The sequence below is a fragment of the Nicotiana tabacum genome, chromosome 5 (assembly GCF_000715075.1).
Source record: "Nicotiana tabacum cultivar K326 chromosome 5, ASM71507v2, whole genome shotgun sequence".
Classification (NCBI taxonomy): Eukaryota; Viridiplantae; Streptophyta; class Magnoliopsida; order Solanales; family Solanaceae; genus Nicotiana; species Nicotiana tabacum.
The window spans coordinates 80066354-80138442 of record NC_134084.1 but is presented as its reverse complement, the minus strand read 5'-3'; the positions used below and the strand labels follow the sequence as shown (position 1 = coordinate 80138442).

Below are 72089 nucleotides of genomic sequence, written 5' to 3'. Positions count from 1 at the left end.
AACTAACATTTATGTATACCTTCCACTGTCATAAACTGTAGGCAGTCACTTAGTCTTCCTGAGTATGAACTCATACCGCAACATGAAATTTACTTCACTCACAACTAGGAAACATGAAAAGATCCTTCACACGCCTATAACTCGGGGCTATACCTTGAATCAAGATGGAATTCAAGCACTAATAGATCTTCTATCCTCTAGCAGACCTTCTCATCGCTTCCAAATCATGTGGATACATCTCGTAGTACCAACATACTCATCACATAGTTATCCAGCCGTCACATCCACTAGTACGGACAATACCGAACATATACATTCAAAAATACTTGCTCACACAATCAGCACCTCGGTGCTCAAGCTACAGGTAAAGATCCGGCCTCAAGTCCTCCAGACTGGCCCAATATCAACTCACAGAGATCACATCTCGCCCCTCAATTAGGGAATCACAAGCCATTGAGGCACATCTGATACTGAGCGCTCATGCACGCGTGGAAGGAATTTCAAGAGTTACATTTCAAGCTGAATCAAGGACGCACAATAAGAATTCAAGAATGTGAAGTTTTCCTAAAGGTTCTGTAGCCTCTCGAGGATAAATACAGATGTCTCCATACCGATCCGCGAGACTCTACTAAACCTGCTCATGACTCGTAAGACCTATGTAACCTAGGCTCTGATACTAACTTGTCATGACCCTGACACCGAACCCGGTCATGCTGGCACCTCTCGTGAAGACAAGGCCAGCCATTCCAACACAGTACACTTCTTTAAGCAGTTAATTACAATAAAATAGTTTAAAGCATGATTTAATAGCAATAATTCGCGAAAATATAGATAACAAATAGAAGAAACCATCCCGACACAGCCCAAACTGGGGTGTCACAAGTCATGAGCAACTAAGGATCCTGATACGAGTCTACTAAATACACTATCTGGTACAACTGTTTGAACAATATAAAAGTAATAAGATAAGGGAGACACGGGGGCTGTGGACGCCAACAACTACCTCGTAGTCTCTGAAACACTGCCTAGACTGGAGGGATCAGCACTCAGGAGCGGGACCTGCTGCGCCTGAATCTGCACACAGGAGTGCAGGGAGTAAAGTGAGTACTCCAACTCAGTGAGTAATAAATGTAAATAATGGCTGAAAGCAAGAAAACACGTGAAAACACAAAGCAATCTATACCGAAGTAGTAAAATCACTTAAAACAGTAAATCAGTGAAATATCAAGTAAACTTCCTTTTTCAACAAGTAAAACAAGTAATTTGGCAGGTAATTAACAAATAGAAATCCGCCCCTCGGGCAACAACCCAGAACAGTACCAGCCTCTCGGGCTCACTCTCAGAATAATATCAGCCCCTCGGGCTCACTCTCAGAACAGTATCAGCCCCTCGGTCTCACTCTCAGATCACAATGGGTACCCGCGCTCATTGGAAGTATGCAGACTCCGGAAGGGCCCCTTACGACCCAAGCGCAATATCAAGCCATCTCGTGGCATCAACTCTCGGCTCTCGGCCTCACATCACTCAAGCCACCTCGTGGCGTATAAATGTATCTCAGGCCCTCAGCCTCATATCACTCAGTGTATCCTCACATCTAGCCCTCGGCTGCACTCAGTCCAAAAAAATCATCACAAGCCCCTCGGGCATTAGTAAAACAGTAGTTCTCAGTGTAACACCCCGTAATTTGAATCGGTTGTGGATGCATTAAACGAGTAATAGCATGATGGTAATTGAGTGGTTATGTTAATAAGTGTATAAGTTATACTAGAGGTGAATTGGGGTCTAAGGAGAGGCCTAAGTCTAAGCCAAGTTGGAAAATTTCAAAATGGACTAAAGCTGTGAATGAATACGCACATGACCTCAATTTGAACGATCATATCTCCAGTTTTATAACGCTTTGTGTGATGAATAACCTATCAAATTAAAGCCCTTTGAGTCTAGTTTTCAACGCAATAAACCGTTTGTCATTTGGAGGTGTATACAGAATGTTATGACTATTTTACTGGGTCAGTGTCACTAGCGCGAAGTCGCGCGTTTTTGCTGAGTATTCTGCCTCGCGCGCGAACAAGCGTGCGAAGTCGCGCGTCTGGAAGGTTTTAAATACTTTAAAGGCCGGAAATAATAGAAATTGAGTCACTTCTCAAGATTAGGGTTTCCTCTACACCCCAACTCGACCAAGGCATCCAATTGCACATCTAAGGTGAGTTTTTAAGTGTGTTTTCATGGTGATTTCACTTCTCAATCACTAGTTACAACATGATTTTGATTGGGTTTCATAGGATTTCTTCAAAATCTCAAGAACACCCCAAAAGTTGTCTTTCAAGATTTGGTCTACAAGAGGTAATCCTACACCCTTAGACTTACATATATGGTGTTATTATGGAATCATGAGTATAAATCAAGTATTACAACTTATGGTATGGTGATTGGAAGCCATAAATTTCTAATTTAAATACATGATCATGGTAGGGATTTAAGGGTGATTATTTGATAGGATTTGTTGGTTGGGTGTGAATGGATGGTCATATACGTGATGTTGAAAGTTATAAATTGGTTAATCATGATGGTAGGATAAATTGTTGATGAATGGTGGTAATTAGATGAACTAATTATATGGTGATGATATGTAGAGGTTTATGCCTACAAGGTGTTTGATAATATACCTAAATGGCTTAAGTTATGGAATTTGTTACTAATATTGGTTCCATTGGATATTGCTATTGTAGATTGAAGGTTCTTAGTGTTGTGGATCATTGTAGTATCACTAAGGGGCGACATTGAGGTATGTGAGGCTAACTCTCTATGTTTGGGAATGTTAATGATCCTCCCTACACTACGTTCCTTTTACGACGTATCAATTGCCTCAGAAATATAGTTAAGCCTAGTTCCTTGAATAGTTGTAGAACTTCTATTCTCTAGCTTCATAACTCGTTCATGACTTTCATTCTGAACGTCGTGAGCTCAGTTCGTATTCAATATAGACTTGGGTTTGATGTCCCTAAGTCTCAGTATAGCTTACTCAGTATGTCATAGACAGTTGAAGTTTCAGTGTTCATAATCAGTTCAAGAATACATGTCTCATTCTAGTCCTATTCAGTATTCCAGTATTATGTAGCTCAGTATGATTTAGTATTCCAGTCTTATGTACTCAGTATGGTCTAGTATTCCAGTATCATGTAATTCAGCGTGACTCAGTATTTCACTATCATGTATTGCAGTATGATTCTCAATTCCTGATTTTAAATCCCTGGATGTTGAACACCTGTATTTGGGCCTGAGGCCGCAGTCAATGCTTTATGCATCTTTGGGCCTGAGGCCGCAGTTTATGCTTTATGCATTTTGGACCTGAGGTCGCAGTTATGTATACGTATACTTGGGCCCGAGGCCGCAGTTTGTGCACACATATATATTGGGCCTGAGGCCGCAGTTTAATATTCAGATACGTATACTTGGGCCCGAGGCCGCAGTTTGTGCACATATATATATATATATTGGGCCTGAGGCCGCAGTTTATTATTCAGATAAACAGGTTGTTCATCATTCAGGAGAGGGAGTATTCATATCCTTACTTCCTTTGTTCAGTTCGATTATCAGTTACCATTTTAGTTGCTAGTTATCAGTTTAGTTATCAGTTATCAGTTCAGCTATCAGTTATCAGTTACCAGTTCAGCTATCAGATATCAGTTCAGTTATCAGTTATCATTTCAGTTTCAGTTTCAATAGTTATCATTTCAGTTATCAATTATCAAATCTCAGTTATCAGCTTAATTTCAGTTTCAGCATTTATAATTCTTTCTTTCAGTTGCTTTACATACCAGTACAATTCAAATGTACTGACGTCCCTTTTGCCCGGGGCCTGCATTTCACAATGCAGGTAATGATTTACAGGTTGATGATTCCGAGCGCTAGGATTCTCATACCAGCTATTTGGTGATCCCAGTTCTTTCGGGGTATTTTCATTACCTTACAGTCTTCAATATTTTTTTTGTTACAGTCAGTGTTTTCAGTAATTTTTAGAGGCTTCATAGACTAGAGTAACAGTTAGACAAAGTCACGGGCTTTTCATATTAAGCTATGTTGGCTACAAATATGTTTTAGAATTGTATTAGTATTTCCGCACTTTGATTTATATCATCCAAACTTTCAATATATCAGCATGTGTTAGTTTATCTTCCGCATTCAGTATGTTGTGATACCACATGTTGATTCAGCCATCCAGTTGGTTCGCTCGGTCACATGTAGTCAGGCTCCGAGTGCCGTGTTACGTCCAGGCCCAGGTTCGGGGCGTGACACTCAGCCCAAAACATCATTTAGAAATATCATTTAAGTCTCAAAACTGAGTAAAAGTGGCTGAGTTGTAAAACAGTAGGAAACCACAGGACTGAGTTCAAGTAATAAATCAAAACAGTGAGGAAGTAGTGATAAAATCCCCGGAGGGTTCAAATAGTTGGCACGAAGCCCAAATATGGCAATCAGCCCAAACCATTATGATAACAAACAAGTTTCAGTCAAATACGCGATAAAAACAACAATCGGGACGGACCAAATCACAATCCCCAACACATACCGTGGCCGCACAACACCTACCGCGGCCGTACTTCATTTTGTGCGGTCCGCACAACACATACCGCGGCCTCACTTCTTTTTGTGCGGATCGCACGGGTGAGTTCCGAGGCCTGCAACCCTTCTAGACCTGCTACAACTATGATTTTCGGCCTAAAACATCTCGGAACCTACCCGGAACCTACCCGGAACTCCCGGAACTTCAAACCAATTGTACCAACACCTCTCATGACATCGTTCAAACTTGTTCAAAACTTCGGAATGCTCACAACAACATCAAATCACCAATTTAACATAGGATTCAAGCCTAAGAACTCCAAGAACTCTTAAATTATGCTTTCGATCAAAACGTCTATCAAATCCCGTTCGAATGACCTGAAATTTTGCACACACATCCCAATGACACAACGAAACTATTGCAACTCTCAGAATTCCATTCTGACCCCTATATCAAAATCTCACCTATCAACCGAAAAGTGCTGAAATCTCAATTTCGCCAATTCAAGCCTAAACCTTCCACGAACTTCCAAAATGCATTCCGATCACGCTCCTAAGTCCCAAATCACCTAACGGAGCTAACCAGATCATAAAAATTCCAATCCGAGATCATATACAAACAAGTCAAATATTGGTCAAACCTTTCAAATTTTAAGCTTTCAATTGAGACTGTTCTTCCAAATTAAATTCTGATTAACCTAAAACCCAACACCAACGATTTACATAAGTCATATTGCATCACACAGGGCAAGTCATGTCCGAGAACTGGCGAGCGAAGTGAAAAAGCTCAAAACGACCGGTCGGGTCATTATAATATAACTGCACAGGTTTATTTAGAGTCTGGTCCTAGCCTCGTCACTACCTCGCCGGGGTTAGGCCAGGCACTTACCAGCACATAGGGTCGGTTGTGCTGATACTACACTCTGCACTCTGTGCAGATACCGGAATAGCCTTTGGTCAGCAGCAGTACTCCGGAGCCAGCCTTCAGTCCACTGAGACACCGAGGTAGCCTTGCAGGCGTCCGCATGCCCGGCGTATCCTCTATCTTATTTTATATTCTGTTATCTCATGTATTCGAGACAAACAGTGTTATATTTCTTTCAAACGGTTGTATTTAGTACTCTTAGTAGTCCGTGGATGTTGTGACACCAGGTTCTGATTAGAGGCACGTGATGATCTTTGAGACATTTTCGTTTTCTATTTAGTTAAGACTTCCGCTAAATTTCATATTCCGCTGTTACTTAACTGTTTATTCCCTTGTTAATATAACTGGTAAGAAGCTTTAAAATAAAGGAGTTAATGATTTCTAAGTTCATGTCTTGCCTAGTTTCTACGAGTAGGCGCCACTACGACTTCTGAGGGTGGGGAATCCGAGTTGTGATAATTTGCAAATATTTAGGTTAGGGAAATTGATACTTGATAAATCTATAATAAAGTTAGTGCCTAAATAGGATTATTTTCAACCTAGAAGCAGAGGTCTTTATGAGGAGCAGCTAAAGATTAGCAAACTATTGAACTTATAATTTTCAAAAGAAAAAGGTGAAGCTTACATGAAATATAGGTATTCCTCCTCTTCACTTTTGGATTCTTGACCTTACCATGATCAGTCCTCCTCTCCTTCAGTTATATGTTCCTCATCCTAAAGAACAGTGTGGTTATAACAACAATAATAAGACGAATAAATGAAATAGAAACAAACAAGTAAACTAACATAGTATAATCATTATAATAATCTATATATATATATATATATATATATATATATATATATATATATATATATATATATATATATATATATGTATATTAAAGCAAGAAAGTTACCATATATAATTGACATTATGATTAAGCCAAGTGGCAAACTAATAAATGTCAATAGTATATGGTAACTTTATTCTATATTTGAGTATTTTAGTTAAATACAAATATATATATACGGAATTTGAATTAAAAGATAATTTTAAAAATAGATAAAGCTCTAAAATTCGAATTTAAATTAAAAATAAAATTTATCTTTTTTTATCATGTTATCATACTTTATTCGGTTAATGATCATATGCAATCATGTTAGGAACTTTTGTTATTTTTTCTAATTATTTAAATACTACTTCGCCTCTCGCAAAAAACAAAATGCTCCATATAACTATAAAACTCTTTCACATTTAAAATCCTATAAGTGTAGTTCTTTGAAACACCGTAGCTAGATTTGAATAAAACGAAATTCTTTAAAAAATATAATATATAGGGTACACGTCTATGTTTATCTAAATAACAAAAAAGAGTTTACAAAACCAAATAAAAGTTTACTTACATATATAATAAGTAAACATACATGCTGGAGAAAGAAACATCACAAAATCAGTCAATATTAAAAAAAAATTGTTTCTTTTTTCTTCTTGAAGAATGTTTGTTTGAAAAGTCAATTTGCATAAATGGACATCAAATAAATAATAAAATTTGGCTATACAATTGCTATCATTAATTTTAATTTAGCACATTCAAGGAATTGAAGGATACAAGCTGAAACTCCTTCATTTAGCTATAGTCAAGCCAATATTGCAAGGGTATAATATTTTTTGCATATGATCATTAACCGAATTAAGTATGATAACATGGTAAAAAAAGATAAATTTTATTTTTAATTTAAATTCAAATTTTAGAACTTTATTTATAAATTCAAAATTATCTTTTAATTCAAATTCCATATATATATATATATATATATATTAAAGCAAGAAAGTTACCATATATAATTGACATTATAGTTAAGCCAAGTGGCAAGCTAATAAATGTCAATAGTATATGGTAACTTTATTCTATATTTGACTATTTTAGTTAAATACAAATATAATATTATATATATATATATATATATATATATATATATATATATATATATATATATAAAGATAATTTTGAAATTATAGATAAAGTTCTAAAATTCAAAGTTAAATTAAAAATAAAATTTATCTTTTTTTATCATGTTATCATACTTTATTTGATTAATGATCATATGCAATCATGTTAGTAACTTTTATTATTTTTTTTAATTATTTAAATATTACTTCGCCTCTCGCAAAAAAAAAATACATATAACTATAAAACTCTTTCACATTTAAAATCCTATAAGTATAGTTCTTTGAAACACTGTAGCTAGATTTGAATAAAATGAAATTCTTTTAAAATAAATTTTATATATAGGGTATACGCCTATGTTTATCTAAATAACAAAAAAGAGTTTATAAAACCAAATAAAAATTTACTTACATATATAATAAAGTAAACATACATGCCGGAGAAAGAAACATCACAAAATCAGTCAATGTTAAAAAAAAAGTTGTTTCTTTTTCTTCTTGAAGAATATTTGTTTGAAGAGTCAATTTGCATAAATGGACATCAAACAAATAACAAAACTTCGGCTATACAATTGCTATCATTAATTTTAGTTTAACACATTCAAGGAATTGAAGGGTATAAGCTGAAACCCCTTCATTTAGCTATAGTCATGCCAATATTGCAAGGGTATAATACTTTTCTCATTGAAGAATATTAGTTTTGGTATGACGTGAAACATTGTTTTTTAAATGTAAACAAATTATTTCGAAAAAAATCTTTACTTTTTTTAATTCAACGATAATCTATATATATATATATATAGATATAGATATATTAAAAGGAGAGTAGTGAAGCAACTTTAGCAATTTTAAGACAACATTAATTATTAAAAATTATAAATAGAAATATAATTAATGGAAGTAGTTTAATGAATCTTATATATAATCTAAATAGATCTTAGACAAATATAATCTATATATCTATATTTATATGTATATTTGTATCTATATGTATATCTATATTTATATCTATATATTGATCCACTCATAGATTTTCTTCTATATTAGTTAGAAATATGGAAGTAAAAAATTAATTAAATATTAAAAAACTATAATAGAAAAAAATAAAAAATACAGAAGTACGTAAATTGAGATAATCTATGACTATTTATATTTTGGAGTGTGTTAAAATATAAAATAAAATTAAAATTTATTTATGATATTAAAAGTTTATTGAGTATAATAAATAAATAAATTCAAGCAGCAAAATAAGATCTTACTAAATCTATCTATATTATATTAAAAGGAGAGTAGTGAAGTATGAGGTTAAGACAAGTGGCATATTGAGAAAAAGCCACTTGGCACTTTTATGAAATCTATTTGTTGGATTCTATTTGTATAACATTGAAAAAAATATTATTTGATATTCTTTTGTATCTAATTATTAATTGGATAAAAAATCTGTTGGGAAAGAAAGATGAAATCGAGCTATCCGTGAACATATATTACCATATCTATATTATATTATATATAAATTCATGGTTTCCGTCAAAAAATTATTATTTGATGTTCTTTTGTATCTAATTAATAATTAATTTTTTTTGGTGGGAATGAAATATGAAATAGAGCTGTCTGTTAACATATATAACCATATTTGGAGTAATATTACATATGACAAATATTCTGTTGAAATATGAAATTAATTCTTTGAGTTAATATGGGTAAGTGTCACAACCCGGAATTCCCACCCTCGGGAGTCATGATGTCGCCTACTCGTAGAAGTTAGGCAAGCCACGAACTTAGAAATCTTTAACTCTTCCGTATTAATTCTTTTTATAACTCATTTTAACAAGTGATAAACACCTACATGATAGCGGAATATGAGATTTAAGCGGAAGTCTTAAATAAATAGAAAACGAAAATGTCTCAAGACCATCACGTGCCTCTAACCAGAACCTGGTGTCACAACACCCACGGACTACTAAGAGTACTAAATACAATAATTTGAAAGAAATATAACACTGTTTGTCTTGAATACATGAGATAACAGAATATAAAATAAGATAGAAGAGACGTCGGGCCTGCGGACACCTGCAAGACTACCTCAGTGTCTCGGTGGACTGATGGCTGGCTCCCGAGCTACTGCTGCTGAACAAAGGCTACTACGGTATCTGCACAGAGTGAAGAGTATAGTATCATCACAACCGACCTCATGTGCTGGTAAGTGCCTGGCCTAACCCCGGCGAGGTAGTGACGAGGCTAGGACCAGAACCCAGATAAACCTATGCAGTTATATAGTATACAACGGAAATATAAACAGGTAATAACAGTTTAAAAGGAAGGGGGAAACATGCTTCGGGGAACATATCAATTCTATCAAAAACTTAATAAAGTATGAAAGAACACTCGATGTCTACAATCAATACAACAACAATACTGTTGTGGCGCGCAATCCGATCCCTTATCCTTTAACATTGTTGCGGTGTGCAACTCGATCCACATATATAACTGTTGCGGCGAACACGATCCAATATAATATCGGTTGTAGTGTGCAACCCGATCCAATATAATATCTATCGCGGCGTGCAACCCGATCCAATATAATATCTGTTGCGGCGTGCATCCCGATCCAATATAATATCTGTTGCGGCGTGCAACCCGATCCAATATAATATCTTTCAACAATAATCATAATTAACCGTCTCGGCAAGAGATCAACAATAGACTACACTATCCCGGCAAGGGAACTCAACAGTACAAATATATACGTCCCGGCAAGGGAGAAACAACCATAACCAAACTTGTTCCAACATCTAACTATCTCAACTATAACTCAACTAGTTTCAACATTTAACTACCTCAGCTATAACTAAACTTGTTACAACACCTAGCTACCCAGCTATAACCAAACTTGTTACAACACCTAACACGAAGAATCATAAACCTAAGCGTCCGTAAATCAATTAAGAACACAATGCAAGGGAACCTCAACTCAACAATAGCCCGGCAAGGGGGCAACATAATGATCTCTTCTCTTTCTCACTTTTACTTCATAATTCACTTCACAACTCGAGCCAATGCTCTAAGGTTTCGATTATCACTTATACTTTCACAATTCGTTATACAACTGGAGCCAACGCTCCCCAATGTTCATAGATCACCATTCTTTCCACAACTTTACACAATAAACAAAAATCTTCACCAAGGCATGAATAATACAACGAGATTAGGAAAATCACAAGATAAGACTCACGGTCATGTTTGACACCAACGTATAGATACTCGTCACCATGCCTATACATCGTACTCGACAAGAAGCAAATAGCAAATAGGACACAACTCATAATCCCTCAAGCTAAGGTTAGACCAAACACTTACCTCGATGCCTCGAACACAACTCAAGCTTCAATTATAGCTTTACCCCTTGATTCCTCTGCCAATTCGCTTGTATCTAGCCACAAGTTACTTAATTACATCAATAAACGCTAAATGAATCAATTTGAATGTATGAAAAATGAGTTCTCCAAAATTTTACCCAAAAAGTCAAAATCGCCCTCGAGCCCACGTGGTCAAAACCCGAGGTTCGAACCTAAACCCGATTACCCATTCCCCCACGAACTTAAATATATAATTTGTTTTGAAATCGGACCTCCAATCGAGGTCCAAATCCCCCAATTTTTGAAAAACCTAGGCTCTACCCAAAACACCCAATTTCCCCCATGAAAAGAATTGATTTGAAGTTGAAATCATGTTAAAAGATGTTAACGATTGAAGAAAACTAGTTAAAAACGATTTACAATTGATTTGCAGAAGAAAGGTTGTTTGAAAAATCACCTCTTATGTTTTTGGAATTTTGAAAAATGAAAAATGACTGAAAATCCAGTCTATTTATACCCCCCTCAGACCCCCTGTGCGGACCGCACAAAGTTGACTGCGGCCGCACAGCAGGGCCCTGTGCGGACCGCACAAAGTCGATTGCGGCCGCACAACATATATAACTGCTGCGGCGCGCAACCCATTCCAAATATACGGTCATCAATAATCATAGTTAACTGTCCCGGAAAGGGAACTCAACAGTACAAGTATATATGTCCCGGCAAGGGAGAAACAACCATAACCAAACTTGTTCCAACATCTAACTATCTCAACTATAACTCAACTAGTTTCAACATCTAACATCTAACTATCTCAACTAAACTTGTTACAACACCTAGCTACCCAGCTATAACCAAACTTGTTACAACACCTAACACGAAGAATCATAAACCTAAGCGTCCGTAAAATCAATTAAGAACACAATGCAAGGGAACCTCAACTCAACAATAGCCCGGCAAGGGGGCAACATAATGATCTCTTCTCTTTCTCACTTTTACTTCATAATTCACTTCACAACTCGAGCCAATGCTCTAAGGTTTCGATTATCACTTATACTTTCACAATTCGTTATACAACTGGAGCCAACGCTCCCCAATGTTCATAGGTCACAATTCTTTCCACAACATTACACAATAAATAAAAATCTTCACCAAGGCATGAAATAATACAACGAGATTAGGAAAATCACAAGATAAGACTCACGGTCATGTTTGACACCAACGTATAGATACTCGTCACCATGCCTATACGTCGTACTCGACAAGAAGCAAATAGCAAATAGGACACAACTCATAATCCCTCAAGCTAAGGTTAGACCAAACACTTACCTCGATGCATCGAACACAACTCAAGCTTCAATTATAGACCCCTTGATTCCTCTGCCAATTCGCTTGTATCTAGCCACAAGTTACTTAATTACATCAATAAACGCTAAATGAATCAATTTGAATGCATGAAAAATGAGTTCTCCAAAATTTTACCCAAAAGGTCAAAATCGCCCACGAGCCCACGTGGTCAAAACCCGAGGTTCGAACCTAAACCCGATTACCCATTCCCCCACGAACTTAAATATATAATTTGTTTTGAAATCGGACCTCAAATCGAGGTCCAAATCCCCAATTTTTGAAAAACCTAGGTTCTACCCAAAACACCCAATTTCTCCCATGAAAATCATTGATTTGAAGTTGAAATCATGTTAAAAGATGTTAACGATTGAAGAAAACTAGTTAAAAACGACTTACAATTGATTTGGAGAAGAAAGGTTGTTTGAAAAATCGCCTCTTATGTTTTTGGGGTTTTCAAAAATGAAAAATGACTGAAAATCCCGTCTATTTATACCCCTCTCAGATCCCCTGTGCGGACCGCACAAAGTCGACTGCAGCCGCATAGCAGGCCCCTGTGCGGACCACACAAAGTCGATTACGGCCGCACAACAGCGCCCTATGCGGACCGTACAAAGCCGATCGCGGCCACACAGCCTTCACCGCGCTCCGCACCAGGTCGACCGCGGACCGCACTGGTGGGGTAGAGACCTGTAATTTCTGGTTTTAAGCCTAAAACATCCCGAAACCTACTCGAAACTCACCCGAACCCTCGGAACTCCAAACCAAGTGAGCATACTAACTTAAAATATCGTATGGACCTACATGTGATCACATCATCAAAATAACATGTAAAATCATGAATTAAACCTCTAAACTCAACATTTTCATCAAGAACTCTCAAAGTTCATAACTCCTCAACCGGAAGTTCAATTCACGTCATATGACATCCGTTTTTCACCAAATTCCACAGAAATGTCTTAAATCATATAGAAGACCTGTATCGGGTGCCGGAACCAAAATACGGGCCCGATGCCATCATGTTCTAATTAAATTTCATTTCAAATTTCTTTAAACAATTTTAGAAAAAAAAATTCTTTGAAAATTTATTTTTCGGGCTCGGGACCTCGGAATTCGATTCCGTGCATACGCTCAAGTCCCATATTTTCCTACGGACCCTCTGGGACCGTCAAATCATGGGTCCGGGTCCGTTTACCCAAAACGTTAACCAAAGTCAAATTAGCTCATTCTATAATCAAAACTTATCGTTTTTCACAGATTATCATATTTAAGCTTTCCGACTACGCGTCCAGCCTGTGCACGCAAATCGAGGTGACTCTAAATGAGGTTTTTAAGGCATCAGAACATGGAGTTTCATTTTCAAACAAATGATGACTTTTTGGGTCATCACATTCTCCACCTCTAAAACAACCGTTCGTCCTCGAACGGACAGAAGAATGAAGTACCTGAGTCGGGAAAAAGGTGGGGATAACGGCTCCGCATATCGGACTCAAACTCCTAGGTCGATGCCTCAGGAGGTTGACCTCTCCACCAAACAAGAACAGAATAAAAACTCTTCGACCTCAAATGATGAACTTGCCGGTCTAGAATAGCTACCGGCTCTTCCTCATAAGACAAGTCCTTGTCCAACTAGACAGTACTGAAATCTAACACGTGGGATGGATCGCCGTGATATTTCCGGAGCATGGACACATGAAACACTAGATGTACAGTTGATAAGATCAGCGGCAATGAAAGTCTATAAGCCACCTCTCCCACTCGATCAAGAATCTCAAACGGACCAATGAACCTAGGGCTAAGCTTGCCCTTCTTCCCAAATCTCATCACGCCCTTCATAGGCGATACTCGGAGCAATATCCGCTCTCCAACCATAAAATTCACATCTCGAACCTTGTGGTCTGCATAACTCTTTTGCCTGGACTGAGTTGTACAAAGCCTATCCTGAATAATCCTGACCTTATCCAAGGCCTCCTGAACTAAATCCGTACCCAACAACGGAGCCTCTCCCGGCTCAAACCATTCGACCGGAGATCGACACCGTCTACCATACAACGCCTCATAAGGAGCCATCTGGATACTCGACTAGTAGCTGTTGTTGTAGGCAAACTCTGCTAAAGGCAAAAACTGATCCCACGAGCCTCCAAAGTCGATGATACAAGCTCGAAGCATATCCTCCAAAATCTGAGTAGTCCGCTCGGACTGCCCGTCCATCTGAGGATGAAATGTTGTACTCAACTCAACCTGGATGCCCAACTCTTGCTGAACTGCTCTCCAGAAACGCAAGGTAAACTGCATACCTCGATCAGAAATGATATATACAGGCACACCATGAAGACAAACAATCTCCTGGATATAGATCTCAGCTAACCTCTCGGATGAATAGGAGACTGCCACAGGAATGAAATGCGCTGACTTGGTCAGCCTATCAACAATGACCCATACTGCGTCGAACTTCCTCCGAGTCTGCGGGAGTCCGATAATGAAATCCATAGTGATCCGCTCCCACTTCCACTCGGGAAGCTCAATCCTTTGAAATAAGCCACCAGGCCTCTGATGCTCATACTTAACCTGCTGACAGTTCAAACACCAAGCTACATATGCAACAATATCCTTCTTCATTCTCCGCCACCAATAATGCTGCTGCAAATCCTGGTACATCTTTGCGGCGCCCAGATGAATAGAGTACCAGGAGCTATGGGCCTCCTCTAAAATCAACTCCCGAATCCCATCCACATATGGCACACACACTCGACCCTGCAATCTCAAAACTCCATCATCATCTAGGGTAACCTGCTTGGCACCTCCGCGCTGCACCGTGTCTCTAAGGATGCACAAATGGGGATCATCATACTGCCAATCATGGATATGCTCCAATAAAGAAGAACGAGCGACCGTGCAAGCTAATACCCGGCTAGGCTCAGAAATATCCAACCTCACGAACCGATTGTCCAAGCCCTGAACATTCATAGCAAGCAGCCTCTCACCGACCGAAATATAAGCAAGGCTGCCCATACTGGCTGACTTCTTACTCGAGGAATCGGCCACCACATTGGCCTTTCCTGGGTGATATAAGATAGTGATATCATAATCCTTCAACAACTCCAACCACCTTCTCTACCTCAAATTCAACTCCTTTTGCTTGAACAAATCCTGAAGACTCTTGTGATCTGTGAACACCTCGCATGTCACGCCATACAGATAATGCCTCCAAATCTTCAATGTGTGAACTATGGCTGCCAAATCTAAATCATGATCTGGATAGTTCTTCTCATGAATCTTCAACTGCCGCGAAGCATAGGCAATGACCTTGCCATCCTGCATCAACACTACACCAAGCCCAATACGAGAAGCATCACAATAAACTGTATAAGGCCCTGAACCTGTGGGCAAAACCAACACCGGTGCCGTAGTCAGAGCTGTCTTGAGCTTCTGAAAGCTCGCCTCACACTCGTCTGACCATCTGAACTGAGCACCCTTCTGGGTCAACCTGGTCATCGGGGCTGCGATAGATGAGAACCCCTCCACGAACCGACGGTAGTAGCCTGCCAATCCCAAGAAACTCCGAATCTCTATAGCTGATGCTGGTCTAGGCCAGTTCTTGACTGCCTCAATTTTCTTCCGATCAACCTGAATACCCTCTACGGACACAACATGACCCAAGAATGCAACTGAACTCAACCAGAACTCACACTTCGAGAATTTAACATATAATTGACTATCCCTCAAGGTCTGAAGAACCACTCTAAGATGCTGCTCGTGCTCCTCCCGGCTGCGGGAATATAACAAAATATCATCAATAAAGACTATCACGAACAAATTCAAATAAGGCCTGAACACTCGGCTCATCAAATCCATAAAAGCTGCGGGGGCATTTGTCCACCCGAATGACATAACCAAGAACTCATAATGCCTCGTACCGAGTGCGGAAAGTTGTCTTAGGGACATCGGATGCCCTAATACTCAACTGATGGTAGCTAGATCTCAAGTCAATCTTCGAAAATACCTTGGCACCCTGAAGCTGATCAAACAAATCATCAATCCTCGGCAATGGATACTTATTCTTGATTGTAACCTTGTTCAGCTGCCGGTAATCAATACACATTCTCATCGATCCGTCCTTCTTCTTAAAAAACAACATCAGCGCACCCCAAGGCGAAACACCCGGCCTAATGAAACCCTTCTCAAGCAAGTCTTGCAACTGCTCCTTCAACTCTTTTAACTCAGGCGGGGCCATACGATACGGCGGGATAGAAATGGGCTGAGCGCCCTGAGCCAAATCATTGCAAAAGTCAATATCCTTGTCGCGTGGCATACCCGGCAGGTCTGAAGGGAAAACATCAGGAAAACGAACAACGAGCACAAAATCAATAGAGGGAACCTCGACACTAGAATCACGGACATATGCCAAATAGGCCAAACACCCCTTCTCGACCATACGCCGAGCCTTCACATAAGAGATGACACTACGGGTAGAATGACCAGAAGTCCCTCTCTACTCTAAACGAGGCATACCCGGTAAGGCTAAGGTCATAGTCTTGGCGTGACAGTCCAAGATAGTGTGGTAAGGTAATAACCAGTACATCCCCAATATAACATTGAAATCGACCATGTCTAAATGCAATAAATCTACACGAGTCTCAAGACCCCCAATCACCACAATACAAGAACGATGGACTCGATCAACTACAATAGAATCACCTACCGGTGTAGACACATAAATGGGAACACTCAATGAATCACTAGGCATAACCAGATACGGTGCAAAATAAGATGACACATACGAGTAGGTGGACCCTGGATCAAATAACACTGAAGCATCTCTATCACAAAACCAGAATAGTACCTGTGATAACCGCATCTGAAGCCTCAGCCTCGGGCCTGGCTGGAAGAGCATAACATTGGGGCTGGGCCCCACCACCCTGGGCTCCATCTCTGGGATGACCTGCAGCTGACTGGCCTCCACCTCTAGTGGCCTGAGCTCCACCTCTAAATCCTCTACCTCCACCTCTAGCACCTCTACCCCCACCCCTAGCTGGCTGGGCAGTCTGTGGAACACCTAGTGCCTGGACCATAGCACGGGAACCCTACTACTGTGATTGAGTACCCACTAACCTCGGACAAGTCCTCCTAATATGACCATACTCACCACACTCAAAACATCCACCTGTGTGTTGTGGCTGAGGAAACTGAGATTGACCCTGGCGACTCGAATGACCACCCCAAAAACTCTAGAGCGGCAGTGCACTGATAGGAGCTAGTGGTGCACTGTAGGACTGCTGATCGGAATACCGCACCTGCGGACCACGACTACCTGAAGCACCATGAGAGACCTGAAGAGATGACTGAAAGAGCCTAGAAGGATGGCCTCTACCATATGAATCCTTGCCTCCAGACGAGGCACCACTGAATCTACCTGAATGACGAGGCCTCTTATCCGACCCATGACCACCTCCCTACGAAAGGATCATCTCCACTCTACGGGCTACATTGGCCGCTTCCTAAAAAGTGATCTCACTCCCAGCCTCCCTAGCCATCTGAAGGCGAATCGGCTAAATAAGACCATCAATAAACCTCCTCACCCTCTCTCTCTCTCTCGGTAGGAAGTATGACAAGAGCATGGCGAGCTAAGTCGATGAACTTGGTCTCATACTGGGTAACTGTCATGGAACCTTGCTGGAGGCGCTCAAACTGCCTCCGATAAGCCTCTCGCTGAGTAATGGGGAGAAACTTCTCCAGAAATAGCTGTGTGAACTGCTCCCAAGTCAAGGCTGGCGATCCGGCTGGTCTAGCTAAGCAATAATCCCTCCACCAAGTCTTGGCTGATCCAGACAAGCGAAATATAGCAAAATCGACCCCATTGGTCTCAACAGTACCCATGTTCCTGAGAACCTCGTGGCAGCTATCTATATAATCCTGGGGATCCTCAGTAGATGCACCGCTGAAAGTGGAAGTGAAGAGCTTGGTGAACCTATCCAACCTCCACAAAGCATCGGCAGACATAGCCGTTCCATCACCGGTCTGAGCTACCACACCCGGCTGAACTGCTCCACATGGCTGAACCGGTTGAGTCTGAATCTAAGGAGCTACCTGCTCCGGAGTGCGAGTAGCAGGAGTCTGGGCCCCTCCTCCAGCCTGAGAGACGGCTGGTGCTACAGGAAGCAAGCCCGCTCGGGTGACACTCTCCATGAGGCCCACTAATCGGACAAGAGCATCTTGAAGGACTGGGTAGCAATAAACCCCTCTGGGACTTGAGCTAGGCCCACCGAAGCTGTTGGAGCCGGAACCTTGTCATCAAAGTCAACCTGAGGCTCCGCTACTGGGGCTGCTACTCAGGGCTAAGCTCTACGCCTACCTCGGCCTCTAACACGGCCTCGGCCTCGCCCTCTGCTCCTTGTGGGAGCTACTGTTGGGGGCTCGGGCTACTGAGCGGTAGATAACGAAGCGCGTGTTCTCGCCATCTGTGAAAGAATGGAGTAGAAGTTCAATTAGCATTAAGAAACAAAACCGCACGACGAGAAAGAACAAATATGAAGTTTTCCTAACTCTGTAGCCTCTGGGGGATAAATACAGGCGTCTCCATACCGATCCCTCAGACTTTACTGAGCTTGTCCGTGAATTGTGAGACCTATGTAACCTAGAGCTCTGATACCAACTTGTCACGACCCGGAATTCCCACCCTCGGGAGTCGTGATGGCGCCTACTCGTAGAAGCTAGGCAAGCCACGAAATTAGAAATCTTTAACTCTTCCGTGTTAATTCTTTTTACAACTCATTTTAACAAGTGATAAACACCTACATGACATCGGAATATGAGATTTAAGCGGAAGTCTTAAATTAATAGAAAACGAAAATGTCTTGAGACCATCACATGCCTCTAACAAAAACCTGGTGTCACAACACCCACGGACTACTAAGAGTACTAAATACACCCGTTTGAAAGAAACATAACACTATTTGTCTCGAATACATGAGATAACATAATATAAAATAAGATAGAGGAGACGTCGGGCCTGCGGACGCCTGTAAGGATACCTCGGTGTCTCGGTGGACTGAAGGCTGGCTCCCGAGCTACTACTGCAGACCAAAGGCTACTCCGGTATCTGCATAGAGTGCAGAGAATAGTATCAGCACAACCGACCCCATGTGCTGGTAAGTGCATAACCTAACCCCGGTGAGGTAGTGACGAGGCTAGGACCAGACCCCAGATAAACCTGTGTAGTTATATAATATACAGCGGAAATATAAACATGTAATAACAATTTAAAAGGAAGGGAGAAACATGCTTCGGGGAACATATCAATTCTATCAGAAACTTAATAAAGTATGAAACAACACTCGATGTCTACAATCAATACAACGACAATACTGTTGCGGCGTGCAACCCGATCCCTTATCCTTTAACATTGTTGCGGCGTGCAACCCGATCCACATATGTAACTGTTGCAGCGTGAAACCCGATCCAATATAATATCTGTTGCGGCGTGCAACCCCATCCAATATAATATCTGTTGCGGCTTGCAACCCGATCGAGTATAATATCTGTCAACAATAATCTTAATTAACCGTCTCGGCAAGGGATCAACAATAGACTACACTATCCCGGCAAGGAAACTCAACAGTACAAATATATACGTCCCGGCAAGGGAGAAACAACCATAACCAAACTTGTTCCAACATCTAACTATCTCAACTATAACTCAACTAGTTTCAACACTTAACTACCTCAGCTATAACTAAACTTGTTACAACACCTAGCTACCCAGCTATAACCAAACTTGTTACAACACCTAACACGAAGAATCATTAAACTAAGCGTCCGTAAAATCAATTAAGAACACAATGCAAGGGAACCTCAACTCAACAATAGCCCGACAAGAGGGCAACATAATGATCTCTTCTCTTTCTCACTTTTACTTCATAATTCACTTCACAACTCGAGCCAATGCTCTAAGGTTTCGATTATCACTTATACTTTCACAATTCGTTATACAACTGGAGCCAACGCTCCCTAATGTTCATAGGTCACAATTCTTTCCACAACTTTACACAATAAACAAAAATCTTCACCAAGGCATGAATAATACAACGAGATTAGGAAAATCACAAGATAAGACTCACGGTCATGTTTGACACCAACGTATAGATACTCGTCACCATGCCTATACATCGTACTCGACAAGAAGCAAATAGCAAATAGGACACAACTCATAATCCCTCAAGCTAAGGTTAGACCAAACACTTACCTCGATGCCTCGAACACAACTCAAGCTTCAATTATAGCTTTACCCCTTGATTCCTCTGCCAATTCGCTTGTATCTAGCCACAAGTTACTTAATTACATCAATAAACGCTAAATGAATCAATTTGAATGTATGAAAAATGAGTTCTCCAAAATTTTACCCAAAAAGTCAAAATCGCCCTCGAGCCCACGTGGTCAAAACCCGAGGTTCGAACCTAAACCCGATTACCCATTCCCCCACGAACTTAAATATATAATTTGTTTTGAAATCGGACCTCCAATCGAGGTCCAAATCCCCCAATTTTTGAAAAACCTAGGCTCTACCCAAAACACCCAATTTCCCCCATGAAAAGAATTGATTTGAAGTTGAAATCATGTTAAAAGATGTTAATGATTGAAGAAAACTAGTTAAAAACGATTTACAATTGATTTGCAGAAGAAAGGTTGTTTGAAAAATCACCTCTTATGTTTTTGGAATTTTGAAAAATGAAAAATGACTGAAAATCCAGTCTATTTATACCCCTCTCAGACCCCCTGTGCGGACCGCACAAAGTTGACTGCGGCCGCACAGCAGGGCCCTGTGCGGACCGCACAAAGTCGATTGCGGCCGCACAGCAGCGCCCTGTGCGGACCGCACACAGCCTTCACCGCGCTTTGTACAAGGTTGACCGCGGACCGCACTGGTGGGGTTTAGAGACCTGCAATTTCTGGTTTTAAGCCTAAAACATCCCGAAACCTACCCGAAACTCACCCGAGCCCTCGAAACTCCAAACCAAGTGAGCATACTAACTCAAAACATCGTATGGACCTACTCGTGCAATCACATCATCAAAATAACATGTAAAATTATGAATTAAACCTCAAAACTCAATATTTTCATCAAGAACTCTCAAAGTTCATAACTCCTCAACCGGAAGTTCAATTCACGTCATATGACATCCGTTTTTCACCAAATTCCACAGAAATGTCTTAAATCATATATAAGACCTGTATCGGGCGCTGGAACCAAAATACGGGCCTGATACCATCATGTTCTAATCAAATTTCATTTCAAATTTCTTTAAACAATTTCAGAAAATAATTTTCTTTAAAAAATCATTTCTCGGGCTCGGGACCTCGGAATTCAATTCCGGGCATACGCCCAAGTCCCATATTTTCATACGGACTCTCCGAAACTGTCAAATCATGGATCTGGGTCCATTTACCCAAAATGTTGACTGAAGTCAAATTAGCTCATTATATAATCAAAACTTATTGTTTTTCACATATTATCATATTTAAGCTTTCCGGCTACGCGCCCGGACTGCGCACGCAAATCGAGGTAACTCTAAATGAGGTTTTCAAGGCCTCAGAACACGGAGTTTCGTTTTAAAACAAATGATGACTTTTTGGGTCATCACAGTAAGAAAAAAAGGTATGAAATATTCTGCTGACATAAAAATGAAAAGAAAAAATTCTTTCCAAAAACGTGTTATGGACCAAAGTCCAAAAATAAGTAAAAGAAAAAAATCATTGTAACATGACAATATATGATTACTCACACTTGCCATACAAAATTACAAGATCATTGATTTGTAATACTATTAAGGATTTCTTTTATGGTAGGCATCCTTTTTCGAGAAAGAATCAATAAAAATTTCATTTTGTATCTTACACATTAATTTTAAGTTGAAATAATAATTCTATATTTAGTACAAGCTTTGCATCTGACCTTATTTGCGAACAATATACATTAATATACGTATCATATACATTACTATAAGTATCTTTAATTAAATTTTGTGTATAATTCAGTTATGGTACGTATTCTTTTTTAAGGAAGAATTAATTAAATAAATATTTTGTATTACATCTATATTATACTAAAGAAAATTGACTGAAAAATTTAAGAAAGAATTAATTAAACTCAAATGTTCTCTTTTTAATGACCAAAGTAGAATCTTTTGGTCGTACACAAAAAAAAAGACGCAATTTTCATTAAGCAGACCAATATACTATAATTATAGGTATTTTTAATTAAATTTTGTGTATAATTCAATTATGGTAGGTATCCTTTTTTTGAGAAAGAATCAATTACAATTTCATTTTGTATCTTACACATTAATTTTAAGTTGAAATAATATTCTATATTTAGTACAAGTTTTGCATCTGACCTTATTTGCGAACAATATACATTAATATAGGTATCATATACATTACTATAAGTATCTTTAATTAAATTTTGTGTATAATTCAGTTATGGTACGTATTCTTTTTTAAGGAAGAATTAATTAAATAAATATTTTGTATTACATCTATATTATACTAAAGAAAATTGACTGAAAAATTTAAGAAAGAATTAATTAAACTCAAATGTTCTCTTTTTAATGACCAAAGTAGAATATTTTGGTCGTACACAAAAAAAAAAGACGCAATTTTCATTAAGCAGACCAATATACTATAATTATAGGTATTTTTAATTAAATTTTGTGTATAATTCAGTTATGGTAGATATCCTTTTTTTTGAGAAAGAATCAATTACAATTTCGATTTGTATCTTACACATTAATTTTAAGTTGAAATAATAATTCTATATTTAGTACAAGCTTTGTATCTGACCTTATTTACAAACAATATACATTATTATAGATATCTTTAATTAAATTTTGTGAATAATTCAGTTATTGTAGGTATTCTTTTTTAAGAAAGAAATAATGAAATAAAGGTTTTGTATCTTACATCTATATTATATTACTTAGGGTTTAGCTTTCACACAAACTTCTGCAAAATATAGCTCCAAACTATAACTATATCAGCGAAATATTAATGTCCAAAATGAGTTAGAATTTGAAGGGTCATGTTGTTAGATAATGGTACATTCCAGACCGCGAGAAACCAGAAAATTCTAATTTAATTGAATTAATTATTCAGATGAAAAGGTGCATACTCTTTTACATGTTATTTTTTTCGAATTGTGATGTATTTTCTTCAACTTATGTGCCTTACTAACTTAAATTTCTTTTCAATTTTTTTTATTTTAGGGAGATCGAATTCATGCAACTATTGGGATTTTCATACTTTTAATACAAGCATTAGGAAATGTAAGGTGTCTGACGCATAATTAAGTTTTCAATTTTCCAAAATGTTAGTGACAGGGGTTCACCAGAAATTCTTGAGTTTTTACCCATATTTTTTTTTAGTGATAAACCTCAATACAGAGGACAACTTCTGGAAAATGCACTGCAATATGTCATGAGCATTTGCTACAAAACTATTCCCTTAAGCACGTGCTTCATATCAAACAAATTGTATAGCATCATTATTTTTTGTGGAACATTCATATCAAACAAATTGTATAGTATCATTATTTTTTATGGAACATTTATTAGGAGATGGAATCAAAGTTTTACTGGAGTCTTAAAATATTTTTAATGTTTGGTTGTAAAGATGGTATTAACACTAACATATTAAACTTTATGGTGTAGATCGTTCTTTTTAATTATTCGCGCATCGCGCGGGTACTAATACTAGTATTCAAGTAAATATAATAAGCATTGTGAAACAAAGAGAGTTAGCTGTGAATTCTTATAAATTCTTGCAACTCCTCTTCTTCCTTTGCTATTTATTCTGCTACTTCTTTCATTTTCTTTGCACGCTGAAGAGAAGTTCGGCGAAGGAAGACCCAAGATAAGACAAATATAAATGAAATAGAAACTGACATGATAACTTGATTAATTTATTTTATGTAATCAGCAATAATAAAACTCAAATAAATATAAGAATTATGAAACAAAGAGAGGTAGCTAGGTTGATCGAAGGGGTATTGTCATGGAGAACAAGGATGCTTATGAAATTGAAGCAATACAATACATTACTAATAGTGAAGTTCACTGCATTGTTAGAATCTTTAAATGGTGACAATTATAAAGCAATATATATATATATATATATAAGCTGCAATTTTTTCTGTTTGAAAGGGAAATTTTGCCACATAAATAGAGGCATGCATGGACCGAAAGGACAAATATATTTGATGGTAATATACCAATGTAAGGAATTGAAAAACGAACCAGTTCCTCAAATCCTTGGCATATGGAGTTATTTATGTCATTCACGGGAAAGGATTTATAATCTATTTGAAGTTCATCTAATCTTGGTGTGCTTATGTATCCTTGAGCAAAGGTCTGCATTTCACTGCAATAGCTGATCTCCACACTTTTCAGTGAGAGCAATTGTAGATCATGTTTTCTTTAGCTAAAGCTTCCCAACTTTGGTAACTCTTGTAGTTCTAAAACTTCCAATTTGGGAAATAGATGCATTCCATCTCCTACAATTACAGATTCAATTCTGAAGCAACAACGTATCTGTAGCTTCTTCAGATTCATCAAGGCCCCGGTTGAAAAAGAAGAAAACACGTATTTGATCTCGTGGCAGCCCTGAATAAATAAATTTTGTAGTTCGCTTAAGTATTGTGTGTTTGAAAGTTGGTGGTACCATAACTCGCTCTCTAAATTCTGGAGTACCATACTCTCCAACCCTCCAAATGAAACCTATTAAATCAATGTGAACAGCCATATTGTGATCGGGTTAGGATTCCAGTAAACATTGACAAATTAAATCACTCAACAAGATATAATAGTACAGAGAGTTTGCGAATATGCAATATTTCAACGAAGAGGGGGAATTGTCTATCAAGTACCAAATGGAATAAACTTTTAATAAGTTCTGCACTTCTCACATATCAAATGATAAGGTATATATACAATTAATTGAAAATGAAATTCAAGGCTAAGCAATGATTTGTCAAATGCTGCAGTTTCAGAGCAATTTCAACAAAATATATAAGTAAAGGTTATTTATTAGCTATACAGTGCTCTTTCAAAGTAAAATGCCTATTTATTTTACACATATGTCATTACTTTCAATTGCCAATTTGTATAGGAAACAATTAATACCGGGGAATAGTATAAATAAACAAAAAGGCATTGTTTGCGCACCTTACTTCCAAATAGGTAAGGCATGTCACTGGATTGATCTCCATCTGTGGGAATCACAAAACCTTTTAAGTTGTTCGAGGCACTAATGTATATTTCATTCAAATTTGGGAAGTCAATGTTGTTAGCCCCCTTGCAAAAACTCGCCATTGCCGGTAAATAGCTAAGTTTCAACTTCCGCAACATCGGAAACTGGATGTCACAGATCTGACTTTGATCAGCACCTTCCACCTCATTCTCCTCTAAAACAAATACGTGTTTCATCTCATTACAAACAACAAATGACATATTTTCAACTTGCTGTGCAAAAGTCCTGGCTACAGCTAGTGAAGAGAAATGAAGTAGTCTCTTGCAGAAGCCTACATATACTGCTTTCAAGTTATAACCAAACGGAACCTTTTGCATATTCTGTGAAACAAGAGACCTTAAATCTGGCAGGTCTGAGAGAATTAGTTTTGTTAAATGAGGAAATAGGGAGGTCTCAGAAACCTTTTCTCCTTGTTCTTCTTCATCCTTTGCACTTGGAGCGTCATCATTCACGACATCCATAAACAAACAAGGAGCCACATTCTTGCATTTCGACATACTTAAAGAGTCAAGTTTTCTGAAGCAGCAGCGGGAAAGTAATTGGTTGTGAAACAGCATTGCATCATCCAAATAGCAGGGTTCCAGATGCCTTAAACTTCTCAACGTGTCCTACCAAATAATCATCAAGTAGTTATAAGCAATCATGCTGGATAAATAAGAAGAAAAAAGACATGAACATGAGTGCTGATGTTATGAAGTTAAAAGATAGAGAGAGAATGTGAACCAGATATTTCATGAAAGCTCAAGTTTCTTACCCCCCAAAGAATTCCGAGTTGTAGATGGAGACAGATTCGTGCTATTATGACATTGATAAGGTATATATCAATAAATAACTTCATTTCAGTACTTGTACTACTACTAAAATATGATCTCTAGATTTGTAAGACATTCATTTTTTTCCTTTGTGTCTATACTAGACGCTCAAATTATTGGAAATAGTTAAGTATCTGCTTTAATCCTTGCAATATTTTATCCACTAACTAAGAGGCAACAAGCAGCACTTACTTCTACCAAAAAATACAAGTTATAGAAGAAAAAGAGCCGATGTTTTGGGAATAAAAGGAAATTAATGTAAAAGTAATACAGTTGATCAGAAACTGGGGGTAAGTTGTGCACCTCTTTTCTGAAAAGGGATTGCGTGTTCGCACTATGGTTGGGTTCTGTTGAAAGGCTATCATCATTGGGGAAGAATCCTCTGATGTTAGGTAATTTGCTGATAGTCAAGGTATGTAAACTAGGGAGCTGGATGTTGTGAATCCCATTGCAGAAACCGTTTAGTGCTTCTAAATTGTAAAGCTGTATTTTCTCCAATCTGGGGAACCTGACCTTATCAATCTGGATTCCACGTCCACCACCCAGATTTTCTTCCTCTAGGAGGAACACTTGTTCCAACTTCTTACAGCCCCACATTTTTAGACTTGTAAGAAGTGGCAAAGCCTCCGACACTGATGGCATCGAGAGGAAATAAACAATATTCGTACAACTACGAATTTTAATGTATTCAAGGTTTAGCAAAACAAGCATATCGGCCTGGAGTTTTCCCGAGATTGATCAAATCCGATGTATTTGCAATATATATAACTTCATGACAGCTGTTGATTTCTAACCTCTTCACATGCTGGAAACTTTCTCTAGCCAACAAATCAATTATATGCTTTGCCAGACTTTCTTCCAACACCAAGTGTTCAACACCCACTACAATTTTTTGAATCCAATCCACTACATGTTTTGCATTTAATACACATTGTATCGTCTTAGAGTACTGATTAGGAGGAATAGAGGACATAAGACGATTATCCGGTGTTATGCGTATGAAATATTCTTTCAGGTTGCCCGGAAGACTTGTATCTTTTGGGATAGCCTTGTCAGAGATGATATCAACTCTTAGCGAGGTCAAATTCTGCATTGCCTTCAATTCAACAAGTGAAACATTTCTCATCTCATTCACTTTGTTTCCCACTTCCCATCCAACTCTATGACAACCCATCATGTCAAGTTCTTCTAACTCAACAAAATTTGATAGAGTGCCTGGTGCAATACTTGTAATGGATTTACAACATTTTAAATCCAACAACTTGAGCTTCTCTAGCCTTCTGAGTTCAGCTGGAAAAACATTAAATCTTGAATATCTCAAGCTCAGAATCTCAAGGTTAACTAGCTCACCTATCATTGATATATTCTCCATCTCGCAATCAATCAATCTTAGCATGCGCAAATTCTTCAGCAATCCAATTGATGAAGGCAACAGCGAAAATTTCATGCGAGATATTTCAATTGTTTTAAGCGCTCTCGACCCTTGAAAAATATCATCATGCAGAGAGACAGACGTTTTCCGTGTTTCTAATACTAAGAGCTCCAATCTCGGGCAATTTAATGTTTTTGGATGCTTTACTGTTGTAGTTAAGCGTACTGAAATGCAGGTCACCTCTTCATGGTGAATATCCCTCGGCCACTCTTTTAGCTTAAAATCATGGTTTATCCCAAAAAGATGTTGTTCTCTAGATGTAATATATATGGCTAAATCTCGAAAAGCATCATGCATTATGACCGAGCTATCGTCCTTGCCCTTTTGTAGCAGGAAATAGTTTGTGAGCTTATCAACTAAGAAGTTCACCCTTATCTTAGCTTCTTGAAGACTATTAACGTCTATGAACATGCCCAAACTCATTCCACGTATGGCAAGAATTTCCAGAGGTATAGAGTAGTCTTCTGGGAATAAAGAACAATGTAAATACAACTTCCTCGCTTCATCACTCTCTATATGATCGTAAGAAAGCTTCAAAGAATTAAATACATCTCCCAATCCTGTGATGTTGTTTGGCAGGACTGATCTTAGTTGTGCAAGTCCACCTATCCAAATTTCCTGACTTTTGTCCTTCAATGTACTTGCAACAGTTAATATTGCAAGGGGTAATCCCCCACATTCCTTTGCAATTTCTTGTGCAATTTTATTCAAGACAGGATCATTGATTCTATCACCAACATTTCTTCTAAAGAGATCCCATGATACAATGACTTTATTGTGAAAATCTTTATCCCCTTCAAAAGCAAAGAAGAGCATACTTCGTGGCTTCTCGATGTTACTATGACCTTACAACCTTCGTGCTCCTTTCCCAAGGGAATTCCTATTTTTTCCAGATCCAGCTTTTGCCAAACATCGTCTAAAACTAGGAGAAATTTATTCTCCATCTTTAATCTTGCTTTCAGTTTGTTAACCCTCATCATCTCACTCCTTTCATCGAGCTTTAGGCCCAACGCTTCTGCAATTAAGGATTGAAGCTTTTCCATGTTGAATTGCTGGGTAACTGTCGCGGACACAATCTTATTAAACAATTTTTTTCCTTCGACCTTTGCAATAACTTTTTCTACCATTCTCGACTTGCCAACACTACCCGGACCACATATCGCAATCATATTGATCTCCTCATCATTTAGAGATTCGATGATAATAGCCAAGACTAATTGTCTTGACATACCATCATCAGAGTCTATCTTACTCCCAATCCACGACTCAACTGGAGGAGCAAGATGGCTAAATTTCTCATAATTTCTCCCATCAATTTGTTGTTGAATGACAGTATTAGTCATCTTCTTAGCTTTCCTACTCAACACATAACGCGAAATCAAACCTTGCCTTAGGCATCCTTTTCCAATATCAGCTTCACTTGGAAAAATAGTGGTGGTCACTTTTTGGATTTCAGTTGTGTTTTTTAGCCAGTCCTTAACACCATCTCCAATAATTTCCAAATTACTCTCAACCTCCTCCTTTGACTGTTCCACATCTTCTCTAAGATTATTCAGCTTCTCCATTTCAACTTTCGGATTCTGAATGTTGCTCCTATAAGAAATCAGATAACCAAGTTGTTGTCCAATTGGTTTGACTATGTAGTCCATAATTGGCTCTAGAACAGTTGTTATAGCTTGTAACGCCATTTGCTCTTCAAGCTTCGTACAGATAACTGATTCTTTCCGGTCACTATGCTTGCTTTCCTCTTTCTCTTTTTGTTTATTTATTTCCTGCATATAAATAAAGACAACATGAACAAAGTAATAGAAGTTTTCTCACATTTCACAAGCAGCAATTCTGCTAACTTTGACTATATGTGAACAAATACAGAGAAAATCAGTGATGACAGACAAAAAGAGGAGGAAAATTCCTGAAAATGATATATTATTACTGTGAATTTGACCCCTACAATATTTACCATAATCAGGTCATGCGTCCCCAGAAGTATAATAAACGTCAGAGTGGACTGACTGCTTGTATTTGAGTAAAAGATCAAAATATGAAAGATTAGATGAACTCGTTTTTGGGATGTGAAACTTTTGTCTGTCTTTTCCCTTATCAAACGCATAAACATAACTGGTGGAAATTCTAACTTCTGGTGGGATAATTGGACTGGTCTTAGGAAGCTTGCTCAATTTGAAGGGGCTTCTACCTCAATTAGAGGACTAGTTGCAGCCTATATAGAAGATAGAAGATGGAATATCCCCAAGCTAAGGCAAGTCCTTCCAAATGAAGTGGTATCACATATCTAGGGAATTACAATTAGCTCTCCTAATCTGTTGGACCATCTAACTTGGACAACCAATACAGATGAAATTTAGTTGTAAACAACATAAGAGAATACCATAACACTTCCCTAGGGAACAAAATGCTGTGGCATGAGAAGAATACTTTCAAGATCTCTTTTTTCCTCTAGATACTTCTTAAAGGTGGAAGTTGACAAGAACATGTGGAGTTTTGGGGTACATCTACCATCTATCTGTTCATGCTGTACCAAACATGAACAAGAAGATGAGGAACAGCTGTCTCTGAAGAGTATGATTAGTGAGACTTTCTGGCTTCACGTTAAACAATCTTTGGGATTAAACAAGGTAATGTAAGCTTGAGACATCACATTATCACCACCATCACCTGGTGGATGACTAAGGGCAGTGATCCAATTCAGAGTTTGGCATTGCAGATCCTCACAGGAATTATCATATGGCAAACTTGGAAGGCAAGATGTAAAAGTAGATTTCAGAATTTCAAGATGTCTCCTAACAAAATTATTCCTCAGATCGATCAGCAGCTAATCTTGAGCACTCAAACAATTTCCCAAAATACCTCCTTTCATGCACCAGGAACATTTTTATAAAATTTTGGAGCTGGCAAAGCATCATTTTTCCACTATTGCTGTTAAATGGATCCCTCCCAAAACTGGCTTTGTGAAATTTAATTTAGATGGTTGTTCTAAAGGCAATCCAGGGTCTTGTGGAGGTTGTGGAATAATAAGGGATGAGAAAGGAATAATCATAGCTGCTTATGTTATTCCCTTGAGCAGTAAGGCCTACAATATGGCTGAGGCTTTGACCCTCAAGGTTGGAATTTATTAGTGCATGGACAAACAACAACGACAACAAAGTACCCAGTATAATCCCACTGATTGGTGTACCGTGTATGGACAAAGGGATTAAAAAATTAGAGATGGAGTGTGACTCAAAACATTTGGTTGACTGGATTCTAAATAATAGTGATCCTCCATGGAACCTATGGGATACAGTGATAAAGATCATAAACCAGTTGAATCAGCTTGACATCTGGAGAATACAACATTGTTTCAAAGAGGGCAATAGGGTTGCTGACAGCTTGGCAAATTGGGGTCGGAAATGCAAAGAGCTGACATGGATCATAGATAGCCAACAACTTCCCAAAGAAGCAAAGGGTGAACACTAAACATAGATAGATTGCAATTTTCATCTTTTAGATCCATGCTCTAAGAAGTAGAAAGGATGATTTAACAAAAAAAAAAAAAAAAGAACGGTTAAGGTTAGCAATACAAAACATTTCTTGCATCACTAGAGGATATTTAGGCTGTGAAAACAAGAGAGTTCATCTCTTTTACGAGGATTCACAACGATTGGTAAATAAAGTCGTGGTCGCCATAAACTAGCTTTTACTTTGAATTTCTTCATCGTTTCTTTCAAATGTAAAGCTCGTAGGTTTGTACTATGTATGAAAACCCATTTTCTATTGTTAAAGTTGCTCGGGCTTATCTCCTCTTGATCATTTCACTTCTCGAGTTCTTCCATTGCTCTTGAAATAGTATTATTGAATGTCCATTAACGCAAACAATGGGTTGGAGTTATGCTAGGGTCAGGTTTATTTTTAATAAAAGTATATCATTTTCATTGCACAGGAGGGTTGGGAAAGGGGAAGGGAATGGGTAGCGGGATTGAATCACACCTATTTTTTGGGAGACTCCCGCCAATACCACTAGACTAAGCTTTGGCAGTGAAAAAAGAGAAGCTTGATTCCTTCTCTGCATATTCTTCTTTTCTCTTTCTTTTTTCTAATTTTTATTTGAAGAAGAAAAATAAAAAATGATAAATAAGTACAACATTGCCATACTTTTCTCTTCCATATTCTAGGTTTTCTTTATTTGTTTCTCATTTTCTCTCTCAATTTCTCTTAACCAATCCACAGAGGTGGATAAGATACTTCAAAAGATAAAGATAGACAACTATGAATGAGAAAGAAAGTTCCACAACAAGAACAAAGGAACATTTCTTGAACATACCTTTATCAGTAATGTAGAAGAAATCTTAACTGGAATGAAATTCTGCTAAAACAAAATGATGATTCTTAGCCAACTGAGAGTTTCCTTTCTGGTCCAAAATCTGAAAACAAGAATAAAGTGCCAGAAAGTTAAACCACAATTTTAATTTTACACTAATGTTGATAAATTGAAGAAATCTAATCCAGTCGAATCTTATAAAAGAAATTGAATGTCCAACCCAAAATTACAACACCGATGAGCATATAAAGATGTGAATGCCATAAATATCTATCGATATGTGCTATCATTTGGGCAAAAAAATTGAATCATATGTATAGTACAGGGCAGCTTATGGATGAGTAAAGAAAGTTCAATCTACTTAATACTCATTAAAGTTTACCTATTTTATTCGTAAAGTCACAAACCTATTTTTTGCTCAAACAATGACTCGCAAATAATCCTAAGAAAAAGCAGCCGGTTCTTTGAATCTAAACTTTTTGAAGTCAGATTACCATAATGTATATTGAATATGAGATTAGTTATTTTAATTACATTGATTCTTACAGTACTAACTTCATTCATGTTTAGAATTTTTAAAATTTTCTATAATTGTGGGCTTTACTTCAAAGAAACGATCTTTGCTTCTCGATTTTCGCTTTAAGCACCAAAGACATTGTCGTTGTAATGAACTAGTATTGATTGTTGTAATTGAGACAAAATAGAAGGAAGAAAGCTTTATTGATCAAGGAAGCAACTGTTCATCAATGGAAATTACAATAGTTCTAGCTAATTACAGTAGACCTAGCTGGATACTCCATGAAAATGACCTTAGAATTAAGAAGAGAAAAGGAGGTTAGGTTCATACAGAAGAGAGAGAAATGAGAGAGAAGAGAGAAGGAATTTGTTAGGAAGTAACTGAATTACAGGAAATTGCAACTGTGTATTTATTGTTTGTTAATGTTAGTTGGGCTGGTACAAGTGAGCCACCAACTTGTTATTAATTTGGCCCAATGTATATTTGTTTATACTGGCCCATAGACTTAGCCCATAGAAGCTTCTACACCAATATAGCAATACCCTATCTCATACTTTCCTAATTCCACCTTCAGCCGTTACAATCCCTTCCCCTTCAAAGAATGACCTTGTCCTCAAGGTCTTTGCTGAGCCACGAACTCTGGAAATCTACTTTTAATGTAACCCCAATCTTCCCATGTGGCTTCTTCTTCACTCAAATTAGTCTAGTGAATCAAGACTTTCACACGAACCCCATTATCCACTTTAGTCATTCTTCGTTGCAAAATAGCCATAGGCTGAATCAAGACATGACCTGTATTGTCACAAATCGGAGGTTCTGGCTGAGGATCGATAGCTGGTCCAACCCTTTTCTTCAGTTGAGAGATGTGAAAGACTGGATGTAGCTGTGAATCTGCTGGCAACTCCAAACGGTAAGCCACGGAACCCACTCTTTGTAAGACTTTATAAGGCCCATAATAGCGAGCACACAACTTCATATTCCTGCGTACAGCTTAGAAGCCTGTCGATAAGGTTGTAATTTGAGATAAACCAAATCTCCAACCTCAAAGGCTCTCTCAGTTCTGAGTCGATCTGCATAAAACTTCATTCTTAACTGAGCTTGAGTCAAATTGTCTTTGAGTGTCTGTAATAAATGTTGTCTCTGTGCTATGCATACTCCAGCTGGATGTCGACCAGTGTTAGGCAAGGAGCCTAATGGTAACTGAGTCGGGGGATAACTATATAGGGCCTGAAAAGGAGTAGTTTTAAGGGAGCTATGGTAGTTGGTATTGTACCACCATTCTGCCAAATGGAGTCATTTAACCTATTCCCTATGATTGTTGAAAACCATAGCCCTCAAATAGGTCTCCATGCATCTGTTGAGCCTCTCTGTCTGAGCATCTGATTGAGGATGGTAAGCTGAACTCATATTGAATTTAGTACCCAAGGTCTTGAAGAGATGCTGTTAGAAGTGGCTAGTGAAAATAGCATCTCTATCAGATACAATAGTCTTAGGAAGCCCATGTAGTCTTGAGCTGTGAATGAATGCTGAAGAGGTAGGAAATGCCCATACTTGGTCAATCTGTCAACCACCACCAAGACTGCATTTTTCTGGCCTAACTGAGGTAAACCTTCTACAAAATCTAGGGAAATGTCTTCCCAGGCTTGATTGGGTATGGGTAAGGGCTGTAATAATCCTGGAGGGTGAACTTGTTCTGACTTCACCCTTTGGCACACATCACACTCACTAACCCATCTGCATACTTCTGTCTTCATGTTAGGCCAATAGAATACAGATTGCACTCTTCTGTAGGTCCCTTGTTGCCCTGAATGACCACCTAATGGTGATTGATGTAGTGCTTCTAGTATCTTATGTCTTAACTCAGTACTCTTCCCAATATAGATCTTTTGTTTATACCTGATAATTCCCTGATATAGTGAATAGTCTACATTGTTGTCAGGGGCAATGGCCAATTCCCTCAACAGTTGTAAGGACACAGGGTCAAATTCATAGCTTAGACTCACTTCTTGTAACCAAGTAGCTTGAGTTGTAGACATAGCCAGTAGGGTGCTTTCTTTATCTTATCTCCTTGAAAGAGCATCAGCTACTCTGTTCTCTGTTCCCTTCTTATATTGCACTTCATAATCTAACCCCATCAGCTTGGTTAGACCTTTCTGTTGCAATGCTGTAGTTACTTTTTGTTCCAAGAGATATTTCAAACCCCGATGATCTGTCTTGACAATAAAATGTCCCCTTGGATATAATGTCTCCATTTGTCCACTATAGCTAACACTGCTATATACTCTTTCTCATATGTAGAGAGACCCCTTGTTTTGGGAGCTAAAGCCTTACTGAAATAGGCTATAGGTCTGCCCTCTTGCATCAACACAACTACCATGCCAGTAGAGCAGGCATCTGTCTCCACAATGAATGACTTGGTGAAGTCAGCTAAGGCCAGTACTAGTACTGATGACATGGCTTCTTTCAATTGCTAAAAAGCCACTTCTGCTTCTACATTCCATTGGAATGAGTTCTTCTTCAGTAGATTAGTCAGTGGTCTACTAATGATACCATAGGATTTGACAAATCTCCCGTAGTAACCAGTAAGCCCTAGGAAACCCCTAAGAGCTTTTACATTCTTTGGAATAGGCCAGGACACCATGGCTTCAATCTTAAAAGAGTCAGTTGATACCCTTTTCCCAGATATTATATGCCCTAAGTATTCCACCTTGTCTTGTCTAAAAGAATATTTGGACAGCTTGGCATACAACTGTTCTTTCTGCAATACTTCCATTACTTTTCTGAGATGTAATGCATGAGTTGCCACAGAAGAACTATAAACTAAAATATCATCAAAAAATACTAGCACAAATTTCCTCAAATAAGGCTTGAAAACATGGTTCATAAGACTTTGGAAGGTAGAAGGTGCATTAGTCAAGCCCAAGGGCATGACCTTGAACTCATAATGCCCTAAATGGGTTCTAAATGCAGTTTTAAAAATATCACCCTTATCCATTCTTATTTGATGGTAACCAGCCCTAAGGTCAATCTTAGAGTAGATGCAAGATCCTTTAAGCTCATCCATTAGATCATCTACTAAGGGAATAGGAAACTTATCCTTAACAGTCATTTTGTTAAGTTCCCTATAGTCAATACAAAATCTCCAACTCCCATCCTTCTTTTTAACAAGGAGAACTGGGGATGAGAATGGTGAATGACTTGGTTGTATGATTCCATTAGTAAGCATTTCATTAACTTGTTTTTCTATTTCATTTTTCTGGAAATAGTTATACCTGTATGGTCTGATGCTAACTGGATTTGCATCAGGTTTCAATGGAATGAAATGGTCATGCTCCCTTCTTGGTGGCAATGTCTTGGGTTCTGCAAATACTCTTGGGAACTCCTCCAATACAGATTTGATCTCTGTAGGTATGGTTGTAGCCTCCTTCATTTCTGTAACTGTTATTGTAAATAAATGTGCCCATATCACCTGCCCTTTCTTCAAAAGTTGTTTAACCCCAGAGGCTATCATAACTTGCAGTTTCCCTTCTTCAGAGAACCCTTTCAAATCCACCCTTTTTCCCTTCACACTAACCTGCAGCCTGTACTCAATAAAATCAAAGAGTACTAGGTTGTGTCTTCTGATCCAATCTCCACATAACACCATATCACAACCACCAACATCCAACAACCGGAGTTTATGTTCAAACTCAATGCCATGTATCTTCCATTTAAACTGAGGACATGAATAATAACTCATCAAATGACTCCCATTACAGCTGTTACTCTCATAGGAGCATCCTCTTGGATTGCACAACCTAGTTGTTTAGCAGTGTTACTGGCAACAAAACTATGAGTACTACCACTGTCAGCTAGTATAATCAGTCCTTGCTTCCCATACATCCCCTTCAATTTGATAGTGTTAGAAGTAATAGTGTCAGATAAAGCATTTAAACTAATTGCTTCATCGATTACTTATTGAGGAACCTCTAATGTTCTCTCTATTTCTTCCACTCTAGGTTCTTCTTCTACTTCATCCTGTTTAGTTGTCCCATATGATGCATTCAACTGTCTATCCTTACATTTGTGACCTGGGAAGTACTTTTCCCCACACCTATAGCATTCTCCCTTAGCTTTTCTAGATTCAAACAATTTATTCCCTGAGATGGCAAAGTTAGGATTGCCTTCCTTTGGGGTAAAATTAGAAGCTCTACTCGAGTAGACAACTCGAGCCGAGGGGGGGCAGCGTACCGGGAATACAGAAGCTTCACTGGCTATACAACTTGTCCGAACCTCGTTCTAAAATTGGATAAGACTCTAAACAGAAGAGAAGTTACACGAAGTGCACACTCCCCAGATGATTTAGAAGACTCAGAGAGAAGAAGGGTTTCGTAGCAGTTTATATATAGTTCACAAAGTATCAAAGCGGTAACAAGCGGCATTTAGCACATTAGGCTCAAACATGTACAAAAATCAGATAATAAATAAAGCCAACTATAACAGCTATTTTAAGCTCGAATTCTTGAACCCTGAACCGAAGTTCTGGGTTTCGATCCCCAGCAGAGTTGCCAGAGCTGCCACACCTCCTTTATACACACCCGAAGGTAGTACAAAGGGAATTTTTTCACTTTAACTGACATTATTCGAAATGGGATTATTTATTTATTTTTGTTCAAAGTCGCCACTTGGGATGGTTTGTTTTTGGTGTCCCTAGTCACCGGTTTATTTTAAAATCCCAAATCGAGGAAAATTCGACTTTCCTTTTGAAGTCTGCGAACCAGAAATTCTGAATAAGGAATTCTGTTAACCCGGGGAAAGGTGTTAGGCATCCCCGTATTCCGTGGTTCTAGTACGGTCACTTAAACTATTACAATTGGCATATTATTTGATTTAATACATTTTTTAAACCTATGGTACAATTTTAACTTATTAAACCGCTTTTAATTATTTTTAGGAATATTCAACGTTATTTAAAACATGCATTGAACCACACCACATGAAATGCACCCGCGGTCCATGACACATTTTATTTAACGTTGTTGAGATTTGGAGTTGGGTCACATGAAATGCACACCCGAGTTTAAGGAAATTAATTTGAATTGCGCGCCTAAAGCAACTACGCACTTTCAAATTTGCGAGGGCATGGAAAATTCACTAATGGCACACCTCGATTTCTAAAGAGTTAAAAATTAATTAAGTGAGGGCCATGAGTTTTGAGATTTTATTTGGCATGGCACTCCTCAAATTATTCTATTAAAAGGGTTTCTAAGTTTAGTTTTGAGGGCCATAAATTATATGTTCGACTAAAATGGCATGCCTCAAGGTAAATTGATAAGCTAATAAAAGGTCATATTAAATTAATCAAAAGGCTAAGGGGATTTCTAATTTATTTAAAGAAAAAGCTTAAGCTCAATTTTAATAACCAGTAAGCTAACAGTAAATGAAACCAAAGTTGAGTTGCTGAAGGAGCCTAGGCAGGCTATGAGCCCAATGGCCAACTGCCCATTACAAGAACGAGCATGAAGACACAACTAGGATCAATCACGAAGCCCATATCGAGAATTTGCCTTCCAAAGGGAAATTTGGCAAAATTGGGCCAATGTTAATAGCACAGTTCAGCAATTTAAGCATTAACACTTGAAAGTAAACTACATTGTTATGAAGATTTAGAGTTTGAACAAACACTAACGACCTTGAACCAATGCAAAGTATATTCTTGATGCTAACATACATGCTAAAATGAAGTTACAATTCCTGATTGGTAACGGCTCATATGCAGGTCGTTTCATCATTTAAAATCGCCAATTCGAATTTCCAGTGAGAAGAAAAACAATTTATAGTTTCAGAAAGACTTCATTTAATAACAATGGACTCGGAACTGCCTGACTCTAGACCTTGAAAATAAAGCAAATACTGGCTGATTTCATCTAAACCAAATGAGAGATTTTCCTGTATTGCAACATAGAACATTTCATTGTTCAGTGAACAACCAATCTTATGCATCTTAAAGTCAGAACTACTACGAATCATCATTGAAACTAAAACACTTAGTGAAACTACCATAGAGTATTATAACCAATCACCCTATTGGTATCACTATCAAAACATAGCCAACTTTTACTTCAGTTTTCATCAGAACACTTGATGGGATTTCAAAACATATGCATAGGCCTAGTAACATGGATTCAACAAGAGATTCTCAATCAAATCCCATGTAGCAAATCAAACGAGATTTCTAAATCCTACATTGACCTCATTGACACTTAAATATAAAGGAGAACCAACAGTCCCCACACTTAAGCAGTATTCCAGTCCTTTTACAAACCAGTCAGCCAAACTAGAGTATCTATCTAAAACTTTCAAAAACTTAGCAACAAAAATGATCAAATGTACACAAAATGGGAACTAAACTAAAATGCAGAAATCTGCTAGTTTCAGGAGTTCAGAAATAGCATTTAACCAAACTGATGTGTCACAGATTTTCAGGTCACTCAAACAAGCTTCATGTTCTTCCATTTCATACATCAAAAGAGTGTAGTGAATACCTGGATACAACAATCAAAACAGAAGAAGAAAATGTGCTTAAAGATCAGCAAAAATGAGAAGTTCAGTTGACAGCAGCAGTATTTCAACAACAATGGAATAGTGCACAACAGCCTTTAAACCATCTTTGAATCCAAAATAAGCTAGAAATCCTTTGAAGGTTTCAGAATTGAAAGACTAATTGCAGAAACTAGATCAATTTTCTACCGAAAATGCAAGAGTTTTGGAGTTCTTCTTTTTGCTCAGCCGTTTGAAAACTTTTCAGTGTTTATTCATTTCTCCAAATCCCCCTTTGTTAGTGAAGAAACAATGCCCTTATAGACAAGCCTTAGGGCAGTAGAAATGGGTCAGTTTATTGCTCTTTACCTCTTTTTAAATTTTTATTTTTGCTATTCAATCCCTAATTTAAAAATCAGATTTTCAAAACAGCCCCAAACCCACCTTCCTAGAAGTTTCCCCAATCAGTTATACAAGATTCCCTAGCCTAAATTTCCTAAACTAACCCTTAAACCCCTTGTATTTACTTCAGGAACCAAACGGGTCAAATTGACCCAAGGCTTAGCTCCAAACCAATGGTCTTGCCACCCGGATTGAATCCCCTTTTGGGCTTCGGATTTTTAGGGTCCAAGTTCAATCAAACTCAACAAATTCACACAACCAAAAGCTTGCGGAGTCACAAAGACTCACGAAGCCCTGAGCCCCAAAGAAAGAATGGAAACAGAAAACTAAACTACTCAAAAAGAAAACTCAATATAAAAAACAATGCTAACCAAACTAACTCTAAAGCTGACATGCATACACAGATGATTTGAAGGAATAGAAAAATAAGAAATAAAAGAAAGAAGCAGAAGAAGAGGAGAGGAGAACTAAGAATGAAAAATGAAGAAGAATAAAAGCAAACAGAGAAAACAAAAGAACAAATACCTTAAGAGACGGTTTGGGACAGCGAAATTGAAAAATCTTCACACCTTCGAATTTCGGCCGAGATTGACATTAATCATGTGTTCTTGTTAAGAATACACGAATAAAATCAACCTTGACCCCAATCCTTTACTGAAACTCGATGATTTGGGGAGATTTGGGTTTTAGGGTTTGGGATCGGACCACTTCGATTGAAGATTCGAGAAATCCTAGGGTGATTCGAAGGAAATCTGTTAGAGATTGGGAAAGGGGAGGCTGTGGAGGTGTTGTGGTGTTGGTTTGGGGTTGATTGGAGGTGGCGCCGCCGTCTACAATGGCGGGGAACTCAAGGGTGGCGCTAGGGTTAATGGTCTCTCTGAAGGAGACAAAGTGAAACAATTCAGTGTACTAGGTTTAATGAAGGTAGTTCGGATATTTTTATGCAATTGGGGCAAGTAGTTTGAGCCGTTGGATGCGAATAAACGAACGACTGAGATGGATCCGGACTAGACTAACTCGAAGCTGCGTCGTTTGGATAAGCTAAGGGTTGGACTGGGCAAAGACACGTGTTTGGGCCAGAAATTGGACGGGTTTCAAGGCATAATCGTTTGGGCCTGGGGAATTTTAATTAAAAATGGCCCAAACAGACTTTTCATTCAAATTCTTTTCTTTTTCTTTCAATTTCAAAATCTTCTTTCCTTTCAAAATTAAAATAACCTAAATTAATTACTAAACCAAATTATTCTGCCAAATTAGACTAATTACTTAATATTGTACTTACAAAAATTAATTAAGTCCTAAATTAAAAGAAAAATCTATGAAATTCAAAATTAAAGAGTTAAAATGCAACATGAACTATTTTGGGATTTTTCATATTTTATAGAACAACTAATTTACTAATTAAATCCTAAGATGCAAAATTAAATTCTAAATGCAAATGCAAAGTATTTTTGTGTTCTTTCATGAATTAAATAAAATTAAACATGCACGTAAATATGCAAACAATCAGAAGAATTCTACAATAATTCTTAAAATAACAAATAATTAAAAGAAAAATCTAATTTTTGGAATTCTGTAGGAGTAATTCATGTGAGGCAAAAATCACGTACTCATAGCTGCTCCTCTTTGCTCGGAGACACAAAGGGTTTCCGGCAAAGATAAAATGAGTAACTACGAGGGATTTTTGCCTATCTGAACTCCATGAGAAGCACTTTTGATAAGAGCCTGACCGAACCTTGCTTCAAAGGTTGCCTACATATCCTTGGCTATAAACGAATCAGGTCAGTGTAGTTCTGGAAGTTTTGATAGCTGGGACTATCGGAAAGCTGCGATTTCACTGTTGTTGCTGCTGCTACTGCTTGCTGAATTCCCTATTACAACCAAAAATGGAAAATAAGAAGCTAAACTAGCTAAGCCTATCAACTACGAGTTACAAGATTCCTATCTATAAATCTTTTGAAGCTTGATCTTGAGTCTTGGTTGGTTCTCGATGCAGACTCCGATCTGAATCTTGATGCTCGTCAACTGTAGGTTCTGGTTCTTTCTTCAGCTTTGGATCAAGGCGGGACGTGCAAAGCTCATGACTTCAATCATATCTTGAGCAGTTCACATCTTTCTCCGCTTCAGCACTTTGAATTTACTTCTTTTGTTCTTTTTCTTCTTTTCTTTATTCTGGATTGAGACTCAGTCGGAAGGGTTGGGGGCAAGGTTTTCCTTCTTCGCACTGATCTCCGACCACGATTTCAAAGCCCTGATAGACTATGTGCTCACTCCTCTCTCTTGCTTCTAGACATGGGACTGATGGGTCCCGATAAATTGATTGCCCATCTTCCCCGTGGACCACAATCTCTTGATCCTCATGCTCGAACTTCACCATCTGGTAAAAGTAGAGGGTACAGCCCCCGCTGCATGAATCCACAGCCTCCCCAAAAGAAAGTTGTAAGATGTGTCCATGTCCAGAACCTGGAAGGTTACTTCAAAGTCTACTGGGCCGATGGTCAGAATTAGATCAATCTCTCCAATTATGTCCCTTTTGATACCATCAAGGGCACGTACACATACATTGTTGGGTCGGATTATTTCGGTACCGATTTCCATATGCTGCAGAGTTGAGAGTGGGCAAATGCGCCTCCGTCCAACATAACCCTTTTTACGTAGTACCCTTCATATTTGACTGTCAGGTGCAGGGATTTGTTATGTGCGGCCCCTTCTGGGGGCAAGTCATTTTTGCTGAAGGAGATCTGGTTGATTGCGAAAAATCTTTTTGCCATTCTCTCCAACTGCTCTACAGAAGTCTCAACAGGCACATATGCTTCGTTAAGGGTCTTGATCATTACCTTTTGATGTTCGGTGGAGTTCATCAACAGAAATAACAAGGAGACTTGTGCGGGAGATTTTCGAAGCTGGTTGATCACCTCATAATCCGCCATTTTTCCTCTTTTGAAAGAAGGCATCCACTTCTTCGGCACTCACGGGCTTCTTAGATGGAAAGCGCTTTCTAGTGGCGTTGTTCACATCTTCCAAATAGAAATACTTTTCAAACGGGTTATTTTCTTGAACTTCTCCTGAGATTTCTTTGCCCTTAGAGGTCACCACCGATTTGTTGTAATTCCAGGGCACAACGGCAGGATCTATCATGGGCTTCTGTGGCGCGCGGCCAACAACCATGGGCTCACTCAGCCTTGGTGGATTAATTGGCCCTCGCATCACATAAGCTCCCTTGGGCACATATATTTGGGTTGTCTTGTTTAGCTCGAATCTCCTAGGATGACTCAAAGTTATTTGCTTTTCTTTGCGGCCTCGAGGGACATAGAGAACAACATCTTTGGGAGGCGTTGCCCCAGTTTCAACTTCAATTTTTTTCTCTGACTCTGGAGGGGTGGTTTTGTTCTTTTTCTCCCCTTTGTCTTGCTTCGGGGAAGCCTTTGATTTCTTTTCTACATCAGCGATGGCAATGATGGCCTTCAATGCTGGGTCAAATTCCTTATCCTCACAAATTATTCCGATTACCGGTCCGTTGTTGTGGGCTGGTAGTGGGTTGTTAGTCACATTGGGAATATCTCCATCCCTTAGCACTATCTTCCTTTGTTCTATCAAGTTCTCCACGGCTCTCTTCAGAGTCCAGCAATCATCCGTGTTGTGCCCTTCTGTCCCTGAGTGATAGGCACATCGGGTACCAGCTCTGTAAGGGGGTGATGTTGGGTTCTATCTGGTTTGGGGAACGGGCTACAACAAACCCATCTGAACAAGTTTGAGGATTAAGCTGGAATAGGATTCATCGATGGGTGTGAAGTTTAGCCTCTTGGGTGGTTCACGAGGGTGGAAATTGTTTTGTGGAGGCCGGGGGTTGTAGTGGTTTTGGTAAGGAGGCTGGTTTCTAGGAAATGGAGCTTGGTTCCGGTTGGCTTGTTGTTGTGGCCGGACATAAGGTTGAGCATTCATGACCGTGTATGGCTGAGGAGCATACGTCACGTCTTGGTGGGGGTAATAGTGCTGTGGAGTCCTTTTTGAGAAAAGGGATCTGGAGTATGGTGTTTTCTTGCACCCACACTGCCATGCATGTTTCTTCCTTTTTCTTGCCCTTCGTTACTCCTCCAGACCCACCCTGAATGGCTTGGGAGGTAGATCTGATTGCGGATTAGCTTAGAATTCTACCCGTTTTCAAACTATTTTCAACCATTTTGCCAATCTTAATGGCTTCAGCGAATGGTTTACCCATTGCAGACATCATATTTTGGAAGTAGTCGGCTTCCTGGGCTTGGAGGAAAACTGTGAGCATTTCAATCTCGTCCATGGGAGGCTTTACCCTGGAGGCCTGCTCACGCCATTTAACTGCGTACTCTTGGAAGCTTTCCAAGGATTTCTTCTTCAAGTTTGTCAATGAGTTCCTATCTGGAGCACTATCAATGTTGTATTGGAACGTCCTGATGAAATCTCTAGCAAGATCATCGCATATGTGCCAGCAGGATATATCTTGGTCCATGTACCACTCAGATGCGATGCCAACCAGACTTTCTCCGAAATAGGCCATGAGGAGTTCTTCCTTTCCACCGGCTCCTCGCAGCTGGTTGCAATATCTCTTGAGATGAGCAATAGGATCACTATGCCCATCATACTTCTCAAATTTTGGGATTTTGAATCCCAATGGTAGATGCACATGAGGGAACATACATAAGTCAGCATAGGATACACTTTTATGTCCACTCAAGCCTTATATGCTTTTGAGACTCTATTCCATACTCCTCATCTTCCTCGCAATCTCTTCTTGCTCAGGAGTTTTGGTGGTCTTTTCTTGCCCCGCAATGAACTCATATCGGGGTGGTTGAGTATAGGTGGGAAACTGTACATGTTCCAGTAGGAAAGATGGTGTTTGGAAGGTGAAGGATGATGGGTCAAAGCTGGGCCTGGGCAGCGTAGACTGTGTAGTAGTTGAGCATGGCGGAGCAGTGAAAATATTTTAAGCCGCTCCTAAAGCTAACACCTGGGGGCGAACCTTAGAAGGTTTTCCAACAAAGTGGGCCGAAATGGTTGGATATCCGAGTGGGATATTGGAGTGACTGATCGGGATATTGGAGGCTCCACCTACCCTAGCAAAAAGCTAGAGAAATCCGGGGATTAAACTTGGTGGCTCTCTTCCGTTTGACCAGGCGCCCCACATTTCCATCATGCAGAGATGTAGTAACATGTTTTCCTCGGCAGTCACCGATTCCGAAGTCGGGATGCCCGAGATCGGACTCTCATCCATGATAGGAACTGTTGGCAGAGTGATTTCTGAAGACATTTCAACGCTACCTTTCGACCTCGTGAAGTATGGATGCGAAGCCAGACTACCACAAAACCAACCACCTTACTATAGAACTTGGACTTGACAGTAGACAACCAATTGGTTAGTTTGAAACAAATAACACATAGGAAATCGCACGTTGGGGTGTGATGCACCTATACAGTTAAACGTATTTCTACATGTTTCGCAACGGTTGCATGTTTCATCCTAGTTTTGCTTATTTTCCCCAATTTTCTCTTCTTGCCTCATCGGTTATTCCTTATTTTCCTCTCTTCTCTTTCCTTTCTCTCCTTTTTCTGTTTTTGGTTTTTCTTTGACTCTCTTTTCTTTCTTTTTGTTTTTTCTTATGATTTTTTCCCTCTTTTATTTAAATTGTTTACAAAAATATGACCGAATCCGATAAGGATTACCTATGTATCACGATGCCGTGCGAATCAGATCATAACATAGTTCAAGAAGTAAATGCAAAAAATAAAAGAACAATTTTTGTGGTTTTTTTTTCAATTTTTCATTAATACAACTTTACTGAATTACAAAAAGACTCAAAACATACCTTTTCTAGGACTTTAAGACTCAGGACATGCCTTTTCTAGGAATTGAAAACAAACTCGAAATATGAAAATACAGACTCGGAAAAAGGAAAAAAATACAATCAAGAAAACATCAGTGCCGCTAACCCTACCCTAGGAACACCAACCGGTCTTGTAGCGGGCCTACTTGCCATGTCATCTTGGAGCCGATAGAGTTCTTCCATTATATGACGGACGAAGATCATTATAGTGGCGAAAAACATGGATCTTGTCATGTCCTCACACGCACTGCATTTCATGGTGATGTAGTCAGCAATCCTTCGAACTCTCTCTCTTATGATGCCCTTCTCTTGCAACAAACGGCCAACCTGATGGGATCTAGCCTCTAAGACCTGGGTGGCAGCGTGATTTTGCTCTTGCAAGCGCTGTAAGTCCTCTTCCAACTGTGCTATTAAGGCGTAACAATGTTCTCTCTCGGCCTTAAAATTTTTGGCTTGTTTAGCCATTTCACCTTTGAGGTTGTCAATTGCCTTTTCCCAACCCATGACCCCTCTTTCATATCTTTCTTTCATCTATTGAATGAAAGTTGCACGCCCTTCGGCATTTTAGCCAACCTCGTTCGTGCTTTTGCTAGTTCAGACTCAGCTTTCTGCATGTCATCTTCATAGTCATGCACCTTTTTGAGTAAGGTTATAAATGAGCCTTTCATCTTTCCTTCTTTGGCCCGGATTCTTGGCTGCTATTTTCAGCTGTTGAACCTGGGCCCTGAGAGCTTCATTTTCTCGAACCAATCTTCTCCTCTCACCCTCGGCCTCTTGTGCCTGTAAATCATTGTTGAAGGTGACATTTCTCAACTCTTCTCGCAGATCATGGATGGTGGCCTGATATTCCTTTTCCTTTTTCCCCCAAGCTAACCTTTCCTGAATTTTGTCATCAAAAGCCTGAACATGGGGCCTTTTGGCGGGCCTCACAGGTTCGGGCTCGGGATCCAGCTCATTGTACACATAAAAACTCCTTTCAAACCAAGCAGCATAATTGGGATCAACTTCACCCTTAGCTGGGTCTGGCACCTGGGTGTTACTTTTTAGATATCGACAACAATTCCAGTCTCTTTGAACTAAAGCCTCAGGTATCGTTGCTTCTAGGTGTAGTTCAATGACTTGAGTGCTTAGGTCTGCCTCTTCAAGTATCACCTGATATCTTCCCAGATGTCTCAGAACTCTTTGTGGTGCATATGGTTGTATACTTCTCGCTCCCATCATCATCAAGTAGCCCTTTGAAGAGGTCATGTAGATGATTTCTGTTACTGGGAGCCATCCTATGGTCCATTCAATTTGATCTGCTCTAAATTTTCTCAAATCGGAAACCCATGCTTCAAACCCTTCTGGTGGTTTGTAATCTTCCACCCTTTCCTCATACTTTTAGATGAAATTGTTCCCGTCTGAAGCATAACTCATGAACTTAGGATGACGGCGAAAGTGTTCGATCATCCACATCTGAAGAAGAATATTGCAGCCTTCGAAAAATTGACCCCCAAATTTGCACAATGTTAATGCCCGATAAATTTCTGCCAACACTAATGGGACAAGTGTGTGATCTTTTTTATCGACGAGGACCTGTGCGATTCTGGCCATACGAAGGTTTATTGTACCCTCAGAATTCGAAAATACCATGATTCCCAGAAATGCCACGATGAAAGCAAACCGTCGATGAATTTGCCATATGCTCTTGTCCTGTTGTTACTCAACCCCTTCTCATGGGTTTCAAACCTGGCCGAGTGTCCAAACCCGAAACACAAGAAGTAGAACACACAAATCCCTTTGCTTGCGTGGTCCTTGCTCATTTGTTTGCTAATTTTCAAAAGATCGAAGAATTTGTGCGCTAAGGGAGCCCTGGGGAATATGAGCTGCTGCTTCTTAACTCTTGGCCGAAATCAATATACCCAGCTATTTCTTCTAGAGTGGGTGTGAGCTCAAAATTCGAGAAACGAAACATATTGTGAACGGGATCCCAAAAGGTTAACAAAGCCTTAATTAAATCCTCTCGTGGCTTGATGTGCATGATGTCTACCAAGGGACCCAACTGCTCTTTTACCCAAACTTTGCCCTCCTCATCTAAATCACCCCACCACTTACGTAGCTGCATCTGAGCCCTTTCTATGATAATTTGCGATGATTCCTGGACAGTATTCATTTGTACCTATGGAGGGTTAAGGTTAGGCTTGACTCTTGTGGACTTTCTTTGCAAAACAAGTTTTTTCTAAGAAAAAATCAATGGACAAGGCCCCCTTTTATTTCTATGTCAGCAAGAAATGGTCGTTTTTGCAAACGTGGCCCCTTCACAATTCCAAACGAATTTTGAGGCCGGGGGGTAGGTATTTTATTGGAAAAGACACCTTTTTCTTGTTCCTCTCGAAACTAGCCTTTCAACAATTGGATTGTAATCTAAAGCTATTCCGGGGAGAAACAACTTAAATACAACCGAAGTCGGGTCGGCATATTGTTTTGACCAAAGCCTTGAAACACCTTTTTATTTTATTAATTGGTAAAATAAGGCTGAACCTTATGTGGGTTGCCTACGTATCCCACATCCGGTGAGAATCAGACCTGCGTAGTTCGGGCAGTTTTATCATAAAAATATGATATTTGACTCACTCTTTTTGAAATACATTTTCCTTTCTTTCTTTTTTTCAAAAATTCGGCAGAGTTTCGGGATATTTTCAAATACCGGGATTTTTAGAAATCGAGTAAATTTTCTATCCTACCTCACTCTTGGTTTTTCTCTTTATTAACTGGTCAACATGCAGGCCGAAATAAATAAATATTCACATAGCACGTAGGATGCATCATGATGGTCTTTATTTTGGGTATACCTGTCCTAGACGGACCCAACCCCTGTGTTGAGTCCCCAAGGTCAAATGCACGTGATGCAAATAATCGTTCCTACTAGGGATCCGGAATGAGGTTGCATTATTCTAGGTTTAAAACCTGGGGTTTGTGGTCTAGACTTGGGTTACCCGAGCGGACAACTGGGGCTGAAGAGGGGGCAACGTACCGGGAGCACTAAAATCTACCCGGCCTTGTTGCTGGCCCAGCCTCGATCTATTTGGTATAATTTCTACAGAAAAAGCGGGTCACGCGAATGTGTGCACCATTTTTAGAAGACTCTGAAGGGAGGCGTAAGAAGACATTTAATTACAGTTCAAGTAATATCAAATCGGTAAATGGCAATTAGCACATTAAGTCCACAAAATATAGTAATATCAACAATAAAGCCAAAATAAAAATCACATTAACAAGCTCAAATTCTTGAACCCTGAACCGAAAGTTCTGGGTTCTTTTTCCCAGCAGAGTCGCCAGAGCTGCCACACCTCCTTTTTACACACCCCGAGGGTATATAAGGGAGTTTTTCCAATTTAAGTGACATTATTCGAAATGGGATTAATTAATTAATCAGAGTCACCACTAAGAATAAATTATTTGGTGTCCCAAGTCACCGGTTTATTTTAAATCCCAAATTGAGGAAGTTTTATTTTTAAAGAGTCTGCGAACTAGAAATTTTAGGTAAGGAATTCTGTTAACCCGAGAGAAGGTGTTAGGCATTCCCGGATTCCGTGGTTCTAGCACAATCGCTTAGCAATTTATATTTGGATTAATTGTTTAACTACTCATTTTTAAGACCTATGTGCAATTATCTTTTACCGCTTTTAAAAAAACTTGATTTATTCGTAATTAAAGAACTGAGTTACGCGTACGTATACTCTTTTCTTTTGGCGCGTCAAAAACCATGTCACGCGAACGTGTCCACAATTAACAACGCTTTATTTATTTATTAAGAAAATTTTGTTGAAGTTGCTCGAACGCATACCTCGAGTCTTTTAAGAATTAAATTTGCAATTATGTTACGCGAACGTATGCATGATCACAATACTAGTCTAAATCGAGCCTAAAGCAAACTACGGGTATTCATGAGTTGTTATTCTAATGCTAATTTGGGATCATGTGACAAGCTCAGAAATTCATAGAAATGACCCGTGGGTAAATGCGCAGAGATTAAGCTTAATATAAAGCTCGCTTGAACCAATAATGCAGTAAAGCTTATTCTAAATTAACGAATTGCACTTTCATAAGTATAAAGGTGTTTTGAATTTCCAGCAAGGAGAATGGAAAGCAAAATAACAGGATGACTTTCACATTCTTGACTTTGTATTTTAATGCCTAAAGCAAGAGTCCATGAATTCATACAGAAGAGACAAAAGGTAAATTATTGTCCATGGCTTGACCAATATTCAAACAAGTAAAGGTTCAACCAAATGTCTATAAAATTGGCTCTTAATCAGTAATATCATGAATTATGTTAACATAACATTATGTACAAATCTTTCGGAATACCATAATGAATTGCATAGACCCCAACTTTAAAAGTAAAATTGTACAAATAAATTCTATCTTTTCAAACTTGGAATTTCAGCAAGTGCCATTCAATTGGCCTACATTCACTCCATTTGATGTCTTCCAAAAAACAAAGTAATCCTCAAGCATCTCATCTATTCATAAGAAAATGGCATTCCCAGTCCAGCGTTTTTTTCCTTTTAAAGTTGAAACTCAATTCTTTTATTTTTGTCCTTAACACTTAGCTTAACACAAGAATACGACAAGGAAGAATATTTTAAGAGAAACAAAAAGAACAGAGTATAACAAAAGGTAAACAAAAGCTAAGCAAGAAAATCAAGCCTAGTAACGTTCAAAGCATGGAATTTTAACCCATTTAACCAAACCTTATTAATTCACCCTTTTTCAACAAATTAACTCCTTTACTGCTCCCATGGTCATTAGCTTGAACTTGTGGATCCACAAAGAGAGACTGATTTTTTAACCATGATTTCAACTACATAAATATTTCTTAGTAAGCTTTAAATGTCGTCCAGCTTTGAACAAGAATCAAAATAGAATAGTTGACCTTAGTTTGAAACTTACCACGTATGACCCAAATTCAACTGAGTAAGGGAAACTAATCAAATATTTTCACTCTATCTAGAACAAGACCAAAAGATTAACACCAACAAACAAAAAGATCTAAGTTCCAACAAAAATCTCATTTTTATCAAGCTACAAACACTCTGTTCAATGCTGAAAATAAATCAAACCCAATAAGTTCTGATAGCAACAACAGAAACGAACTAAAAGACAATCCCATATTCAAGTAATAACAAGTGAATAGGCTAAAACAAAATCAAGAATTACACATCAAAAAAAAAGTTCTGAAGGTATTTTAAGGAGAGCATACCTATTGGAAAATAGCTGAAAAATATCAAAAGAAAGCTCTGAAATGGGAGGAGAGATTCAGCAACAAAAACAGCAGCTTCACAGACCAACCGAGCAAATCCGAATCTCGACCAAAAATTGGACAGAAAACCTAAAATAAAGAAAGTTCGGAACCCAACCACAAACTTAAACTCGAAATTCGATCCAAAACCTTCTTTTAGAACCAAGAAATCAAGAAAAACGAAATAAGGCTAGAAAGTTTTGCTTCTGGATTTTTTTTTCTTTTTGGTAATATGAACTCAAATGAGGGCCAAAAACTCAAGCCATCTTTTTTTTTCTTCTTTTGAAAACAGAGAAATAGACTAAAAAAAAAACTTGAAACATAACGGTCACTAAAACCCTAGAAAGTTTGACTAGGCTCTGAAGATTTTTTCCGGTTTTCTCTCTATATTTTTCTCTCTATTTTTCTTAAAAACCTTGAAAAAGAAGGCTTACCTCCTATATATAACCCTAAAAAAATCTCGAATCTTCTGCTCAAAATATCCGAAAATCTTCAGATTTTTGAACAATTTTGGGACAAATGGAGGGCGTGGATCTATTTACATCTATCCACGGCTCCCATTCATCCACCAATTTCCTTCTATACGAGAATCGTGCAATTCGGAGAGAAAATTCGTACTCCTTTGACAAATCCGTTGAGGATAAGGTGACTTGGGGGACCAATGAGTGAACTCGTTCAACACTCAGGCGAGTTGAGGCGAGTTTCAAGCGAAGAAGAAGAACAGTAAAGGGGGGTGATGTTTCTGTTATTAGGTCTAGGGTTTGGGAATTGGGGGAAATGTTATAAGTGGGTTTTTATACTTAGGGCAAAACAGGCGGGTCATTTGGTGGGTCAGCCCGGTTTGGGCTGGGACGTACCGTGGGAGAATGGGTCTTTTTGGGCTGCAATTAATTTGTATGGGGAGGGGGACTTTTGGGCCGAACTGGATAAGAAGAATAATGGCCCAATTCTGAAAATGACCCCTTTTTTCAATTTCTTTTAATTCTAAACCACTTTTCTTTTCTTCTTCTTCTTTTTTTTTTTAAATTTATTTTTAATTAAAAACAAGCCTAATAATTAAAAATTCCTAAATTACCTAGAATGTGAGATTTAAACTAATTAATTAATTACAAAATTATAAAATTTACTTAATCCTAAATTAAAAGAGAAAATCAATAAAAAGGAAAAAAATGTAGAAATTGGCCATTTTTTGTGATTTTTATTTTTTTAAAAAGCAAATAATTAATTAGTTAATCCTAAAAATATAAAAATAAATCCTAAATGCAATGCATGATATTTTTGATATTTTTCATAATTTAAATAAAACTTAAACATGCATAAAAATGAAAATAATTAAATAAAAATCCTACAAAAATCCCTAAAATAACAAATAATTAAAAGAAGAAACCTAATCATTGGAATTCTATAGGAGTAACCCATGTGGGGCAAAAATCACGTGCTCACAACTCATTTTGACTCAAGAAAAAGTTACTGTATTGTTTCAAAATTTTCATAAAAAATCCGGCTTTGAAATACGGCCTTTCAGCACTTCGGGGAAGAAGATTTTAAGGTTGTGTTTGATAACCGGCCAAAACATTGAAAAAGCGACCAACGGTGGCTGTTCTTGCGAAAATACGGCCTTCCGGTGCCCTTTTGGGAACATTCGGCTATTTTAGACAAGAATGTCATCACCTTACTTATTTACAATAAAACAATAAAAAATTTGTTTTTTGGGCTATTTTTGCAAAAAGGGAAGTTGGACCCGATGGGGGTTGCCTACGTATCCCACATCCGGTGAGAATCAAACTGGCATAGTTCGGGCAGATTTGACAAACTAAAAACAAAACCAACTATTTTAAAAAAACAAGATTTTTTTTCTTTTCCCTTTTTTTCAAAATTTCGGCAGAGTTTCGGTATATTTTTGGAACCGCACACTGATTTTCTTTTTCCCAATTTTTCTTCTATTATTCATAAGCTGGTCAACATGCAAATCCGAAGCAAATAAATACACAAGTAGCAAGTAGGGTGCATCAGGATGGTCTTTTCATTTCGGGTACACCTGTTCTAGACAGACCCAACCCCTGCGTTGAGTCTCCAAAGTCAAATGCATGTGATGCAAACAAACGTTCCTACTAGGGATTCGGCATGAGGTTTTGTTATACTAGGTTTAAAACTTGAGTGTATTGTTCTAGACCTAGCTTACCCGAGCGGACAGCTCGAGCCGGAGGGGGGAGGGGGCAGCGTACCGGGAATATAGAAGCTTCACCGGCTTTGCAACTTGTCTGAATCTCGTTCTAAAATTGGATAAGACTCTAAACAGAAGAGAAGTCACACGAAGTGCACACTCCCCAGATGATTTAGAAGACTCAGAGAGAAGAAGGGTTTCGTAGCAGTTTATATTCAGTTCACAAAATATCAAAGCGGTAAAAAGCGGCATTTAGCACATTAGGCTCAAACATGTACAAAAATCAGATAATAAATAAAGTCAACTTTAACAGCTATTCTAAGCTCAAATTCTTGAACCCTGAACCGAAGTTCTGGATTTCGATCCCCAGAAGAGTCGCCAGAGCTGTCACACCTCCTTTTTACACACCCGAAGGTAGTACAAAAAGGAGTTTTTTCACTTTAAGTGACATTATTCGAAATGGGATTATTTATTTATTTTTGTTCAGAGTCTCCACTTGGGATGGTTTGTTTTTGGTGTCCCAAGTCACCGGTTTATTTTAAAATCCCAAATCGAGGAAAATTCGACTTTCCTTTTGAAGTCTGCGAACCAGAAATTCTGAATAAGGAATTCTGTTAACCTGGGAGAAGGTGTTAGACATCCCCGGATTCCGTGGTTCTAGCACGGTCGCTTAAACTATTACAATTTGCCTATTATTTAATTTAATACATTTTTTAACCTATGGTACAATTTTAACTTATTAAACTGCTTTTAATTATTTTTAGGAAGATTCAACATTATTTAAAACATGCCTTGAACCACGCCACATGAAATGCACCCGCGGTCCACGACACATTTTATTTAACGTTGTTGAGATTTGGAGTTGGGTCACATGAAATGCACACCCGAGTTTAAGGAAATTAATTTGAATTGCGCGCCTAAAGTAACTACGCACTTTCAAATTTGCGAGGGTCATGAAAAATTCACTAATGTCACACCTCGATTTCTAAAGAGTTAAAAAATTAATTAAGTGAGGGCCATGAGTTTTGAGATTTTATTTGGCATGGCACGCCTCAAATTATTCTATTAAAAGGGTTTCTAAATTTAGTTTTGAGAGCCATAAATTATATATTCGACTAAAATGGCACGCCTCAAGGTAAATTGATAAGCTAATAAAAGGGCCTATTTAATTAATCAAAAGGCTAAGGGAATTAGTAATTTATTTAAAGCAAAAGCTTAAGCTCAATTTTAATAACCAGTAAGCTAACAGTAAATGAAATCAAAGTTGAGTTGCTGAAGGAGCCCAGGCAAGCTGTGAGCCCAATGGCCAACTGCCCATTACATGAACGAGCATGGAGACACAACTAGGCTCAATCACGAAGCCCATATCGAGAATCTACCTTCCAAAGGGAAATTTGGCACAACTGGGCGAATGCTAATAGCTCAGTTAAGCAATTTAAGCATTAACACTCGAAAGTAAACTACATTGTTATGAAGATTTAGAGTTTGAACAAACACTAACGACCTTGAACCAATACAAAGCACATTCTTGATGCTAACATACATGCTAAAATGAAGTTACAATTCCTTATTGGTAACGGCTCATATGCAGGTCGTTTCATCATTTAAAATTGCCAATTCGAATTTCCAGCGAGAAGAAAAATAATTTATAATTTCAGAAAAACTTCATTTATTAACAATGGACTCGGAACTGCCTGACTCTAGACATTGAAAAGAAAGCAAATACTGGTTGATTTCATCTAAACCAAATGGGAGATTTTCCTATATTGCAACATAAAACATTTCATTGCTCAGCGAACAACCAATCTTCTGCATCTTAAAGTCAAAACTACTACGAATCATCATTGAAACTAAAACACTTAGTGAAACTACCATAGAGTATTATAACCAATCATCCTATTGGTATCACTATCAAAACATAGCCAACTTTTACTTCAGTTTTCATCAGAACACTTCATGGATTTCAAAACATATGCATAGGCCTGGTAACATGGATTCAGCAGGAGATTCTCAATCAAATCCCATGTAGCAAATCAAATGAGATTTCTAAATCCTGCATTGACCTCATTGACACTTAAATATAAAGGAGAACCAACAGTCCCCACACTTAAATAGTATTCCAGTCCTTTTACAAACCAGTCAGCCAAACTAGAGTATCTATCTAAAACTTTAAAAAACATAGCAACAGAAATGATCAAATGTACATAGAATGGGAACTAAACTAAAATGCAAAAATCAGCTAGTTTCAGGAGTGCAGAAATAGCATTTAACCAAACTGATGTGTCACAGATTTTCAGCTCACTCAAACAAGCTTCACATTCTTTCATTTCATACATCAAAGGAGTGTAGTGAATACCTGGATACAACAATCAAAATAGAAGAAAAAATGTGCTTAAAGATCAGCAAAAATGAGAAGTTCAGTCGACAACAACAGTATTTTAACATCAATAGAATAGTGCACAAACAGCCTTTAAACCATCTTTGAATCCAAAATAAGCTAGAAATCCTTTGAAGGTTTCAGAATTGAAAGACTAATTGCAGAAACTAGATCAATTTTCTACCGAAAATGCAAAAGTTTTGGAGTTCTTCTTTTTGCTCAGCCGTTTGTAAACTTTTCTGTGTTTATTCGTTTCTCCAAATCCCCCTTTGTTATTGAAGAAACAATGCCCTTATAGGCAAGCCTTAAGGTAGTAGAAATGGGTCAGTTTATTGCTCTTTACCCCTTTTCAAATTTTTATTTTTGCTATTCAATTCCTAATTTAAAAATCAGATTTTCAAAACAGCCCCAAACTCACCTTCCTAAAAGTTTCCCCAATCAGTCATACAAGATTCCCTAGCCTAAATTTCCTAAACTAACCCTTAAACCCCTTGTATTTATTTCAGGAACCAAACGGGTCAAATTGACCCAAGGCTTAGCTCCAAACCAATGGGCTTGCCACCCAGATTGAATCCCCTTTTGGGCTTCGGATTTTCAGGGTCCAAGTTCAATCGAACTCAACAAATCCACACAACCAAAAGCTTGCGGAGTCACAAAGACTCACAAAGCCCTGAGCCCCAAAGAAAGAATAGAAACAGAAAACTAAACTACTCAAAAAGAAAACTCAAGACCAAAAACAATGCTAACCAAACTAACTCTAAAACTAACATGCATATACAAATGATTTGAAGGAATAGAAAAATAAGAAATAAAAGAAAGCAGCAAAAAAAAAGGAGAGGAGAACTAAGAATGAAAAACGAAGAAGAAAAGCAAACAGAGAAAACAAAAGAACAAATACCTTAAGAGACAGTTTGGGACAACAAAATTGAAAAATCTTCACACCTTCGAATTTCGGCCGAGATTGACATTAATCGTGTGTTCTTGTTAAGAACACACGAATAAAATCAACCTTGACCCCAATCTTTACTGAAACTCGACGATTTGGGGAGATTTGGGTTTTAGGGTTTGGGATCGGACCACTTCGATTGAAGATTCGAGAAATCCTAGGGTGATTCAAAGGAAATCTGTTAGGGATTGGGAAAGGGGAGGTTGTGGAGGTGTTGTGGTGTTAGTTTGGGGTTGATTGGAGGTGGCGCCACCGGCTACAATGGCGGAGAACTCAAGGGCGGCGCTAGGGTTAATGGTCTCTCTGAAGGAGACGAAGTGAAATAATTCAGTGTACTAGGTTTAATGAAGGAAGTTCGGACATTTTTATGCAATGGCAAGTAGTTTAAGCCGTTGGATGTGAATAAACGAACGACTGAGATGGATCCGGACTAAACTAAATCGAAGCTGCGTCGTTTGGTTAAGCTAAGGCTTGGACTGGGCAAAGACACGGGTTTGAGCCTGAAATTGGATGGGTTTCAAGGCATAACCATTTGGGCCGTGGGGAATTTTAATTAAAAATGGCCCAAACAGACTTCTCATTCAAATTCTTTTCTTTTTCTTTCAATTTCTTTTCAATTTCAAAATCTTCTTTCCTTTCAAAATTAAAATAACCTAAATTAATTACTAAACCAAATTATCCTGCCAAATTAGACTAATTACTTAATATAGTACTTACAAAAATTAATTAAGTCCTAAATTAAAAGAAAAAGCTATGAAATTCAAAATTAAAGAGTTAAAATGCAACATGAACTATTTAGGAATTTTTCATATTTTATAGAACAACTAATTTACTAATTAAATCCTAAGATGCAAAATTAAATTCTAAATGCAAATGCAAAGTATTTTTGTGTTCTTTCGTGAATTAAATAAAATTAAACATGCACGCAAATATGCAAACAATCAGAAGAATTCTACAATAATTCCTAAAATAACAAATAATTAAAACAAAATTCTAATTTTTGGATTCTGTAAGAGTAATTCATGTGAGGCAAAAATCACGTGTTCACACCCCCTTCAGCACCAGACCTTGAATCTTCGAACCACCTTCTCCAGCATTACTCATCACAAACAATACCTTCTACCCCATTCGTCGGAAATTTTTACTAAATGCTCTATAATTGGTTTTACTCCGTCGATTGGTGAAGTTTCAGCTAAGTTGCCGACGAAGATGAGAAAATAAGCTAGCGTAAAACCTCCATTGTGCATTTTGAGGACGAAGGCATTGACAAAATGGTTACATGTTATTTCCTGGTGTCCGAAGTTTGACTTTCTAGTAAATGATACTTTTTTTTTATCATTTTTGTGGTCCATAATATTTGATTTTTACAAATATCAAAAAGTTATTAACTTCTTATTTTTAAAGTTGTCCTTGGAGTAAAAAGCTTAGAAGTAGTTTGTTATATTTCCAATGAGGAGATTAAAGTTAATATAATCAATTTCATTGTTAATTAATACTAAAGGTGAATTACATAATATGTGTGAAAAGAGATAAAAAAATTACTTAAAGTAAATCAGAGAGAGTATTTTTTTAGAGGCTAATACATAGTCCATTGATTTTGTTGAGATAAAAATAATTATTATGACATTAATGATGCAATTGGTAAAGGTGACCATAAGCGAAATTAACCTCATGAAAGAAAAATTTAACCCCACACTATACAAGGTTGAACTTATTATCTATAATAACATTGTAGTCATCACGAGTGTCGTCATAGTTTGTCATCGTGATGCCGTTGCATTATTTAATCTGGGTTTTATTTATTCGAATGTGTCATCATACTTTGTGTTGAACATGATCATTCCTTTTGAATCACTTGAAATTTGTGTTATGTGTCATGTCCTTAGTCGTTAACTAAGTATACGTGCGGCACTTGACAACTCGCTCACGATCTTGCACAACTTACTCACATTCTTGTTATGTCAAGTCAACCTTACTACACTCAAGATCGCTAAGGAATGTTAGAACACAAGAGAATTGCCAAAAGAAACTTTTGTATTAGAGAGAAGTTGGCTTGGTGAATTACAAATGAGTGCCCCCTATTTATACTAATCACTTAGGGGCTAGTGTATAAATAATAATTGTTCTACAAGTCCTTTCATATTTACAAATAAGTACACTCTCTAGAATCTTCTATATAGCTAGAATCTTTCAAGGACTTTCCTAGTAATATCATAGGGTTCTAGGGTCTTCCTAATGAAACCTCTATATTTTTCTAGAACATTCCTACAAGTGCATAAATATTTAGAGCTTTCCCAAGTAAATTCTTCATAGTTCTAGAATATTCCACCAAGATCTAATCTCTAACTGATGTAACCCTTCCATATGACAAAAATATGTGCCAAGTGACACCTAAGTGGTATGATGATGTGGCGGGTCATGACACTCTCCCCCGCCCAATTTTGTGCCGCCCTCGGCACAAAGCATCGACATGTACGCGCGCACCTCGGCTTAGTATGGCCAGAAATCTTTGTCCATTAGCCATGATGCCATATGAAGCAGTTCGCCTTCCTATTTTACAAGGTACTGGTCACCTTTCTTTTTGCCCCGTTTATACTTTGGACGGCTAGCAATGATAGCCTCGATCCTCTGCCTATCGGATGCCCCTCCGTGCTCTTGGCCTGAATGCTGGCGGTTTCTCCTGTGTCACCCTTATGTGCTTGAGAAAAGTTCCTGATCATTGCTGCAAGCTTCCCCAACTCTGGGCATTCACTTGCCTGATGTGATCCTTCAAAAAAGTAGCATCCTCCCTTAGACACGTACTCGCTACCATTTTCCGGCCCCTTGTCGTTTCTCTTGGACCTCTATCCGTTATGGGATAGCCCCTTGTCATTGCCTTTGTATACCTCGGCTATGCCTTTCCCATTTTCCTCGTCATGATCTCCCTCATCCCTTTCGGCATTGCCTTCTTTGGACTTGGCAGGCTCCATCTTGAAGTCAACAAGTGACTCGGCTACCCCTATGGCATCGTTCACATTGGCTACTTGATGTTTTCTTAACTTCTGATTTGCCCAATTTTGCAACCCATCCATGAAGTAGAAGAGGGAATCTTCCTCGGACAATGGCGAGATTTGCAACATTAAGGTAGTGAACTCGCGCACATACTCCTGAATTGTGGCCTCTATCGGAGCTCCCTTAGCTTCCGCCTAGCCTCATACACCACATTCATCAGGTAGAATTGCTTCTTCAACTCCTTCTTGAACTGTTCTCACATATCAATCTTGCATAGCCCCTTTTCCATGTCATCACACTTTCGACGCCACCATAATGCGACAACCTTGGTCAAGTACATTGAGGCGTTGTGTTCCTTAACAACTTCGTCATCCTCCTTGACTACCTCAAAGTACTTGTCCATCCTCCAAAGTAAGTCTGTCACCTCGCGTGCATACCATGCACTGCCATACTACTTTCGCTTAGGGTACCTTCACGTTGGTCCCTTCTACAAGTACCAAACCCTTGGCAATTCCGACCATGGTTCCTACAAAACTTTCTTCTAGCAATCTCTTGTATTCTTTCTAACATTCTTTAGACATAACCTTTGCTCTGATACCACGTTGTCACATCCTTAGTCGTTAATTAAGTACACGTGCGACACTTGACAACTCGTTCACGATCTTGCACAATTTACTCATATTCTTGCTATGTCAAGTCAGTCTTACTACACTCAAAATCGCTAAGGAATGTTAGAACACAAGGGAATTGCCAAAGGAAGCTTTTGTATTAGAGAGAGGTTGATTGTTTTGCTTGGTGAATTACAAATGAGTGCCCCTTATTTATAGTAATCACCTAGGGGCTAGTGTGTAAATAATAATTATTCTACAAGTCTTCCATATTTACAAATATGTACACTCTCTAGAATCTTCTATATAGCTAGAATCTTCCAAGGACTTTCCTAGTAATTCCATAGGGTTCTAGGATCTTCCTAATGAAACCTCTATATTTTTCTAGAACTTTCCTACAAGTGCATAAATATCTAGAGTTTTCCCAAGAAAATTCTCCATAGTTCTAGAATATTCCACCAAGATCTTGTCTCTAACTTATGTAACCCTTTCATATGGCAAAAATATATGCCAAGCAACACCTACGTGGCATAATGATGTGGCGGATCATGACATATGGCACTACACTAATTGGGGATTTTATTATAGTAGATTGAGTATATTAGTTTTGTGTGGTTACTATTCATGGGTACAATATGTTAGTGGACCTCTTGTTTCTTGATACGGTGGACTTTGAGGTAATTCTTAGTATGAATTGATTGTCTCCGCATCATGTGATCTTAAATTGTCATGCCAAGACTGTTAGCCAAAGGTACCTAGTGTGGTATAGGAGGGGAACACTTAGTCTCTTCACGAGTAAGGCGGTTTCTTTCTTTAAGGCATAACTAATGGTAAAGAATGAATGTTTGGCTTACTTAACCTTCATTCGGGACACTAGTGTGGATACTCCTACTGTGGATTCAATATCTGTTGTAAGGGAGTTCTCATATTATATTTGCTATAGAATTATCAAGTATTCCACCTGACCGCAATATTAATTTTTGTACCGGACATTCAGCCCATATCTATCCCGCCTCACAATATGGCTCTGGTAAAGTTGAAAGAGTTACAGGAGCCATTGCATGATTTATAAAATAATGGTTTTATTAGACCAAGTATTTCACCTTAAAGTGCCCTCATCTTGTTTGTAAAAAACAAGGATGGGTCTACGAGGATGTATATTGATTACCCACAGTTAAATAAGTCCACGATAAAGAACAAGTATCATATTTCTTGCATTGATGAATTATTTGATCAATTGCAGGGTGATAAATTCTTTTCTAAGATTGACCTGAGGTCGGGGTATCATCGATTGAAGATAAGGGAGTCTGACATTGCTAAGATAGCTTTTAGGACTTGTTATGGAACTATAAGTTTTTTGTCATGTAATTTGGGTCGACTAATGTTCCAGTAGCCTTTATGGATCTAATGAATCGGGTATTCAAGTCTTATATTAATTCTTTAGTTATTGTATTCATTAATGATTTTAATGTACTCTCGCACCAGAGAGAATCACGAACAAGTAAAGAACATTTACAGACCATCTTCAAACACTAAGGGGACATCTACTTTCTGCTAAGTTCTCAAAGTATGAGTTTTGTTGGATGTTGTGATGTTCCTGGTTCATGTGGTGTCTAATGAAAGCATCAAAGTTGATCTTAAGAAGGTGGAAGCAGTTTAGAATTGGCCAAGGCCTACTACTTCAATGGAGATACATAGCTTCTTAGGCGTGACCGGGTACTACAAACGGTTCGCAGAAGGATTTTCATCTATAACTACCTCTTTGACCCGTTTAACACCGAAAGGGGTAGAAGAGCTTTCAGAAGCTAAAGACTGCGACCATAGCCCCATCTTTTGACATTGTCTAAAGGTTCTAAAGGGTATACGATATATTGTGATGCCTCGCGAGTTGGACTTAGTTGTATCTTAATATAGGATGGTAAGGTAATCACATATGGTTCGAGGCAATTGAGGACCCATGAGAAGAATTATCCCGCTCATGATTTAGAATTTACAGCGATTGTATATACACTTAAGATTTGAAGATATTACTTATATGGTGAGTCTTGTGAGATTTACATAGACCGTTGCAGCCTATAGTACATATCTAAGCAGAATGGCTTGAATTTGGAGTAGCGTAGATATATTGAATTTCTACTGAGATGCGTCCCTCAGCCTAGGAGGTTCATTTATTGGCTAATAGACTTGTTAGGATAGATATTTCAGAGCCGAGAGGGTACTTGCTTGTGTGGTAGCACAATCCTCTTTACTTGAGTGGATCAAGGATGGGAAATTATGATGATCCACGGTAAGTTATACTTAAGGATAATGTGCAACGAGGGATGTTTTCACTCTTACAATTGGATAAGATGGCGTATTGAGGCTGAACGGTAGATTTGTGTTTTTGATGTAGGATTTGTGTTCCTTGAAGGATTGCGTATAGGTGTTCGTAACACGCAGCGGAAGACAATAATAATTCTAGGAAGATCTTTTCGTGTTTAAAATTTATTTACATGCCAAAGATCGGATCTAAACGTACCTGGTGGAAAGAGTCTCGTTTCAAAATTTCTTCGATAGTGTGAAGACTCTATGCGTATCCACACTGAGATCGGTCCTTGCTATCAACTCTTTGATCAATGAAACCCGCGAATAAATTAAACAAATATTGTGCTCGAATTTTTCACAAAAAACTTCGGCGAAAAAGAATAAAGAAAACTGTATTCTTATCAAAATAATCTCTTGGATTTGTGCAGCTCGCAAAACCTTTTTCCGTTGTTGCTTCTTAATTCTTAGTGATGTATTTATATATCACATAAGGCAACAATACTATTACACTAGGTTTTTGGAAATGACTAAAGATGGTGGTCTTATTCCTTTTGCAAGCCATTCCAAAATTGGTGCAAAATCTTTTATCACGGAAAACAAAATCCCATTCCAAATGGGTGTCATGGAATCCATACGTCCTTTTTAGGGACTGTGCACGTGACAAGTCCTTTTTGGACTTTCTTTGCTAAATTTCTTTCTATTAAAGAAAATACGAATCCCATGTCAAATAGGAATGTAAATTGTCGTGCTCTTTAGGAATCTAATTCCTAATTGAATTTCACATTAAGTCTTTAATAATATTTATATATATTCTTTATACAAATAAATATTAATTATATATATCATATATATCTATTTTAATCAAGAGATATAATTTAATTTTCTATTTTAAATAGAAAAGTTTAATTTGTACACAATATTAATTATATCCTCTGTGCTAGCAAAGAATATAATAATATTTCATTTGGACTAATAACTAAATTTATTTGACTAATTAAATTCTTTAATTTAATTATCAAATAATAAAGTAATTAATCCTTTAGCAAAGATCAAAACACTCGTTAGTGTGCGATCTCATAGGTTCAATACTAAGCCGGTAGTAAATTGACCACATCAATATAGTAATCAAGGGTGATGTCTAGCAACATTCCTTAACGACCGGATAACATGAAGTATACAATTTGCTCTCAAGAACCAGTAGAAGAATAATGTAGTAATTCCTTTCGCCTTTATAGCTCTGAGTCACCCTAGGATATGGTTCAACTGTCAAATCCTAATATGCGACCAACTATGTGTCCATGTCAAATATAATCGACCATTGAATGACCTAAGAAACTCTTTCCTTCTTTTCATTCAATTGCCCTAGCCAAGGTCTTAATTTGGTCGTTTATAATTCATGACAACATGGAGCTTAAACTCATTACCAAGAGTTGACTGATTCCATCTTGATCAATCATTAATTCTACAAGTATTTAATCGTACCCAATATCCTTTCAACTATCGCCCTAGGGCCATAGGTGTCTAGTATCAAAGCACAATAAATAACTTGTCAATTACTATGACGATCTAAGGTCAAAGGAAATTTTACATCACATTGTGAGCACGTGATTTTTGCCTTACGAAAACTACTCCAAAATAAATCGAAAAATAAAATAAATTTCTTTTACTGTGTAATTTTTGAATTTGCATGGTGTTAAATATTTGTTTTATGTCCGTAAATGTTTACTTTGTCATAATAAAATGAAAATTAAAATAAAATACATGTTGCATGCATATAGGATTTAATTATGCATTTGAAAGATAATTTAAATAAAATCACAAAAAATATGCATTCGTTCTATTTTAAATATGTTACTGTGTGATTAATGTTTTGACTATGTGTTAAATAGTTGTTATAAAGTAATTAATATTTTTTGTGTAAGGTTAAAATTGTTTTATAATTTTTTTTAAATGATAAATAATAAAATAAAATAAAATATGTTGTAAATAAAAAATTGGACCTGGATTAAAATCCAGGCCCAAATCAAATTACCCTCCCCACAGCCCAATCCAAATAGCCTGTCCGGTCCAATTTACACAAGCCAAAACGACAGCGTTTGGTCGCCCTCATCAAAGGCCGTTGGATCAAAGCCAACCAACGGCTAAGATCCCACAAACCTTAACCCATAGCCTTTACCCGACCCAATGACCCGATCCAGGCTGACCCTGAACTTAGACCAAACGACAACGTTTGGTTAAGTGGATTGATCTCAACCGTGAATCTTAATTGATCCAACGGATGAGATCAATCCACCCCACCCCTATTTAAGGATCAAACCCCTACCCCGGCCCCTAACTTAACACCCCCCCTCCTCTCACTGTTCATCGTCTTCCCAAACACACCCCTAACCCTAGCCGCCCTAGAATCCCACCGCCTGAAACCCGGCGGCATCAACGCCGCCGGTCACCAAAATAACACCCTAGACTCCTCACCACTTCCTCTACATAGATCTAACCTTAGTTTCCTTCGAATCAGACCCCAACTCTTCGAATATTAAATCGAAGGTGGGTCTGAAAACTCAAACCTTTCCAATGGCTTCCAAAATAACACCATAGTACCCCCTAGCATGCCTCGTTATGGATCTGAAGTTTGTTTGGCTCGAATCATTTCCGAGCTTCTCGAATCTTCTTTTGAAGATTCGGACCAAACAAGAACAAACTCAGATTCCTCCCAAATTAACACCAAATGACCTTTAGGCTTCCCTCACCCTTGTGCCATCTTTGGTTTCCCTCGAATCTACCCTGAAGTATTCGGATTTAAAAGCCAAGGTCTGAAACCCTAAATTTTCCAACCTTGGCATCTTTTTCACTTCAGACTAAAGATTGAGGTTTAATCGACCTTAGTCAAAGTATTTCCAGTAGAAAATACTTCGACTAAGGTCTGTTTGATTTCAAACAAAGTCCAAATCCAAGTTGAGTTGGGTCCGGTTGAATTTGAAGGTTCAGAGGTAATTTTCTGTTTCTTATGTGTATTCTACATGTATTCTATGTTCGTTTCATTAGTTTGTTTAAATTTTTATACTTTTCTAGTTCATTCTGTTATACTGTCTCCTACCCGTCTACTTGATTCTAAATGTAAATTGTTTCTGTTGGTTGTGGTTATTCACAATGTAAGTAATCGACTCGATTAAGTTCGTCGATTAGTTATATTATGAATTCTCATTTATGATAATGCTGATTGAAACAGTCTGCTTCTATTGTTTTAGACTGATTATGGACAAATGTTGTAAATAGTCAACTGATTAATACTCAACAATTAAATCATGTTTGTTTGCAAATCAGTAAATTCAAATGTGTGATGTGTATATATTGTTTTCTGAATAGGGCATTGTCAGTATATTGACAATGCTCCTGTGTATGTTTGATCTTGATTCAATGTTTAAGTCCAGTCTAAATTGTTATAATGATTTCAGCGATATGTTGTTATGTTGTTAGTTTTGAATTCAGTGTGATTTTACAAGTGTTGATTAAATGTAATTGTGTTAGAAAGTTACATCCTTAGTTAGGATTCAGTCCAAAACTTTAGGATTGGTTATAGCTGCTTAAACAGATTTTAAAATCTGTATTGTTAGATTCTGAATTTAAGGCAGTAATAACAGTAATTACAGTAGGAAATCTAGGACATTTTTTGGGATAGAATAGTGAGGGTAATGTGATAGAATAAGTGGACTGAAAGTGGAATGTTGGTTGGCTATAATTTAAGATACTAATGGGAAACAAAGGGTAATGGGCTGCTAAAAATCAGGATAAGGGCACTTAGATTTAAAATATTCAAAAGCAGTTTAATGGAAAACTTTCTGATTTTTAAAAGGAGAAAAGGGTCCTGGCAGCACTAGAAGGGTATAGGACAACCCTGTATAAATAGAGGGGGATTGGGACTGATTTAAGGGAGCTTTTTAAGAAAGAAAAACAAGGAAAAAAGAGAGCTTTCAGGCAGATTTTAAGAGAGAAAAAGATCAGCCTTTGAGAGAGAAAGAAAGGAGAGAAAGACAGAAAGAAAGAAAGGAGAAGAAAAAAATCAGATTTTAAGAAGAGAGTTCAAAAAATAGGAAGAAGAAAACAGAAACAGAAAAAAAAATATATAGTCAGAAACAGGAATCCGAAACAGGAAGAAATTGAAATCTGAAAAAATGTTATCCTTCTAGAATCAGTCCGTTGTTTTTTTTTGTGTGAATATTATTCAGTTTGAATCTGAAATATTTCCCTCAAGTTTCTGTCACTGTTCATCTGGGTTAACGGGTCTTGTTAGACTTGCTGTGTTATCGGTATATTCTACTGATTTTGTTACTGCTGTAACCGCTGAAATTCACTCCTTCTACCTTCATTTTCAGGTACATATCTCTTAAATTCTATGTTGGAAAGAGATTCAACATGACAAATAAATAAAGTTTGAATTGTAATACTATCTTTTATTCATTTGAGCTCTTTAGTTAAAAAATTCAGTTTTGTTTATCAAATAAGTAGTATATGTTGACAGGATGACTGTAAGTTAAATGTCCTTTATTGAAGACTGTATAAGTGTTGTAACAAGGTTAATTTCTAAATTTTCATTAAAGTATAGTTATGATTGAATTGTTAAGATAGGGAATATGGCATGAAGTTGGCTATTAGTTAAGTCCTATGACATTATTAATCAGGTATAGAGTATTCTGAAATATCAAGAAAATGCATGGTTAGTGTACGCCTGATTGTTTGGTTGTGGATAAAGGTTTGATGTTGTTAGTTGAATAAAGAGTAGTATAAAAATGTCAAAAACCATATTGCTAGTTTATTCTAATACCTGATTTAGTTATGGATTGAATGATGTGAGTTATACGTTCATATATGGCATGATAACAGGTATATATATAACCATTAATGGATGATGAGTTGATTATGATGTTAAAATGCTATGAATGTTTTAGACGTACATCTATATTGCATGTAAGGCAATATTATTAATCGATTTATAATTCCCTTTCTTATCAATTTGATGCCTATCTACTATCGTAAATAAATTAATTTCGCCTATTAGATTAAAACAAGTATATGAGAATGAGATGAGATATATAAACACGAAGCGCAACACTTTATATCAAGGGTAAGTAGAAATAAAACTTGCACTAAATAGAAATAATAAAAGTTCTTGAAAAATATTCTTCCCTTTATAAATCATTTTTAGTTTCATATACAATTCATTATTGGGCATATAGATATATATGTTGTATTTGCCGAAAATAGTGTTAATCATATTTTTACTCTTTTCTTTGAATTTGAATAGTCTGGTTGAATATAATTTATATCCGGAAATTATAATCGACGGGCAACATTTAATAAATTGCAAATTCTTTTTCAAAAATTCAAGGGTATCTTAAATGGAGATTTCTCATGATATAATAAACAATTTGGGGTAAAAGGCCATAATACTATTAACAAAGATTTTGCGCAATCAGGGATGCGTTCGCGCACCCTGATTATATTTAAAAAAAAACAAATTCGGATTATGCGTACGCGCAATTTCGAGCGAATATTTTAATAAAAAGGATTTCTCCGCGGATGTCAAAATAATTTCATATAACCCGAGGTGTGCAGTTCATTGTCTAAATAAAAAGGGTGATGATGTTCCTGGTTTTATTTTAAATTTCGAACATATATTTTTTTTTTATAAAAACTATAACATGGACAATTTTATTGTGTACACGTACGCGTGACACTATCCCCGGTAATTATAAAAAGTATATAATACGAATATACGTACGCGTAATTTGTCCATATAATTGTAAACAATAAGTAAAAAGCGGTAGTAAAATCATGCAATAAAAACGTATTTAGTAAAAATCAAGATAATTAAGCCAATAATAAAAACAGTTAAGCGACCGTGCTAGAATCACGGAATTCGGAAATGCCTAACACCTTCTTCTGGATTAACAGAATTCCTTACTCAGGATTTCTGGTTCGCAGAATAACAAACAGAGTCATATTCTCCTCGATCCAGGGATTAAAAAATTGGTGACTTGGGACGCCTTAAAATTCCCAGGTGGCGACTCTGAAATAATTAAATCCCATTTCGACTGTCCTTCAATTGGAGAAAACTCCTCACGCACCCCGCGGGCGCGGTAAAAAGAAGGTGCGACAGCTCTGGCGACCCTGCTGGGGAATTATGTTACAGTGTAAACTGTAACCCAGAACCATTGGTTCAGGGTTTAAAGAATTCAAGCTTAAAATATCTGTGTTAATTGGCTTTATTTACTATATGATTTTCAACTGTTTATATGCTAATATGCTAAATGTTGCTTTTTACCGCTTTAATATTATTTGAATTGTGAATATATACAACTGCTACAAAACCCCCTTCTTTCTGAGTCTTCTAAATTTATGGTGTACACGTGCGCGTGACCCACCTTTCTGTTAAAGTCATACAAAATAAGACGGAGTTGGGACAAGTAACTAGGCCGGGTAGACTTTCGTGCTCCCGGTACGTTGCCCCCACTTCGGCTCAAACTGTCCGTTTGGGTAAGCCAGGTTTAGAACAATCAACCTCAGGTTTTGCCTAGAATAACTCAGCCATGAACCGGATCCCTAGTAGGAACGTCTATTTGCATCATGTACATTTGGCCTTGGAGACTCAACACAGGGGTTGGGTCTATCTAGGACAGGTGAACCCGAAACAAAAAGACCATCCTGATGCATCCTACTTGCTACCTGTGCATTCATTTACCTCGAACATGCTTGTTGACCAGCTTAAATGAAATCATGGTGAGAACCAAGGAATAAAATGAGTTGTTTTAAAAAAAAAAAAATTCCAAAAAATAGTTTTAAATCTTGAAATAAAGGTTTTAATAAATAAAAATTTTTCGAAAATGATTTTTTTTATGTGTATATTTTCAAAATAAGTCTTGACTTTATTAAATTAAATTTCAGATACAAAATGAGCACCACGCAAAACCCCCCATCCACGAATACAGAAGAGTTTCTATTTCAGCTTCAAACGTGGTGGTATGATTTAGGCGAAGATGGTCAAAAATGGGTCGTCAAGCATTTGGAAATCTCACGGATATTATGAAGGTTAAACCCCGTGATGATCTGATTGCAGCATTAGTAACTTTTTGGGACCCTGTTCACAATGTCTTTCGTTTCTCTGACTTCGAGCTTACTCCTACATTAGAGGAGATAGCTGGATATGCTGGTTTTGACGGAAGTCTAAGAAATCAGAGCCTGATATTCACAAAGGCTCCTTCAGTACCTCGATTCTTCGGTCTTCTGAACATCAGCAGTCAAATCAGGAAAAGCAATGTCATCAATGGATGTTGTTCCTTCAACTTTTTGTATTCAAGGTTCGAAAAGTCAGATGGGTTCGAAATTCATGAGAAAGGCCTTACTAACAAGCAAAACAAAGACATCTGGCAGATTCACCGTCGCTTTGCCTTCATGGTGGCTTTTCTAGGAATCGTGATCTTCCCAAACAAAGAGCGAACAATTGATATTCGCACCGCGAAAGTTGTGCAAATCCTCACCACCAAAGAAAATCACACCCTTGTCCCCATCATTCTATCAGACATTTATCGGGCTTTGACTTTATGTAAATCAGGAGCAAAGGTCTTCGAAGGATGCAAAATTTTGTTGCAGATGTGGGTGATGGAACATCTCCAACAACAGCCCAAGATCATACAGTATGGGTCAAACAATGATAATTGCATCGAGAGCTATGAGGAAAGAACAAAAAATTATCAGGCTCCAGAAGGAATAGAAGCATGGGTATCTCATCTAAGGGCTTTAATGGCAAATCAAATTGAATGGACTCTGGGATGGCTCCCGATGAGGGAAGTAATACACATGTCAACCTCAAATAGTTATCTACTACTATTGGGATTGAGAAGCATTCAGCCGTATGTGCCACTAAGAGTCCTAAGGCAACTAGGGAGATATCAAATAGTTCCTGATGATGAAGATTTGAGTGTGCAAGTAATCGAATTTTACCCAGAAGCCACTATTCCCGAGGCTCTACTTCAGCAGATGTGGCATGGATGTCGATACTTGAAAAGTGATACTCAAGTCCCAGACACTACAAAGGGTGAGATAAATCCTGGATATGCAAGGTGGTTTGAAAAAAGGTCTCGCGTGGATGATGTACCAGAGCCTGAGCTAAGAAGGCCAACAAAAAGACCCCATGTTCAAAACTTCAATGATAAAATCCAAGAGCGGTTGATCTGGGGAGAAAAGGAAAAAGGGTACAAAGCAACTATCCATGCAACAACAACAACAACAACAACAACAACAACAACAACCCAGTGTAATCCCACAAAGCAACTATCCATGCCCTAAAAGAAAATCTGAGAAGCCTCAGTTTGGAGAAAGATTTGCAAGCACAAGAAGCCGAAGGCGAGAAGAAGAGTCTAGCTTGTGAGAATGAAAATCTTCATGCTCGATTCCAAAAAATGAAAAGAGTTTCTGAAACGCCAAAGAGGAGCTGGAAGGATCAAAAAACCATCGCCAATCTTTTTGAAAGAATGCAAGATTATGATTCCATTCTTGCGGAAAACGAAAGGGCATTGAGCAAAGCAAAAGAAAGGATCCAACAATTAAATGAAGAAGCCAGATCTAATAAGGAATGCCAAGATAGGCAATCCGAAAAAGACAGGGCACAATTCAAGAAGGAAAAAGACTATTGGATGCGATCAGAAGACCAGCTTCGTGCACAACTAGAAGAGGCAAGAAGATGCAACAGAGAACATCAACAAGCAGACCTCGACAGGGAAAGAGCGCAAGCAAGATTAGAGCAGGCCAGACTCCGAGCTCTATTAGAATCAGCTCTAGATCGGGAAAATCGTGTCAGAGATATAGCCACCACTCGTCAGCAGCAATTGCAGAACCAAGACCAAAGTCTCCAAGATTTCAGGGCACAAATCCACGACCTGGCGATCTACACTTCTCAAAGTTACGTAAACTGTGAGGGAATGGATTATGAAAGGTTTACAGAACATGCACCCACTTTTGCCCGTCATCTAGCATTGGAATTGGAAAGGATGTATCGTACGCTGGGAAGTCATCCAGGTCAAGCTCCACATTGAGCAAATAGTCTAATAATATACAACTCAAGTGGAAAGTGGGGCACGTTGTGAGATGTTAAGAATTGTATCTTTTATTTTGATTTAAGTGTGTGTGTTTCAAGCCATTTTCCTAAAGTTTTCAAATGTAATTCCATCTTTGTATAATGAATAAAAGTGATTGCCTTTAGTCCGAACTACGCAAGGTCTGATTCATGAGGGGGCATGATACGTAGGCAATCTCTATAAGATTCGACTGCCACGATAAAAGATATATATAATAAATAAAAGTGAATAACAATAAAAATTTCAAGAAAGCTGGGACGACACAAGCAGCCGAGCAAATACATAATAGAAAGGGATTATTTGTTTAGGAGCATTGCATCTCAACGTGTGATTATATATGTGTTAAACTCTCAAAACTAACAAGTTTGTTCATTTTCAGAATTCAAGCAGTTAGTTTCTCTAAAGAGTATACTGGCATATTATCACTATCACACAAGATCAAAAGGACCAATACCCGAAAGTATGTCTGTCCCAGATGTTGACACAGGTATGGAGCTAGAGGAGATGGATGTCGGGAAAATGAAAGAAGAGATGTTTAAACTCAAGCAGCAAATGGCTGAGATGTACCAAGCCTGGTCTACAGGACAGTTACCCCCATCTTACCCAAATAACCCTGCTCCATCAATGACCCACACTCAGGATAATATTACCACTGAATTATCCCCAAATTTCCCCATTTACCAGCACTACCGAGGCACCACCTCTCAGACACCACAGTCTCCACCTCCGAAACCAGTTCCATACTTTCCTCCATCTATGACTCCTGTTTTCGTAGCACCTCCCCCTGCTACATTTCACAAATCTCCTAGTGAGCCTACATTCCAGGCCCAGGACAACCAATATTACCCCCGGAGCCCACCCTCAAAGCCTCCGAAATTAATTCAACTGCTCCTCGTTTTGATCTCCCAACCGAAATTGACAAGCCAGCCAAAAATGCTGAACAAGAAGAGATGTTCAGGAAGGTCAAGAGTTTAGAACAATCGTTCAGAGACATGCGAGGATTAGGTGGGCAAGTCAGTGTAGC

At 38.0% G+C, this 72089-nt stretch overlaps 1 protein-coding gene and 1 pseudogene across 1 annotated transcript; both read right to left on the bottom strand.

The window, feature by feature from the left end:
• Window positions 1–24244: 24244 nt before the first annotated feature.
• Window positions 24245–51316, bottom strand: LOC107803296 (disease resistance protein At4g27190-like; annotated as a pseudogene).
• LOC142161715 (uncharacterized) lies at window positions 25189–26820 on the bottom strand. Its single transcript, XM_075252916.1, has 3 exons — window positions 26527–26820; window positions 25327–26019; window positions 25189–25221 (listed from the first exon to the last, which is right to left on the bottom strand). Exons 1-3 carry the CDS (start codon window positions 26818–26820, stop codon window positions 25189–25191), a joined length of 1020 nt encoding a protein of 339 aa, XP_075109017.1.
• Window positions 51317–72089: the final 20773 nt, after the last annotated feature.

Bases quoted from the DNA above. Each gene is read 5' to 3' on its own strand.
- LOC142161715 (XM_075252916.1), bottom strand. From the start codon at position 26,820: ATGTGGGGCTGTAAGAAGTTGGAACAAGTGTTCCTCCTAGAGGAAGAA. The intron at 26,020-26,526 runs GTGCACAACTTA...ATTATTTGGTAG, and splicing joins AATCCCTTTTCAGAAAAGAG to GACACGTTGAGAAGTTTAAG. The intron at 25,222-25,326 runs GTGCGCAAACAA...TAAAATAAATAG, and splicing joins CTTACCTATTTGGAAGTAAG to GCATTTTACTTTGAAAGAGC.